This window comes from Bombina bombina, chromosome 6, assembly GCF_027579735.1.
Source record: "Bombina bombina isolate aBomBom1 chromosome 6, aBomBom1.pri, whole genome shotgun sequence".
Lineage (NCBI taxonomy): Eukaryota > Metazoa > Chordata > Amphibia > Anura > Bombinatoridae > Bombina > Bombina bombina.
The window spans coordinates 337,437,797-337,509,885 of record NC_069504.1 but is presented as its reverse complement, the minus strand read 5'-3'; positions in this window follow the sequence as shown (position 1 = coordinate 337,509,885).

Here is a 72,089-nt window from a genome sequence, read left to right as displayed (position 1 = left end):
TAAAAAGTAGGATCCACTGGAGGGACAAAAAGCACCATGAAACCAATCTCACATAGGTTCCATTTATTAAACTTCGGGCAGATAGGATTCGCTACTGCAAATCCTGTACACAAAACATCTCTGTGAGCAGACAGCATATGCTGTCCCTATTTAACATTGTTTAAGCTTTGTACCAGCAATGTTGTGTAATGACGCCCCATGCTCGTTGGCAGCCAATCGGCTGCTAGCAGGGGCTGTCAAGCATCCCTATCAGATTGGATCAGGATTATTTAAATTCACCACCTTTTAGGTGGCAGACAGGTTAAGTAGCAGCAGTCTTAAGACTGCTGCTACTTACCTATCATTTCAGGCAAGTCTGAAACGATAGGCCTCTGAAGCAGCAATCATTGTTTGGTAAATGAGTAGGCATGGTTAGGCTATCATATCAGACGGAAAGAGGTTTGCAAATTATTATTTGTAGCAGAAACATCTGGTCATAGTAAATATGTCTAGATATATATATATATAGTATTTGAATGATGGGATTCTATAGAATTACTATTCAAAATAAAACGTAACAATGTAGTAAAAAGCTGAAAAGAAAAGCATAATGAAATATGGCATTCCTAACTTAGATGTGTCTGCAGACTTGGAGCTTGACTACCCTACGTTTCTCCTACATGACCCGTTGAGCATTTTTTTTTACTTTTTCAAATTTTTGCAGTGGAGCTCAGTCTATGTCATATCCTGTACTGGAATGCCATGTTTTTTTCTAGAGATCATTTTACATATAGAAGACGTATGCAGTGTTGTGAGAAAAAAACAACTGTAAATGTGAACTCTGACAACTGCTTAAGCAGCCAGATTTGCTTAATAAATCCTAATAGTTAAGGGGTAATATATGGCACCTTTTACATGAGGGCAAAGCTCAATAAATTAGCCTATTGTTCACATAAATAATTGTTATTTAAGCTGTTACAGATTTAATATATTTTATCCATGTTTACTGTGTTCAAAACTTCAATCCTCAACCTTACATCATCCTAGCTATTATGGTTTGCCCAGTGGCATTCTGTTTTTAACAGAAAAAAAATTATATATGAAATTCTAATCTACAGGTAACAATAATGGGGCATATTTATCAAGCTCTGTATGGAGCTTTAGGCCCCTTGTTTCTGGTGAGCCTTCAGGCTCGCCGGAAACAGAAGTTATCAAGAAGTTATGAAGCAGAGGTCTAAAGACCGCTGCTCCATAACTTGTCCTCCTGCTCTGAGGCGGACATCGAATTCGATCGGGTTGATTGACACGCCCTGCTAGCTGCTAAAGACCACTGCTCCATAACTTGTCCGCCTACTCTGAGGCAGACATCGAATTTGATCGGGTTGATTGACACGCCCTGCTAGCGGCTAAAGACCGCTGCTCCATAACCTGTCCGCCTGTTCTGAGGCAGCGGACAGAAATCGACCTGATCAAATACGATCGGGTTGATTGACACCCCCTGCTATTGGCCGTGAATCTGCAGGGGGTGGCCTTGCACCAGCAGTTCAGCAGAACTGCTAGTGCAATGATAAATGCAATGATAAATGCCAACAGCGTATGCTGTCGGCATTTAGCCATGTGCAGCGGACATGATGTGCTACTTCTTTTTCTATTAAATTATATATGATATTTCTCTTTCAATTTTTAAATAAAAACTTGTATTTTTTGTAAGGGAACAAGTATGGAAATATAGCAGAATGTTTGTATTTTGATATGCAACAATTGATTGTTTTTTTCTGGTTGAGTTACTTTTTGTTAGCCATCTTAAATGTGTATGATTAGATTCATTGAACATCTCTGTGAAATGTTTAAATATTACTGAGATTTTTTTATTTAAAAAAAAAAGAAGCAGTTTAGATAAACTAAAAGTCACATTTTCATCACAGTTACACTAATTGTATAAGATGTGAATGCTCACAATAAAAAAGTAGATTCCACCAGAGAGATTAGAAAGCATCATAAAACCAATCTCATATAAAGTAGTCTTAATTATGCAATAATATGAGATGGAAAGGGATTGGCAAATTATTATTAGTAGCAGAAACATTTTGATCATTGTAAATATGAATAGATATATAGCATTTGAATGATAGGATTTTATGGAATAATTATTCAAAATTAAATAAAAATGTAGCAAAAAATCTGAAAAGAAAAGCATAATACAATATGGCATTCCTAACTTAGATGTGTCTGCAGACTTGGAGCTTGACTACCCTACGTTCTCCTACATGACCCGTTGAGCATTTTTAAAAACTTTTTTAAATTTTTGCAGTGGAGCTCAGTCTGTTGCATTTCATGTACTGGAATTCCATGTTTATTTTTTTTTCTAGAGATGATTTTTTTTATATATAGAAGAAGTGTACAGTGTTGTGATATAAAACAAACTGTATATTTAAAGCTGATAACTGCTTAAGCAGCCAGATTTGCTGAATCAACTCTAACAGTTAAGGGTTTATAGATGCACCTATTACAAGGGGAAAAGTCTCATTAAATAAGCTTATTGTCCACATACAAAATTGTTCATTAACTTGTTTCAAATTTTATATATTCTTAGCCTTTCATCACCCTAGTGATTATGGTGTGACTAGTGGCATACTATTTTAACAGATAAAAATGAATTATATGAAATTCTAATCTACATGTAACAATAATATGTTCAAAGTTTCTAATGTCATTTGATAAATCTAAATTTGAAACCATTTTATTTGGCTAACAATAATACCAAAATCACGTTGCATCGATTGCTGACCTTAATCAGGCATTTCAGTGTTAATTAATGTTAGTTTACAACTCCTTACAAATGTAATAATCCTCACCTATTGACATATAGTTTAAATACACTCAATAACATTTATTTATACAGGGAGTGCAGAATTATTAGGCAAGTTGTATTTTTGAGGATTAATTTTATTATTGAACAACAACCATGTTCTCAATGAACCCAAAAAACTCATTAATATCAAAGCTGAATAGTTTTGGAAGTAATTTTTAGTTTGTTTTTAGTTATAGCTATTTTAGGGGGATATCTGTGTGTGCAGGTGACTATTACTGTGCATAATTATTAGGCAACTTAACAAAAAACAAATATATACCCATTTCAATTATTTATTTTTACCAGTGAAACCAATATAACATCTCAACATTCACAAATATACATTTCTGACATTCAAAAACAAAACAAAAACAAATCAGTGACCAATATAGCCACCTTTCTTTGCAAGGACACTCAAAAGCCTGCCATCCATGGATTCTGTCAGTGTTTTGATCTGTTCACCATCAACATTGCATGCAGCAGCAACCACAGCCTCCCAGACACTGTTCAGAGAGGTGTACTGTTTTCCCTCCTTGTAAATCTCACATTTGATGATGGACCACAGGTTCTCAATGGGGTTCAGATCAGGTGAACAAGGAGGACATGTCATTAGATTTTCTTCTTTTATACCCTTTCTTGCCAGCCACGCTGTGGAGTACTTGGACGCGTGTGATGGAGCATTGTCCTGCATGAAAATCATGTTTTTCTTGAAGGATGCAGACTTCTTCCTGTACCACTGCTTGAAGAAGGTGTCTTCCAGAAACTGGCAGTAGCACTGGGAGTTGAGCTTGACTCCATCCTGAACCCGAAAAGGCCCCACAAGCTCATCTTTGATGATACCAGCCCAAACCAGTACTCCACCTCCACCTTGCTGGCGTCTGAGTCGGACTGGAGCTCTCTGCCCTTTACCAATCCAGCCACGGGCCCATCCATCTGGCCCATCAAGACTCAATCTCATTTCATCAGTCCATAAAACCTTAGAAAAATCAGTCTTGAGATATTTCTTGGCCCAGTCTTGACGTTTCAGCTTGTGTGTCTTGTTCAGTGGTGGTCGTCTTTCAGCCTTTCTTACCTTGGCCATGTCTCTGAGTATTGCACACCTTGTGCTTTTGGGCACTCCAGTGATGTTGCAGCTCTGAAATATGGCCAAACTGGTGGCAAGTGGCATCTTGGCAGCTGCACGCTTGACTTTTCTCAGTTCATGGGCAGTTATTTTGCGCCTTGGTTTTTCCACACGCTTCTTGCGACCCTGTTGAATATTTTGAATGAAACGCTTGATTGTTCGATGATCACGCTTCAGAAGCTTTGCAATTTCAAGAGTGCTGCATCCCTCTGCAAGATATCTCACTATTTTTGACTTTTCTGAGCCTGTCAAGTCCTTCTTTTGACCCATTTTGCCAAAGGAAAGGAAGTTGCCTAATAATTATGCACACCTGATATAGGGTGTTGATGTCATTAGACCACACCCCTTCTCATTACAGAGATGCACATCACCTAATATGCTTAATTGGTAGTAGGCTTTCGAGCCTATACAGCTTGGAGTAAGACAACATGCATAAAGAGGATGATGTGGTCAAAATACTCATTTGCCTAATAATTCTGCACTCCCTGTAAGAATTATGATTTTTATGTTTTTGCTTTTTTCTAATATACATTCAATACAATGCAACTGTTTTAAACATGTACTGTTAGAAATAAAATATCTTACTTTTGTCCTGTTCTCCTTTCAATATACACCTTTAACCAATGCAGCTCTTAGTGAATATAGGAGTAATGTTTTATATCTATATGAATTATCTATATCATGTCATATGTAGTACATACTCTTTCCAGAGTATAACATTCTGTGTCATACAGTACTAAACTTGTGTGTGTACTTGTTATTTAGCAGTTCTAGGTTTGGCTTGCAAAGATATCTTTAGGGTATTTTTCCAAAAAATCAAGAAAGTAAATTTAATTTATTTTATTTCCTAACCTAAAAGTCACACTATTTGTGTGAGTAATAAATATTGTAAACTAAGCAGATGTAATGAAAGTTAGATAAGTAAATAGAAAGCTAAATTATGCCTTGGGATGGGTGTTTGAAACTTGACCATACCTCAATTAAAAATCACATAGCTATTGGAAAGATAGTATAAACTTTCTAGGTTAAGCTTGTTATTTTGTTGTGGGTTTTGTACTTGATATTGTTAGATAGAGAACATGCAAGTGATATGAATGTAGAATCTACAGATGAAAAAACATAATTTATGTAAGAACTTACCTGATAAATTCATTTCTTTCATATTGGCAAGAGTCCATGAGCTAGTGACGTATGGGATATACAATCCTACCAGGAGGGGCAAAGTTTCCCAAACCTCAAAATGCCTATAAATACACCCCTCACCACACCCACAATTCAGTTTAACGAATAGCCAAGTAGTGGGGTGATAAAGAAAGGAGTAAAAAGCATCAACAAAGGAATTTGGAAATAATTGTGCTTTATACAAAAAAATCATAACCACCATAAAAAAGGGGTGGGCCTCATGGACTCTTGCCAATATGAAAGAAATGAATTTATCAGGTAAGTTCTTACATAAATTATGTTTCCTTTCATGTAATTGGCAAGAGTCCATGAGCTAGTGACAAATGGGATAGCAATACCCAAGATGTGGAATTCCACGCAAGAGTCACTAGAGAGGGAGGGATAAAAAATAAAAACAGCCATTTTCTGCTGAAAAACTTAATCCACAACCCAAAAAAATAAGTTTATTCTCATAAATGAAAGGAAAAAACGTTAATCAAAAGCAGAAGAATCAAACTGAAACAGCTGCCTGAAGAACTTTTCTACCAAAAACTGCTTCTATAGAAGCAAATACATCAAAACGGTAGAATTTACTAAATGTATGCAAAGAAGACCAAGTTGCTGCTTTGCAAATCTGATCAACTGAAGCTTCATTCTTAAAAGCCCACGAAGTAGAGACTGATCTAGTAGAATGAGCTGTAATTCTCTGAGGCGGGGGTTGACCCGACTCCAAATAAGCTTGATGAATCAAAAACTTTAACCACAAAGCCAAGGAAACACCAGAAGCCTTCTGACCTTTCCTAGAACCAGAAAATATATCAAATAGACTAGAAGTCTTCCTGAAATCTTTAGTAGCTTCAACATAATATTTCAAAGCTCTTACCACATCCAAAGAATGTATGGATCTCTCCAAAGAATTCTTAGGAATAGCACACAAGGAAGGGACAACAATTTCTCTATTAATGTTGTTAGAATTCACAACCTTAGGTATGAATTTAAATGAAGTCCGCAAAACCGCCTTATCCTGATGAAAAATCAGAAAAGGAGATTCACAAGAGAGAGCGGATAATTCAGAAACTCTTCTAGCAGAAGAGATGGCCAAAAGAAACAACACTTTCCAAGAAAGTAGTTTAATGTCCAAAGAATGCATAGGCTCAAACGGAGGAGCCTGTAAAGCCTTCAAAACTAAATTAAGACTAAAAAGGAGGAGAGATTGATTTAATGACAGGCTTGATACGAACCAAAGCCTGCACAAAACAGTGAATATCAGGAAGGTTTGCAATCTTTCTGTGAAATAAAACAGAAAGAGCAGAGATTTGATTTTTCAAGGAACTTGCAGACAAACCTTTATCCAAACCATCCTGAAGAAACTGTAAAATTCTAGGAATTCTAAAAGAATGCCAAGAGAATTTATGAGAAGAACACCATGAAATGTAAGTCTTCCAAACTCGATAATAAATCTTTCTAGAAACAGATTTACGAGCCTGCAACATAGGATTAATCAATGAGTCAGAGAAACCTCTATGACTAAGCACTAAGCATTCAATCTCCATACCTTCAAATTTAATGATTTGAGATCCTGATGGAAAAACGGACCTTGAGATAGGTCTGGCCTTAGTGGAAGTGGCCAAAGTTGGCAACTGGACATCCGGACAAGATGCGCATACCAAAACCTGTGAGGCCATGCTGGAGCTACCAGCAGCACAAACGATTGCTCCATGATGATCTTGGAGATCACTCTTGGAAGACGAACTAGAGGTGGGAAAATATAAGCAGGTTGATAACACCAAGGAAGTGTCAATGCATCTACTGCTTCCGCCTGAGGATCCCTGGACCTGGACAGGTACCTGGGAAGTTTTTTGTTTAGATGAGATGCCATCAGATCTATTTCTGGAAGCCCCCACATCTGAACAATTTGAGACACATCTGGGTGGAGAGACCATTCTCCCGGATGTAAAGTCTGACAACTGAGGTAATCCGCTTCCCAATTGTCTATACCTGGGATATGAACCGCAGAAATTAGACAGGAGCTGGATTCCGCCCAAACAAGTATCCAAGATACTTCTTTCATAGCTTGAGGACTGTGAGTCTCAACCTGATGATTGACATATGCCACAGTTGTGACATCGGGGCATATGTATCAAGCGCCGAATGGAGCTTGATGCCCCGTGTTTCTGGTGAGCCTGCAGGCTCGCCAGAAACAGCAGTTATGAAGCAGCAGTCACAACAAGCTTTAGATTTGCCCTTAGGCTTTTTATCCTGAGGCAAAAAAACTCCCTTCCCCCCAGTAACAGTTGAAATTATTGAATCCAACTGAGAACCAAATAATGTATTACCTTGGAAAGAAAGAGATAGTAATCTGGATTTAGAAGTCATATCAGCATTCCAAGATTTGAGCCACAAAGCTCTTCTAGCTAAAATAGCTAAAGACATAGATTTAACATCAATTTTGATAATATCAAAAATGGCATCACAAATGAAATTATTAGCATGTTGAATCAACTTAACAATGCTAGACAAATCATGTTCCGATACTTGTTGCGCTAAAGTATCCAACCAAAAAGTTGAAGCAGCTGCAACATCAGCCAAAGAAATTGCAGGCCGAAGAAGATGATCTGAATATAAATAAGCTTTCCTTAGATAAGATTCAAGTTTCCTATCTAAAGGATCTTTAAAAGAAGTACTATCTTCCGTAGGAATAGTAGTATGTTTAGCAAGAGTAGAAATAGCCCCATCAACTTTGGGGATCTTTTCCCAAAACTCCAATCTAACTTCTAAGCCTCTGACGAAGTAGGAAAACGTCCTACGAAATGCATTAGGCCCCGCCCACCGTCTTCACGCCACGCCGCACACACCAGCTGTATGGGAGCTGTCTTTTTACCATACAGGTCTGGTGCAGTATGGGCTTTTGGCGTGTACTTATAGAGACCTTTACTTGTGACTTTGTGAATGAACTCTGCTATTTTCCTGTGGCTTTCTGTACATACGGATCGTTCTGGGGAGGAAGCAAGTTGCTGATTGTCACTTGAAGCATCTGACTGCTTTTTATTGCTGTTTTTTGCACATACCTCATATGTTTGAGGGTTTGGAGTGTGAGTGTGTTATCGTCACTTTTAATAAATATTTTAGCAGTACATAAGTCTGCACTTAGAGGGGTTTGCGCCTCCCTGTTCCCTTTTGTCTTTATAACTTCTGGCAAAGGATACAATTTTTTAAACCTTGAAGAAGGAATAAAAGAAGTACCAGGCTTATTCCATTCCTTAGAAAACATATCAGAAATAGCATCAGGAACTGGAAAAACCTCTGGAATAACCACAGGAGGTTTATAAACAGAATTTAAACGTTTACTAGTTTTAATATCAAGAGGACTAGTTTCCTCCTTATCCAATGTAATCAACACTTCTTTTAACAAAGAACTAATATACTCCAATTTAAATAAATAAGAGGATTTATCAGTGTCAATATCTGAGGCAGAATCTTCTGAATCAGATAGATCCTCATCAGAGAAGGATAATTCAGTATGTTGCTGGTCATTTGAAATTTCATCAACCTAATGAGAAGTTTTAAAAGACCTTATACGTTTATTAGAAGGCGGAATGGCAGACAAAGCCTTCTGAATAGAATCAGAAATAAATTCTTTTAAATTTACAGGTATATATTGTGCATTAGATGTTCAGTGAACAGCAACAGGTAATGAACTACTACTGTTGGATACATTGGATACTATTACAAACCACAGCTGGAGGTATAATCTCCACAAGTTTACAACAAATGCACTTAGCTTTGGTAGAACTGTTATCATGCAGCAGGGATCCAGCAGTGAATTCTGAGACAGGATCAGATTGAGACATTTTGCAAATGTAAGATAAAAAAACAACATATAAAGCAAAATTATCAATTTCCTTATATGGCAGTTTCAGGAATGGGAAAAAATGCAAACAGAATAGCCCTCTGACATAGAAAAAAGGCAAGAGGCAAATAGGAATGGGGACTAAAATAATGAAAATATTTGGCGCCAAGTATGACGCACAACAAACAGAAAAATATTTTTTGGTGCCAAAAACGCCCGGAAACGACACACTTGCGTCATAGATGACGCAACCTTGTGAAAGGACCCGGCATCAACTAAGACGCCGGAAATTATGAATTTGCGTCAACTAATGTAACTTTGCACCAAAAAAATCTCGCGCCAAGAATGACGCAATAAACTTTAGCATTTTGCGCCCTCGCGAGCCTTATTCTGCCCGCGATTTAGAAAAATGACAGTCAATTGAAAAAAGACTACACCCCAGGTAAGAAATACATTTCTAAAAAATGCATTTCCCAGATATGAAACTGACAGTCTGCAAAAGGAAATATACTGAAACCTGAATCATGGCAAATATAAGTACAATACATATATTTAAAACTTTATATAAATACATAAAATGCCAAACCATAGCTGAGAGTGTCTTAAGTAATGAAAACATACTTACCTGAAGACACGCATCCACATATAGCAGATAGCCAAACCAGTACTGAAACAGTTATCAGTAGAGGTAATGGAATATGAGAGTATATCGTCAATCTAAAAAGGGAGGTAGGAGATGTATCTCTACGACCGATAACAGAGAACCTATGAAATAGATCCCCATGAGGAAAACCATTGCATTCAATAGATGATACTCCCTTCACATCCCTCTGACATTCACTGTACTCTGACAGGAAACGGGCTTCAAAAATGCTGAGAAGTGCATATCAACGTAGAAATCTTAGCACAAACTTACTTTACCACCTCCATAGGAGGCAAAGTTTGTAAAACTGAATTGTGGGTGTGGTGAGGGGTGTATTTATAGGCATTTTGAGGTTTGGGAAACTTTGTCCCTCCTGGTAGGATTGTATATCCCATACGTCACTATCTCATGTACTCTTGCCAATTACATGAAAGAAATGGTAATGTTTAAGAAGTATTTTTTATCTTCCACATAGAGAGATTTGATTTCTTTATATTTAAAAATTAAATATGATATTTCTCTTTCAATTTTGGATTACATTTTTTTTATATATATATATATGTATATTGGAGCAACTCAGTTACGCAAGTATAGAAACAAAACAAAATGTTTGTATTTTGATATGCAACAATTGATTATTTTTGCTGGTCAAGTTACTTTTTGGTAGCCATCTTAAATTATTATTATTAGATTCATTGAATTTCTCTGTGGAATATTTAAATATTACAGATAGGTGTCTTGAAAATAGCAGTTTGGAATAATTTAAAAGTTGCAATTTTATCACAGCTGCACTGATTTTATATTATAAATGCTAAGATGTGAATGCTCAACATAAAACAAGTAGATTCTACTGGAGGGACTAGAAAGCATCAAGAAACTAGTTTCACATAAAGTAGTCATGATTACGCAATTATAGATTTGCAAATTATTATCAGTAGCAGAAACATTTTGATCATAGTAAATATGTATATCATTATATATATATATATATATATATGCTATACATAACATTTGAATAATGGGATTCTATGGAATAAATATTCAAAATTAAATTAAAAAAATCAAAACTTAAATTCTCAGCCTTATATCATCCTAGCAACTATGATGTAACCAGTGGCATTCTATTTTTAACAGAAAAAAAATAATTATATGAATTTCTAATCTACATGTAACAATAATATGTTAAACGTGTCTTATGTTATTTGATAAATCTAGCTTTGGAACTAATTTATTTGGCTAGAAATAATATTGAAATCACTTTGCACTGGTTTCTGAGCTTAATCAGACCTTTTAGTGTTAATGTTAGTTGTGCAGCTAAATGTAATAATGCCCTCCTAAAGATATTTTAAATAAACTTAATAACATTTATTTATAAGAAATATGATTTTATCTTTTTAATTTTTATAATATAAATTCAATGCAGCTATTATAAATATGTACTTGTTGGAATATATACAGGGAGTGCAGAATTATTAGGCAAATGAGTATTTTGACCACATCATCCTCCTTTATGCATGTTGTCTTACTCCAAGCTGTATAGGCTCGAAAGCCTACTACCAATTAAGCATATTAGGTGATGTGCATCTCTGTAATGAGAAGGGGTGTGGTCTAATGACATCAACACCCTATATTAGGTGTGCATAATTATTAGGCAACTTCCTTTCCTTTGGCAAAATGGGTCAAAAGAAGGACTTGACAGGCTCAGAAAAGTAAAAAATAGTGAGATATCTTGCAGAGGGATGCAGCACTCTTAAAATTGCAAAGCTTCTGAAGCGTGATCATCGAACAATCAAGCGTTTCATTCAAAATATTCAACAGGGTCGCAAGAAGCGTGTGGAAAAACCAAGGCGCAAAATAACTGCCCATGAACTGAGAAAAGTCAAGCGTGCAGCTGCCAAGATGCCACTTGCCACCAGTTTGGCCATATTTCAGAGCTGCAACATCACTGGAGTGCCCAAAAGCACAAGGTGTGCAATACTCAGAGACATGGCCAAGGTAAGAAAGGCTGAAAGACGACCACCACTGAACAAGACACACAAGCTGAAACGTCAAGACTGGGCCAAGAAATATCTCAAGACTGATTTTTCTAAGGTTTTATGGACTGATGAAATGAGAGTGAGTCTTGATGGGCCAGATGGATGGGCCCGTGGCTGGATTGGTAAAGGGCAGAGAGCTCCAGTCCGACTCAGACGCCAGCAAGGTGGAGGTAGAGTACTGGTTTGGGCTGGTATCATCAAAGATGAGCTTATGGGGCCTTTTCGGGTTGAGGATGGAGTCAAGCTCAACTCCCAGTCCTACTGCCAGTTTCTGGAAGACACCTTCTTCAAGCAGTGGTACAGGAAGAAGTCTGCATCCTTCAAGAAAAACATGATTTTCATGCAGGACAATGCTCCATCACACGCGTCCAAGTACTCCACAGCGTGGCTGGCAAGAAAGGGTATAAAAGAAGAAAATCTAATGACATGACCTCCTTGTTCACCTGATCTGAACCCCATTGAGAACCTGTGGTCCATCATCAAATGTGAGATTTACAAGGAGGGAAAACAGTACACCTCTCTGAACAGTGTCTGGGAGGCTGTGGTTGCTGCTGCACGCAATGTTGATGGTGAACAGATCAAAACACTGACAGAATCCATGGATGGCAGGCTTTTGAGTGTCCTTGCAAAGAAAGGTGGCTATATTGGTCACTGATTTGTTTTTGTTTTGTTTTTGAATGTCAGAAATGTATATTTGTGAATGTTGAGATGTTATATTGGTTTCACTGGTAAAAATAAATAATTGAAATGGGTATATATTTGTTTTTTGTTAAGTTGCCTAATAATTATGCACAGTAATAGTCACCTGCACACACAGATATCCCCCTAAAATAGCTATAACTAAAAACAAACTAAAAACTACTTCCAAAACTATTCAGCTTTGATATTAATTAGTTTTTTGGGTTCATTGAGAACATGGTTGTTGTTCAATAATAAAATTAATCCTCAAAAATACAACTTGCCTAATAATTCTGCACTCCCTGTTTATATATATAATCAATCAGGGTAAAGATAAGCACTCACTGGATTTAAATACAGCAACTATTTTATTTGGCAGTGACGTTTCGGGGCATTCGGGGTGAATGCCCCGAAACGTCACTGCCAAATAAAATAGTTGCTGTATTTAAATCCAGTGAGTGCTTATCTTTACCCTGATTGAATATCCTGCTAAGCACCCTGGTCTGTGTTTGGGTTGGCGAGTGAGAGTGCACTTATTTGGAGTCTATATATATATATATATATATATATATATATATATATATATCTTAACTTTGTCCAGTTCTCCTTTCAATAAACACATTTAACCATGCAGTTCTCAGTGAATACAGGAGTAATGTTTTATATTTCTATGTATTTAGCTATTTCATGTCATATGTAGTATATAAACCATTGAAAGTATAACATATTGTGTCATATAGTACAGAACTTGTGTGTTTCTATAAATTTGTTATTTGGCAGTACTAGGATTGTCTTTCAAATATACTTTATATTCTGGTTTTCTTTTTTTTCTGGAGAGCTTTAAAAGTTCAATAACTTGTATATCCTAACCTTAAAGCCACACTGTTAAACAGGGATGAGTATTATTATATAATGAAAGTTAGACCATAGAGAAGTAAGCAGAATAGCTATATTATGTCTAGGAATTAATGCTTCAAATATGACATTACCTCACTAAAACCACATAGATATCTGATTATATAACAGTTCTAAGTAAAGCTGGATTTTTAGTTGTGGGTTTTGCAGTTGATAAGATAATGTTAGATGGAGAATATGAAAGTGATATGAATGTAGAATCTACAGATAAAGATGATTTAACACTCTAAGATGTGAATACTCACAAAACAAGTAAATTCTCCTGAAAAAGTCATAAATTATTCCTGGTTAGGCAATTATATGAGATGGAAAGAGATCTACAATTTATTATCAGTAGCAGAAACAGTTTGACCATAGTAAAAATGTGTGTATATATATATATATATATATATATATATATATATATATATATATATATACACACACTATATATATATATATATGAATGATAGGTTTATATGGAATAAGTACTTAAAATTAAATTCAAAATGTAGTAAAACTTTGAAAAGAAAAGCATAATACAATATGGCATTCCTAACTTAGATGTGTCTGCAGACTTGGAGCTTGACTACCCTACGTTTCTCCTACATGACTCGTTGAGCATTTTTATTTTTACTTTTTTTAAAAAAAAACTTTTTTGCAGTGGAGCTCAGTCTGTTGCATATCCTGCACTGGAATTCTATGTTTTTTTTCAAGAGATCATTTTATATATAGAAGACGTATACAGTGTTGTGACAAAAAATAACTGTAAATGTGAAATCTGACAACTGCTTGAGCAGCCAGATTAGCTGAATTAATCCTGTCAGTTGAGGGGTAATAGATGGCACCTATTTCAGGTAGAAAAAGCCCATTAATAACAGGATTGTCCATGTACAGATTTTTTTTTAAATTGTTTAAAATTTAATATATTTTATCATTTTTGTACTGTGATCAAACTTAAATGCTCAACCTTTTAGGGTTTATAAATTAAAAAAGCACGTAGATGAATTTCACTTCAGAGCTGCAATTTGCTGCCATTCTGCAGACATATTCATGCCAGTGATTAGTTGCTATGCATATATGCTACTTCTAAATGGCTTATGGCTGTGTTTAGATCAGGAAATAAGATCAGGAAAAGAAAAAACATAATTTATGTAAGAACTTACCTGATAAATTCATTTCTTTCATATTGGCAAGAGTTCATGAGCTAGTGACGTATGGGATATACAACTCTACCAGGAGGGGCAAAGTTTCCCAAACCTCAAAATGCCTATAAATACACCCCTCATCACACCCACAATTCAGTTTAATGAATAGCCAAGTAGTGGGGTGATAAAGAAAGGAGTAAAAAGCATCAACAAAGAAATTTGGAAATAATTGTGCTTTATACAAAAAATCATAACCACCATAAAAAGGGTGGGCCTCATGGACTCTTGCCAATATGAAAGAAATTAATTTATAAAGGTAAGTTCTTACATCAATTATGTTTTCTTTTATGTAATTGGCAAGAGTCCATGAGCTAGTGACGTATGGGATATCAAATACCCAAGATGTGGAACTCCACGCAAGAGTCACTAGAGAGGGAGGAATAAAAAATAAACAACAGCCAAATGCTGAAAAAATAATCCACAACCCAAATATAAGTTATTCTCATGAAGAAAATAAAAACTTAAAACAGCAGCAGAAGAATCAAACTGAAACAGCTGCCTGAAGAACTTTTCTCCCAAAAACTTCTTCAGAAGAAGCAAATACATCAAGACGGTAGAATTTAGTAAATGTATGCAAAGAGGACCAAGTCGCTGCTTCGCAAATCTGATCAACTGAAGCTTCATTCTTAAAAGCCCACAAAGTGGAGACTGATCTAGTAGAATGAGCTGTAATTCTCTGAGGCGGGGCTTGACCCGACTCCAAATAAGCTTGATGAATCAAATACTTTAACCAAGAGGCCAAGGAAATAGCAGAGGCCTTCTGACCTTTCCTAGGACCAGCAAATATAATAAATAGACTAGAAGTCTTCCTAAAATCTTTAGTAGCTTCAACATAATATTTCAAAGCTCTTACCACATCCAAAGAATGTAAGGATCTTTCCAAAGGATTCTTAGGATTAGGACACAAGGAAAGGACACCAATTTCTCTACTAATGTTGTTAGAATTCATAACCTTAGGTCAAAATTCAAATAAAGTCTGCAAAACCGCCTTATCCTGATGAAAAATCAGAAAAGGAGATTCACAAGAAAGAGCAGATAGCTCAGAAACTCTTCTAGCAGAAGAGATAGCCAAAAGGAACAACACATTCCAAGAAAGTAGTTTAATATCCAAAGAATGCATAGGCTCAAAAGGAGGAGCCTGTAACGCCATCAAAACCAAATTAAGACTCCAAGGAGGAGAAATTGATTTAATGACAGGCTTAATATGAACTAAAGCCTGTACAAAACAGTGAATATCAGGAAGATTAGCAATCTTTCTGTGAAATAAAACAGAAAGAGCAGAGATGTGTCCCTTCAAGGAACTTGCAGACAAACCCCTATCCAAACCATCATGGAGAAACTGTAAAATTCTAGGAATTCTAAAAGAATGCCAAGAGAATTTATGAGAAGAACACCATGAAATGTAAGTCTTCCAATCTCGATAATAAATCTTCCTAGAGACAGATTTACGAGCTTGTAACATAGTATTAATTACTGAGTCAGAGAAACCTCTATGACTTAATACTAAGCGTTCAATTTCCATACCTTCAAATTTAATGATTAGAGATCCTGATGGAAAAACGGACCTTGAGACAGTAGGTCCGGCCTTAACGGAAGTTGCCAAGGTTGGCAACTGGACATCTGAACAAGATCCGCATACCAAAACCTGTGGGACCATGCTGGAGCCACCAGCAACACAAATGATTGTTCCATAATGATCTTGGAGATCACTCTTGGAAGAAGAACTAGAGGCGGGAAGATATAAGCAGGTTGATAACACCAAGTAAGTGTCAGCGCATCCACTGCTTCCGCCTGAGAATCCCTGGACCTGGACAGGTATCTGGGAAGTTTCTTGTTTAGATGAGAAGCCATCAGATCTATTTCTGGAAGACCCCACATCTGAACAATCTGAGAAAACACATCCGGATGGAGAGACCACTTCCCTGGATGTAAAGTCTGACGGCTGAGAAAATCTGCCTCCCAACTGTCTACACCTGGGATATGAACCGCAGAAATTAGGCAAGAGCTGGATTCCGCCCAAACAAGTATCCGAGATACTACTTTCATAGCTAGGGGACTGTGAGTCCCACCCCGATGATTGACATGTGCCACCGTTGTGATATTGTCTGTCTGAAAACAAATGAACGGTTTTCTCTTCAACAGAGGCCAAAACTGAAGAGCTCTGAGTACTAGCTCAGTCTTTACGTTCTGATTTTGGTTTCTTGAAAGGCTTGGATTTATTCCAATTTGAGGCAGGCTTCCAATTGGAAACAGATTCCTTGGGGGAAGGATTAGGTTTTTGTTCCTTATTTTGACGAAAGGAACGAAAACGATTAGAAGCCTTAGATTTACCCTTAGGTTTTTTTATCCTGAGGCAAAAAAACTCCTTTCCCCTCAGTAACAGTTGAAATAATAGAATCCAACTGAGAACCAAATAAATTATTACCTTGGAAAGAAAGAGATACTAATCTAGACTTAGATGTCATATCAGCATTCCAAGATTTAAGCCACAAAGCTCTTCTAGCTAAAATAGCTAAAGACATGGATCTAACATCAATTTTGATAATATCAAAAATGGCATCTCAAATAAAATGATTAGCATGTTGCAGTAAGCGAACAATGCTAGATATGTCAGAATCCAATTCTTGTTGCGCTAAATTCTCCAACCAAAAAGTTGAAGCAGCTGCAACATCAGCCAAAGTAATTGCAGGCCTAAGAAGATGACCTGAATATCAATAGGCTTTCCTTAGATAAGATTCAAGCTTCCTATCTAAAGGATCTTTAAAGGAAGTACTATCTTCCATAGAAATAGTGGTTTGTTTAGCAAGAGTAGAAATAGCCCCATCAACTTTGGGGATCTTTTCCCAAAACTCTATTGCAATTGCTGGTAAAGGATACCATTTTTTAAACCTTGCAGAAGGATTAAAAGGAGTACCTGGCTTATTCCATTCCTTAGAAATCATATCAGAAATATCATCAGGAATAGGAAAAACCTCTGGAGTAACCACAGGAGGCTTAAAAACAGCATTTAAACGTTTACTGGTTTTAATATCAAGAGGACTAGCTTCCTCAATATCCAAAGTAATTAACACTTCTTTTAACAAAGAAAGCATATACTCTATTTTAAATAAATAAGTAGATTTGTCAGTGTCAATGTCTGAGGAAGGATCTTCTGAATCAGATAGATCCTCATCAGAGGTGGATAATTCATTATGTTGTCGGTCATTTGAAATTTCATCAACTTTATGAGAAGTTTTAAAAGACCTCTTACGCTTATTAGAAGGTGGAAATGCAGACAAAGCCTTCTGAATAGAATCAGTAACAAATTCTTTAAAATTCATAGGTATATCATGTACATTAGAAGTTGAAGGAACTGCAACCGGCAATGTACTATTACAGATGGACACTCTATCTGCATGTAAAAGTTTATCATGACAACTAATACAAATGACATTAGGAGATATAATCTCCACAATTTTACAACAAATGCACTCAGCTTTGGTAGAACCAATGTCAGGCAGCAAAGTTCCAGCAGATACTTCTGAGGCAGGATCAGATTGAGACATCTTGCAAAATGTAAAAGAAAAAACAACATATTATATGACAGTTTCAGGAATGGGAAAAAATGCAAATAGCATAGCCCTCTGACATAGAAAAAGGCAAGAGGCAAAAGCAATGGGGCAATAAATAATGAAAAAAGTTTGGCGCCAAGTATGACGCACAACGTAACTGAAATTTTTTTTTGGCGCCAACCATGTCTGGAAATGACACACTTGCATCACTAACGACGCAACCCTGTGTGAACCCCTGCGTCAACTACGACACCGGAAATGACGAACTTGCGTCAACAGACGTGCCTTTCGCGCCAAAAAATTCTCGCGCCAAGAATGACGCAATAAAGTGTAGTATTTAGCGCACCCTCGAGACTAAGACAGCCCGCAATTTAAAGCAAGTAGTCAATTGAAAAAAAGACTAAACCCCAGGTAAGAAAAATATTTCTTAATATTAACTTTCCCAAATATGAAACTGACAATCTGCAAAAGGAAATACATGAACCTGACTCATGGCAAATATGAGTACAATACATATATTTAGAACTTTATATAAATGCATAAAGTGCCAATCCATAGCTGAGGTAATGGTATATGAGAGTATATCGTCGATCTGAAAAGGGAGGTAGGAGATGAATCTCTACGACCGATAACAGAGAACCTATGAAAAAGACCCCCGTTAGGAAAATCATTGCATTCAATATGTAATACTCTCCATGTCCCTCTGACATTCGCTGTACTCTGAGAGGAATCGGGCTTCAAAATGCTGAGAAGCGCATGTCAACGTAGAAATCTTAGCATAAACTTACTTCACCACCTCCATAGGAGGCAAAGTTTGTAAAACTGAATTGTGGGTGTGGTGAGGGGTGTATTTATAGGCATTTTGAGGTTTGGGAAACTTTGTCCCTCCTGGTAGGTTTATATATCCCATACGTCACTAGCATGGACTCTTGCCAATTACATGAAAGAAAAGCAGATCACACAGTTCTGAGACATAATAGACTTTTTACAGTTGATAGATGCATTTGAATCCCCCTTAAATTCCAGTCATTCCATATCCTCAAAAAGTGATCTGAAAATATATCTCTTGGGCTGAATTGTTATTTATTATGTTTATTTATATGATATGTACATCCAGCAAACTCTGAAATGTTACAATATTATGTTCTTTTTGTAGAAGAATGGTTTGTGCTTTCGTAGTTTTGCTTGTTGTTTTCTATTTTCACAGATTACCGGTCTCCTAAATGGAGTTGGACACAACTAACTGAATCCTTCTATGGCAATTTGTATAACACCAAACATCATAACCGTGCACTGCAGACATCTTATGCCTCCCTTTGAGTTGGTAAGTGCTATATGTATCTGCTCATTTGGATTGTGTGTGGTCTGTCTATAGATTATCCTATAGATTTATTATTTTATTGTAATAACTAATAAAAAACGCACCAAGGGGGACACCCGGGTGGTGACCATCTTACAGGTCGCACTGAGCTTCAGCTCCTCAAGCTTTCTCCATTGTTACCCTATTTACCGCTACATTCTTCCTAATACCCTGCTTAAAATAGTGGGGAAGCTTGTCTGAAGAGGTCAACATTCAGGATATAGGGTTTTGGATGACGACTGGGCCTCACAGCCCTCAGTATCGGACTTTTCCTTTGAGGCCTTCCCCTACAATAGAAGCCTCAGCCTGTCCCCACAACTAGCTGTGCCTTGAGTGCGCAGTTTTAAATTTGAAGAATCCTTCAGATTTTGAGTTATCCACGCCAGTCAGCTTACTCTGGAGCCTTTTTCTACTAGGTACTACATGTTATCTAGTGTGTTAAATTCACGCATCAGCCTGAACCTTAATACCCTATATTTACAACAAATTTTACACGACGGCACTGAGCATGGAGGATACCTACCTGATCTTACAACTGCAGTTACTATTGCAGGAACATGCACAGAGGCTGGAGGAGAGATTTGCTGCTGCCTTTCCCTTTTCTCAGCAGGACCAGCAGAAAGCGGGCACTTTGGCTCCTGCTATAAAAGGTGACTCGGCTGACAAATATGACCCCCCAACAACATTGACAGAAGCTACCTGGGTCGCTAGCGGAGCAGACATCCAGTACATGGAAGCAGTTACCTCTCCTGAAGAGCAAGGTTCTGGCAACCTAACTTGCATTACGGGTGAAGAAACGGAGTGTCGAAATGCCACGACCCAGCACTGCCCTATCCTAAACTCTGGAGCCGGAATGGCAGAGCCGGGCGCAGTGGTGCGGCGGCTGCAGAGCAAAAGCTACGCAATTGAGAGTGAGAGCCGCCAGGCCAATAACACAGCAGTTGAGAGGCCCGGACTTACCTTTGAGAGACAGCAGTTGCCGATGTCTGTTTCTTGTTTCTTGGGAACCCTGTGGCCTGATGTAGTATGCCCGATCCTGCAGCGAGCTTCTCCCGGCCGGGAGATGAATCCTCATGGTGTGGACGATTAATTGAACCGGAGAAGAAAGTACTGAGAATGCAGCTATGCCGGGTTGTATTGGGCTCATTAACGCCATTAGGTGCTGTCTCCCCTCTCAGTCGTGGAAACCGGGCTGGCTCATGCGGCAACGTGAAAGACTATAAGACTGTCGTGGGCTAAACCGGGTGATGGTATTGCTGCTTAAATGCGGGGTATATGATTACTTATTTCTTTATAACTGGGTTTGATTATCTATGTCTCAATGCTTTGTTTAAGCCCCAACGGTTGTATTCTCTTATTTTGCTAAGTTTAACTGTATTGGCTTATGCATAACCTTATAAGTTACCAGACAGCTGTATTAGCTCCATAAGGATCATATATGTATATTTACTCCTCTCTACCTTACTATTACCCATTGTTTGTTGGGGGAAACAGTGGATTAATTGGTGTCCAAATATTGCTAAAAACTTCCCACATGGCCTTATGCATCATCAACCAATAGACATATAAGCCCCTCTACCCCTACAAGTAAATAATGCATAGGAAGCTCCCCTGTTGATGATCCCTTAGATGAGGTATTAGGACCCCCTAACTTATGTATCCCCCCAGCTGCTCCTATATATGATCTCCAGCAGGGTTCAAGTCAATATACTTCATGTGCTACCTCACAGTCCTTATACTGGCTCACAGAAGCAATATGTCCATGCTGAGCACTCTGAGCCAATATCCTGGATAAAATATATATGCCTCCCCATAATCTGGTCACTATACATAAATTTAAATGGCTGTGCCTTCTCCTTTAACTGAATGGCTGTATGTGTCCGTATAATTGTGCTACTATCAGGGGTCTATCTGATATCAGATAAGTATATATAACCTTACTTGAGAAATTTATGCAAAACTTCTGGGTCAGATGTAATTAGTGTCCATTACTATTTATATTTTGTGCATCATGCTATCAGGGACACCACAGTTTCACTCACTCTAACACTGGATTATTATAGTGGTGCATTACAAAGTAGGCAATGATTTTAGATACCTAATCTCACTGCGGTGTAGCCATTTGAAAACACTAGAGACTGGCCAGATATGTATTTAGTTCCCCCCGATAAGGTCACAAATTGCCCGCATATTAAATCCCTGAGCTAACTTGGCCTAACTTCTGTGGAATGCCGCATTGTTAATCCCCAACACAGAAACATATTTAAGATGGTAGGCAACTACCTGAGTTAAAGTCTGCTTCATCCCTTGTTTAACCATACCACCCCCTTAACAATATAGATTCTAGTGTTTTATAAAAGGTCCCAACTAATGCTTTACTAGTTTCTCGGTATAAACAATATGTATACACTATTGCTTGTCTTGCAGCTACTGAAGAGATCTTAAGCTGGCAAATATTAGTTTGTACACCCCTTGATAGCTCAGACCCACAAGGCTCCTATAAGCAATATATTCTATTTGTTTGTATTATTAATGTTAAACTCACAAACTGGGTCCAAAAGTGGCCCTGCAATTCTTGCCCTTCACATTCCCCACCCTAATCTTACCTGGTTGTCAGCGGCCCAAAAGTGGCCGTTATGTTTTACTAAGGGGAAAATGTTTATTGCAAAGTTTTGTTACACAATGGGTGAGACTCCATAATGTTCTCCCGAACAAGGAAAACAGAATAAAACTGAAAATGGAGGAATTTTAATGTACATCTTGTTGCGGTATAAAATAGTAATGTTGGTGTTTGTACAATCAGTATGTCATGCATTTCTATAAATCGTATTATGTTTGCCTGTAATCGCATGATACTTGTTCATGTAATTCCTATTCCTTAATAAAAAATTATTTAAAAAATAAATAAATAAAAAAACGCACCAAGCAGTGGCTTTTACCTAATAAAAGTAATTATAATTTGTATTATTAATAATTTTAAAATGATTTTTTTAGATTGTATTTTTCTTTTAAACTTTATTTGTGCACTGTCCATTACTTCCTGTCACAACCCACAATGGGGCTGGGTCTCTTGATGTCATAAATATTATAGAGTAACATGAGCTGATTTACTATTTAGTGAATGCCAGAGAAACAGGAAGTCAGTTTATTGCCCATCTTGTTTGTTGGATTATATCATATCTCTTTGTTGGTTTATGTCTTATGTGTTTACCTCTCTGATATCAGATACACTTAATATTTTTATCTGGATTTCAAATTATTGGGAGGCATTAACTCCCTTATTAAAAACAAGACAGTTTTAAAAACTCTTATGTCTACGTACAATGTTACATCTGCAATACACCCATTTCACTCCTGTTAAGCTTACAACAATAAATAACAGCTGAGTTTGTATATTTCCTCTCCTTATGATACACATGAGAGGCAGTCCTGTTGCAGGAAGTTGAACCACTTTCAACAAATCCCTGAGGTATGTACAGCAGGGCATTTTATAACATACTCTTGGCCTTTTAAAACATGGAGTGATATAGACCTAATAGATTGGATCCTGGTTTCTGTAATACATTCTATACTAATTTCAAGTGAAGTCTTCAACATTATCTTAATGAACCAATAGACAGATACAGTAGATCGCCTTCTCTGATGAATTTATACAACTGCATAATCTCACTGCGATTACGGTATATTTAGTGAGTGAAATAATCCCATTAATTAAATAGCACTTTGTCATTTTCATAAATGGTAGATTTGCCAATGCATTTAGCTAGGTTTTTCTGCTTAAAGGGATAGGAAAATGAAAAATAAACTTTGCAGGATTCGGATAGAACATGTAATTTTAGACACTTTTAAATTCAATTCTATTTTCAATTGTTCTTTTTTCTCTTATTATCTCTTGTTGAAAAAGAATACGTACATATCCTACACTAGTGGTAGCTAGCTGCTGATTGGTGCCTGCACACATTTGTCTCTTGTGATTGGCTAACTAGATGTGTTCAGCTAGCTGCCAGTAGTGCAGTGCTGTTCCTTCAGCAAAGCATAACAAGATAATGAAGACATTTTGATAATAGAAGTAAATTGGAAAGTTGTTTAAAATTGTATGTTCTATCCAAACCATGAAAGAAAATGTTGGGGTTTTCTGTCCCTTTAAATAGCAGTATATTTAAAGTAATGTGTTAATTCTCCAAAACTGTTGAGATTGCATATAAATTGTATTTTAACAAAGGCATAATATTTAATTTAATTTATTTTATTCAAGCTAATTTTTTAGATCACAGAAAGCAGTATTTATGAAGACAGTATTTTCTGCTCTTACCTTTCATTTTCAGTTATTAGTATTTTTCTTTTAATGTATATATATCTATTTCTTTTTTCAGAGTCTCCAAAATCATCATACAGGACAAACAACAGGGCAACCATTGACCGAAAAAAGATATTAAGGACCAAACTTAACATAAAGATCAGCAATGCCAAAAGGGATCTAAAGAAAAACTATGTTTCACATGATTTTTAGTTGTTGAAGTTTTATCTTTTCTATATAGTCTTTACAAACATGACAACTTATTGATTGATTTATATTTTGTAATCCTTATTATTCACTTTTAGAGTTAAACAACAGAATTCCATGAAGATACTTTGTGTGCATATATGTGGAATTGTTAATGTTATTAAAATTGTTTAAATTTGATTTATAAAAATAAAGTATAAAAAATAGCTTGTATACCTGTGTCTGTTGAATACACATTAGAAAAATACAACTGATGCAATTCTAATTTTTATAATGCATAACATCCGTTTAAAGAGTCTAAATGTGTGGAGTGTAGGTGGCGCTAAAAATACACTAAGTGTACCTTGCCGTGGGTTGATAAACCAACAATACAATGTATCAGCAAAATATATATCTTAGGACAGTTTCATATAAATCTTCATATAAACTTTCTGATTCAATAATTGGAGGTAACAAGTAGCTGGGTTAGATATATGTACAATTTTTATTCTTAAGTGAAATGATATAAGAATAGTAAAAACACAATATAAAACACAATATAAAAAACGCAATATAAATAATCAAAACAGTCTCTCATACGATTGGCCCACACTCTTCACTCGCAACCGCTTCCACAATTTAAATCGCTACTACAAAAGATGTTGGCGATTCTAGAACAATATATTGCTAAAATGAAAATGATAATAAAACCTCAAGGTAAATTGTAAAATGATGAGACACACGTCTAAGATCAATATGCAAACATGAAATGATATTAATAGTATGACTATCTGGCTGGGGTTCTACTTCCCATTACAAGCCTCTGTTTATAAGGCACTTTCTTCTATTGCCGTGACAATCAAACGTTTGACTGCCTGTCTCCAATGGGCTATAACAACCCGTGGTTTAAAATAGTCCTTGTTTTGTGCCCTGTTACAGAGGGAAATCCTGCTTTCAATCCTGTAAGAAGGGGGAGTTCCCAAGGTAAAATCTGCAGTCTTATGCAAATAGGGGCAGATCCCCACTCAAATCAACAGTCTTTTGAAGATTTCAAATGAAAACACCGGAGTCTATATTAATGAAGGAATCCCACAGACAATCTTAGTCCGGTTTGAGTGGTATGAATAACACTTTAGCGGGGAGTAATTGACAACATAGATACTCTCACCTGCTTTTCTTTGTCTGGGTATATCAGCTCCTGTACAAATTAGTAGTTTGGTTAAGTTGCGGACCTTCTTGTCCCTGTGGGTAACTTTCTTCACTTGCGCAAGCCTTATCTAAGTTACCTTTTTACCGCAGCCTCTCAAATACACTCTGCTCTTTAAGTACTTCGTACGCAGAGTGGATTACTGCTGTATATCCTCCTTGTATGTCTTTCACCTTTCTACGCGTTTCACCCCTAAGGTGTGGGGCTTTTTCAAGAAGTCTTTACAAACATGACAACTTATTGATTGATTTATATTTTGTAATCCTTATTATTCACTTTTAGAGTTAAACAACAGAATTCCATGAAGATACTTTGTGTGCATATATGTGGAATTGTTAATGTTATTAAAATTGTTTAAATTTGATTTATAAAAATAAAGTATAAAAAATAGCTTGTATACCTGTGTCTGTTGAATACACATTAGAAACATACAACTGATGCAATTCTAATTTTTATAATGCATAACATCCGTTTAACAAGTGCTTCACTGTGAATTTTCTAATGATATTAGCATGACACACTTTGAAATAGGCAAATGCATATAATATTCAGTTATAATAAACCACTTTAAGTTATTTTTTCCAGTTTTTTAGTCATAGCCCTCTTTATCAAAAATGACAGAAAGGTGTAGGATTCTTATTGCTTGCTGTCATATAAATGTAGTGCCTAAACTCAAAAGAGTGCAGTTCAGATGCAAGGTGCAATCTCCCTTATAAATGACAATCAGCACATATGGTTAGAGAACAAGTGTAGCACAAAAATAACATAATTTTTTTTTTTTTTTATATTTTATTTATATCCAACAAAGTGTACAGTCATACATAGTGTAACATCCTTCCACCTCGCAGGGTGCATTAGAAAGCAAAAATGATAGGTCAAAAGAGGCAGTATACATTTGCATATATATGAAAGTACCAAGATTAATTAATGCTGTGAATATGAGAGTTCTCAACGGATAAACATATATATATAGATATATAAATAAAGAAACACACCTGTACCACAATGTTGGGGTTTTTTAAACTAATAAACTAACTCAATTTAACTAACCTCTACGTAAAACTACTAATAAAATAAAAAAAAATAAAAAAAAAAAAGGAAAAGAAAATTAACTCAAGAAAAGACCTTACAGCAATAGGGTGTAACCCTATTGTTCTTAATGGTAATGGCCATTGTTTATTTAATGATGTAGACCAAGGGTGACAAACTCATTTGAGTTACGGGCCATTTTCCATATAAGTGCAAATCCCGTGGGCCGCATACAACCTACATATCTTGTCATTGCTAAACAAAGCAGTGACGTTTGTTATAGCTGTTTACAGTTCAAAAGATTGTGTTCTGTCACTCCTAAGTAACTTACTCTGGCTTGATGAAACGCGCTCTAATGCTTTTAAGAAGGTGACACACGCTCCATCTGGTTGCTCTCCCACAGACTCCATGCTCTGCGTATGCGCATCACAAACAGTAAGCGCACTCGCTCTTTAATTAATAAGCATATTATAGTTATTTTCATAGAGGTGCCGTGGGCCGCACAAAATTAGCTTGTGGGCCGCTTGAGGCCCGCGGGCCACCAGTTTGACACCCCTGATGTAGACCATGGCATATAAGCACACACTGGAACGGATATGCTATTTCCAATATTCAGGCTTCCATAAAATTTAGGAATGAAAAAGGGTGTTACCTCTGGCATTCCAGAGGAATGAAGCAGCGATTCAACCTGAAGGGATATTGGGATACAAAGGTAACACAAAATTGAGAAGGAGAGGTGTAGGGTTGTCTCTGGGCTTAAAATGAGGAGCTGAGTTGCGGCATAAGCAGCATTTTTTCTACAAAGCCTAGGAAAATGTAAAGGGACCTGTATAATTATAAACATCTTAAGCTAGGATGCAGTAAACTTTTGTGGGCATTAGTAAACTTATTTAAGAATTGTCACTGGCATATGGCGATGTTAAGAAGTGAAATAGTGGCCAAGTGAGATTGATTGAAGGAGAGACTATATAGGTAAAACTATATAGTATAGTTTTAGGTTGGGTTAGAACACTGATGGATTACCAGCAGGCTATGTTGCATGTAGTTCAACATCTGTCTCCCTTAGCTTGCTCAGTTTGCATCCTGTACAACATGTTTGCGCCGTCAACCCAGATTAGGCTAGGAATATAGTGAACATTTATGACCGATTGGTGTTTAGAATGCAGAAAACTACAGAATATATATTTCGGATGGAACTCTCAATTTTGTGCATTCAGAGGAAATGTGTGAGGATCAGTCAAACCTTAAAGGGTTGCAGTGTGCCAAGCGAGAAAGAATACTTCTAAAAATAACAACAAGTTGCACGGCTTAGCTTGTTCATAAACATGTCTGCAAGCAAATATAAGTAAAATAACAACATTGCATTGGAACTGTTTCTGTTACAGTATGAGTGATTGCCTTAATCTAAGAGGAGCATATTAGTTATGTCATGGCAACTGCATTGAAAGCGACCCCCACTTAGCATAATACAGCTGTTGCAGCATATCAATCATAGAGAGATGTTTGTTAGAAAATATAAACTGTCCAACATGTTTATATAGTGGATGGATTCGGTTTTAAAAAGAAAACATGTGAAGTTCTTCACAATCTGACACCATATTTTGTCCAGTATGATGGAGCCGGTCAGATTCTGAGGAGCGTCAGTCCAAATACCACCTGAGTCAGCCTGCGTGCGTTCCTCCTACTCTATCCGATACCAACCCTGCCTGGAGCCAGCGATTGACAAGATGGGTCCGGTAGCCAGCCAGCCTGACACACAAAGCGGCACGGTAAGAGCAGCTCTCCTGAAGGGAAGAGCCATGGGCACTGAAGGGTGTGTGCAGCTATATTGTTTCCGCATATTTTGTAAGCAGGCAGATGTATCGCGGTCAGCTTGGTGCATTGTTCTAGGAAATTGTACTGGAGCGGGTCAGCGGAGCAAAGCAGTAGAGAACAGATTCCACTCTTTTCCCTGGTAATGCCGGTTGATGTTATGTAAGAAACTCCAGGTTCTGTCAGCTTTTGCATAAAGCCTGGTGACATGCAGGTACCACTTGTTTTCTTAGCATCTGGAATGGTGTTCACCACCTCCTGCTCTGGAATTGGCGCCAACTCTTTTACACTACCTTGCCGAGCTCCGCCATCAGAGGTTTGGGCCGATGTCAGCCGGATTGTTTCACTTAGCCTCGAGCACTGAGCAATGAGTGAATCAAATAGAGGGGAGAAAATGTCTGATAGTTCGGTCAGTACCGACTCAGTTGCACACTGCATGATTGTAGTAAGAGTGTGCAATGGTTACCGTCAGCACGGCAGAGTCTTTAATATTTCTTCAATATGCCTTCCGGGGTAGAAGAGATGTCTTTTCTTCTGTTCGTTGTAAGTTCCCAGACAGCGTGTCCTGTCAAGGGAGGCACGAATCAAAAATAACATAATTTATGTAAGAACTTACCTGATAAATTCTTTATTTCATAGTGGCAAGAGTCCATGAACTAGTGACGTTTCGGATATACATTCCTACCAGGAAGGGGGCAAAGTTTCCCAAACCTCAAAATGCCTATAAATACACCTCCCACCTCACTCATACCTTAGTTTAATGTGTAGCCAAGAAGTGAGGAGTAAAAGGAGTAAAAAGCATACAAAAAGAGGAACTGGAAAAAATAAAGTGCTTTATACAAAAAATCATAACCACAAAAAATAGGGTGGGTCTCATGGACTCTTGCCAGTATGAAAGAAATTAATTTATCAGAAATGAAATAGTGACGTATGGGATATAATAATCAAGATGTGAAAATCCACGAGTCACTAGAGAGGGAGGGATAAAATAACAACAGCTAAAACCGCTGAGAAATTAAAAATCCAAAAAATAATAATTACGTTTTCTTTAAAATTTAAAAAAAAAACCTCAAAATCAAAGGCACTAGAATCAAACTGAGACAACTGCCTGAAGAACCTTTCTACCAAAGGCTGCTTCCGAAGAAGCAAACACATAAAAATGGTAAAATTAAGTAAAGGTATGCAAAGAAGACCAAGTTACTACTTTGCAAATTTGATCGACTGAAACTTCATTCTTAAAAGCCCAAGAAGTGGCAACTGATCTAGTAGAATGAGCTGTAATTCTCTGAGGCAGAGACTGCCCCGCCTTCAAATAAGCTTTGTGAATCAAAAGTTTCAACTAAGATGCCAAAGAAATGGCAGAGGCTTTCTGACCTTTTCTGGAGCCAGAAAAAAATAACTAATAGACTAGAAGTCTTTCTAAAATCTTAAATAGCCTCAACATAATATTTCAAAGCTCTTACCACATCCAAAGAATGTAAAGACCTTTCAAGAGTATTCTTAGGATTAGGACACAAGGAAGGAACAATAATTTCCCTATTGATGTTGTTAGAATTCACAACTTAAGGCAAAAATGTAAATGAAGAACGCACAACAGCTTTATCTTAATGGAAAATCAGATAAGGAGACTCTCAAGAGAGAGCAGACAATTCAGAAACTCTTCTAGCAGAAGAAATAGACAAAATAAATTATAGTTTCCAAGAAAGTAATGTAATATCCAGAGAATGCATAGGCTCAAAAGGAGAAGCCTGCAAAATTTTCAAAACCAAATTGAGACTCCAAGGAGGAGAAATAGATTTAATAACAAGTTTGATATGAATCAAAGCCTGAACAAAACAGTGAACATCAGGAAGTTTAGCAATCTTTCTATAAAATAAGACAGAGAGCAGAAATGTGTCCTTTCAAAGTATTTGCAGTCAACGCCCTATCCAAACCATTCTGAAGAAACTATAAAATCTAGTTTTATACACCATGTCAGCATTCCAAGATTTAAGCCATAAAGCTCTTCTAGTTAAAATAGCTAAAGACATGGATTTGACATTGATCTTCCTAACATTAAATATAGCATCACAAATAAAATGATTTGCATGTTGAAGTAAAACAATAATGTTAGATAATTCAGAATCTGAATACAACGGCTGTGTTAAACTGTTCAACCAAAAGTAGAAGCAACAGCAACATCAGCCATAAATATAACGGGTCTAAGAATATAGCCAGAAAGAAAATATGCCCTTCTTGGATAAGATTCAAGCTTCCTATCTAAAGTATCCTTGGCTACAGGTAAAGGATACAATTTCTTAAACCTAGAAGAAGGGTTAAAAGAGGTACCAGGCTTAGACCATTCTTTAGCAATCACATTAGAGATAGCATCAGTAATAGGAAATACTTCAGGAGTAATAGCAGTAGTCTTAAATACAGAATTTAGACAATTACTAGCTTTATCATCAGGAGATTTAGACTCCTCAATACCTAAAGTAAACAAAACTTTCTTTAAGAGAGAACGAATATATTCTAACTTTAATAAAAAGATTTGTTTATATCAGTCTCTGACAAGGCAACCTCTGAATCAGAGGAGACCCCAATCAGTAGAAAATACGTCAGTATGCTGAAGGTCAGAATTTAATTCACTAAGTTTAGGAAAATGTTGCAAAAACCTTATACATTTATTTGAAGGCAAAATAGCAGTCATTGTCTTCTCTTAGCTGTAGCAAATAAAATCTTATATTTCTGCAGTAATGTTACAGGGAGTGCAGAATTATTAGGCAAATTAGTATTTTGACCACATCATCCTCTTTATGCATGTTGTCTTACTCCAAGCTGTATAGGCTCGAAAGCCTACTACCAATTAAGCATATTAGGTGATGTGCATCTCTGTAATGAGAAGGGGTGTGGTCTAATGACATCAACACCCTATATCAGGTGTGCATAATTATTAGGCAACTTCCTTTCCTTTGGCAAAATGGGTCAAAAGAAGGACTTGACAGGCTCAGAAAAGTCAAAAATAGTGAGATATCTTGCAGAGGGATGCAGCACTCTTAAAATTGCAAAGCTTCTGAAGCGTGATCATCGAACAATCAAGCGTTTCATTCAAAATAGTCAACAGGGTCGCAAGAAGCGTGTGGAAAAACCAAGGCGCAAAATAACTGCCCATGAACTGAGAAAAGTCAAGCGTGCAGCTGCCAAGATGCCACTTGCCACCAGTTTGGCCATATTTCAGAGCTGCAACATCACTGGAGTGCCCAAAAGCACAAGGTGTGCAATACTCAGAGACATGGCCAAGGTAAGAAAGGCTGAAAGACGACAACCACTGAACAAGACACACAAGCTGAAACGTCAAGACTGGGCCAAGAAATATCTCAAGACTGATTTTTCTAAGGTTTTATGGACTGATGAAATGAGAGTGAGTCTTGATGGGCCAGATGGATGGGCCCGTGGCTGGATTGGTAAAGGGCAGAGAGCTCCAGACGCCAGCAAGGTGGAGGTGGAGTACTGGTTTGGGCTGGTATCATCAAAGATGAGCTTGTGGGGCCTTTTCGGGTTGAGGATGGAGTCAAGCTCAACTCCCAGTCCTACTGCCAGTTTCTGGAAGACACCTTCTTCAAGCAGTGGTACAGGAAGAAGTCTGCATCCTTCAAGAAAAACATGATTTTCATGCAGGACAATGCTCCATCACACGCGTCCAAGTACTCCACAGCGTGGCTGGCAAGAAAGGGTATAAAAGAAGAAAATCTAATGACATGGCCTCCTTGTTCACCTGATCTGAACCCCATTGAGAACCTGTGGTCCATCATCAAATGTGAGATTTACAAGGAGGGAAAACAGTACACCTCTCTGAACAGTGTCTGGGAGGCTGTGGTTGCTGCTGCACGCAATGTTGATGGTGAACAGATCAAAACACTGACAGAATCCATGGATGGCAGGCTTTTGAGTGTCCTTGCAAAGAAAGGTGGCTATATTGGTCACTGATTTGTTTTTGTTTTGTTTTTGAATGTCAGAAATGTATATTTGTGAATGTTGAGATGTTATATTGGTTTCACTGGTAAAAATAAATAATTGAAATGGGTATATATTTGTTTTTTGTTAAGTTGCCTAATAATTATGCACAGTAATAGTCACCTGCACACACAGATATCCCCCAAAAAAACATAATTTATGTAAGAACTTACCTGATAAATTCATTTCTTTCATATTAGCAAGAGTCCATGAGCTAGTGACGTATGGGATATACATTCCTACCAGGAGGGGCAAAGTTTCCCAAACCTCAAAATGCCTATAAATACACCCCTCACCACACCCACAATTCAGTTTAACGAATAGCCAAGAAGTGGGGTGATAAGAAAAAAGTGCGAAAGCATATAAAATAAGGAATTGGAATAATTGTGCTTTATACAAAAAAATCATAACCACCACAAAAAAGGGCGGGCCTCATGGACTCTTGCTAATATGAAAGAAATGAATTTATCAGGTAAGTTCTTACATAAATTATGTTTTCTTTCATGTAATTAGCAAGAGTCCATGAGCTAGTGACGTATGGGATAATGATTACCCAAGATGTGGATCTTTCCACGCAAGAGTCACTAGAGAGGGAGGGATAAAATAAAGACAGCCAATTCCTGCTGAAAATAATCCACACCCAAAATAAAGTTTAATGAAAAACATAAGCAGAAGATTCAAACTGAAACCGCTGCCTGAAGTACTTTTCTACCAAAAACTGCTTCAGAAGAAGAAAATACATCAAAATGGTAGAATTTAGTAAAAGTATGCAAAGAGGACCAAGTTGCTTCTTTGCAAATCTGATCAATCGAAGCTTCATTCCTAAACGCCCAGGAAGTAGAAACTGACCTAGTAGAATGAGCTGTAATCCTTTGAGGCGGAGTTTTACCCGACTCGACATAGGCAAGATGAATTAAAGATTTCAACCAAGATGCCAAAGAAATGGCAGAAGCTTTCTGGCCTTTTCTAGAACCGGAAAAGATAACAAATAGACTAGAAGTCTTTCGGAAAGACTTAGTAGCTTCAACATAATATTTCAAAGCTCTAACAACATCCAAAGAATGCAACGATTTCTCCTTAGAATTCTTAGGATTAGGACATAATGAAGGAACCACAATTTCTCTACTAATGTTGTTGGAATTCACAACTTTAGGTAAAAATTCAAAAGAAGTTCGCAACACCGCCTTATCCTGATGAAAAATCAGAAAAGGAGACTCACAAGAAAGAGCAGATAATTCAGAGACTCTTCTGGCAGAAGAAGAATAATAATATTATGAGAATCATGATCTGTTACTTGTTGCGCTAAAGTTTCCAACCAAAAAGTTGAAGCTGCAGCAACATCAGCCAATGATATAGCAGGTCTAAGAAGATTACCTGAACACAGATAAGCTTTTCTTAGAAAGGATTCAATTTTCCTATCTAAAGGATCCTTAAACGAAGTACCATCTGACGTAGGAATAGTAGTACGTTTAGCAAGGGTAGAAATAGCCCCATCAACTCTAGGGATTTTGTCCCAAAATTCTAATCTGTCAGACGGCACAGGATATAATTGCTTAAAACGTTTAGAAGGAGTAAATGAATTACCCAATTTATCCCATTCTCTGGAAATTACTTCAGAAATAGCATTAGGAACAGGAAAAACTTCTGGAATAACCACAGGAGATTTAAAGACCTTATCTAAACGTTTAGAATTAGTATCAAGAGGACCAGAATCCTCGATTTCTAAAGCAATTAGTACTTCTTTAAGTAAAGAACGAATAAATTCCATTTTAAATAAATATGAAGATTTATCAGCATCAATCTCTGAGACAGAATCCTCTGAACCAGAAGAGTCATCAGAATCAGAATGATGATGTTCATTTAAAAATTCATCTGTAGAAAGAGAAGTTTTAAAAGATTTTTTATGTTTACTAGAAGGAGAAATAACAGACATAGCCTTCTTGATGGATTCAGAAACAAAATCTCTTATGTTATCAGGAACATTCTGCACCTTAGATGTTGAAGGAACTGCAACAGGCAATGGTACATTACTAAAGGAAATATTATCTGCATTAACAAGTTTGTCATGACAATTAATACAAACAACAGCCGGAGGAATAGCTACCAAAAGTTTACAGCAGATACACTTAGCTTTGGTAGTTCCAGCACTAGACAGCGATTTTCCTGAAGTATCTTCTGACTCAGATGCAACGTGAGACATCTTGCAATATGTAAGAGAAAAAAACAACATATAAAGCAAAATTGATCAAATTCCTTAAATGACAGTTTCAGGAATGGGAAAAAATGCCAATAAACAAGCTTCTAGCAACCAGAAGCAAAGAAAAAATGAGACTGAAATAATGAGGAGACAAAAGCGACGCACATATTTTTTAGCGCCAAATAAGACGCCCACATTATTTGGCGCCTAAATGCTTTTTGGCGCCAAAAATGACGCCACATCCGGAACACCGACATTTTTGGCGCAAAAGGACGTCAAAAATGACGCAACTTCCGGCGACACGTATGACGCCGGAAACAGAAAAGATTTTTTGCGCCAAAAAAGTCCGCGCCAAGAATGACACAATAAAATGAAGCATTTTCAGCCCCCGCGAGCCTAACAGCCCACAGGGAAAAAAAGTCAAATTTTTAAGGTAAGAAAAAATGATTGATTCAAATGCATTATCCCAAATATGAAACTGACTGTCTGAAAATAAGGAATGTTGAACATCCTGAGTCAAGGCAAATAAATGTTTGAATACATATATTTAGAACTTTATAAACAAAGTGCCCAACCATAGCTTAGAGTGTCACAGAAAATAAGATTTACTTACCCCAGGACACTCATCTACATGTTTGTAGAAAGCCAAACCAGTACTGAAACGAAAATCAGCAGAGGTAATGGTATATAAATAAGAGTATATCGTCGATCTGAAAAGGGAGGTAAGAGATGAATCTCTACGACCGATAACAGAGAACCTATGAAATAGACTCCGTAGAAGGAGATCACTGCATTCAAAATAGGCAATACTCTCCTCACATCCCTCTGACATCCACTGCACACTGAGAGGAAAACCGGGCTCCAACTTGCTGCGGAGCGCATATCAACGTAGAATCTAGCACAAACTTACTTCACCACCTCCATAGGAGGCAAAGTTTGTAAAACTGAATTGTGGGTGTGGTGAGGGGTGCATTTATAGGCATTTTGAGGTTTGGGAAACTTTGCCCCTCCTGGTAGGAATGTATATCCCATACGTCACTAGCTCATGGACTCTTGCTAATTACATGAAAGAAATAGCTATAACTAAAAACAAACTAAAAACTACTTCCAAAACTATTCAGTTTTGATATTAATGAGTTTTTTGGGTTCATTGAGAACATGGTTGTTGTTCAATAATAAAATTAATCCTCAAAAATACAACTTGCCTAATAATTCTGCACTCCCTGTATATACATTTAGACTGAGATAGAATAGTTTAAGCAGCTCAAATCCTATGGTAACATCAGAGGCAGGTTCAGTTTGAAAAATAATTGCAAAAAAACCCTCAAAATTAGAAAAAAATAAAAATAAATTAAATTCTGCAAATTTATATCTATGCTCCTATATACAATAAATATATGTAACAGGCTTGAGAGAATAGGAAACAGAGTAAAACAAAATGATAAAAAAAGAAAACTGATTCATAATATGCTGCATGAAAGCTCTCTAAGGGGCCCATTTATCAAGCTCCGAACGGAGCTTGTGGGCCCGTGTTTCTGGCGAGTCTGAAGACTCGCCAGACACACAATTTATGAAGCAGCGGTCTAAAGACCGCTGCTCCATAACCCTGTCCACCTGCTCTGAGCAGACAAACAGGAATCGCCGGAAATCAACCCGATCGAGTACTGGGGGCGGCGTTGCACCAGCAGCTCTTATGCTGCAATGTTAAATGCGGAGAGCGTATTGCTTTCCGCATTCAGCGAGGTCTTGCGGACCTGATCCGCACTGTCTGATCAGGTCATAAGACCTTTGATAAATAGGCTCCTAAGTGTTTACTGAGAACACTGAATGAGCTGGGGAGGAGCTTAAAACAGCAATTTTGGCGGGATTTTTTTGGCGTCAAATAAATGGCACACAATGATGACACATCACCCTATGACATAAATAGCATCATCACATGTGCGACATGCAAAGCTGAAGAGGATTTCAAAAACACCTATCACTCTAAAAAGCAGGTAAGAATTTTGATTGTATATACAAAAAAACTAAATGTACCCAAATAAAGCCTAATGGATACTTCTATTATAGCTGCAAAAAATGTGATTATCAACATTCCATGTGAGTAACATAATACTTAGCATCCTAATTTATAAATAAATTACTAGCTCCAAAAAAAAACGCTATATGTTCCACAGACTCTACCAACCTTGACAAATATTTAGCCACAAATAAAGTCGCTAAAAAGGAGCACTGAATTACTGACTCAAGGCATGTATACAAACAATATATAACAACTTTACTTAAAAAGTGCCCAATCCATAGCTGAGAGTGTCTTATATAATAAAAGTTTATACTTACTGTGTAAGACACCAATCCACATATAGCAGACAGCCAAACCAGTACTGAAACATATCAGCAGAGGTAATAGTAGAGGAGTATAATGTCAATCTGTAAAGGGAGGCAGCAGATGAATCTCTGCGACCGATTACATAGACATAGAGCCTTAGAATAGATTTCCCATAGGTGAAAACATGATATCAGATATCAGCAATACTCCCTTCACATCCCTCAGACAAACACTGTACTTTGAAAGGAACTGGGCTTTAATATGCTTAGAAGCGCCTATCACAAAAGAAAATCAAGCACATCTTGCTTCCCCTCCTCCACAAGGAGGCAAAGTTTTTAAAACTAAGGTATGAGTGAGGTGGGAGGTGTATTTATAGGCATTTTGAGGTTTGGGAAACTTTGCCCCTCCAGGTGGGAATGTATATCCCATATGTTACTAGCTCATGGACTCTTGCCACTTACATGAAAGAAATACACACTCACATATATACCTGTATATACAGGGAGTGCAGAATTATTAGGCAAGTTGTATTTTTGAGGATTAATTTTATTATTGAACAACAACCATGTTCTCAATGAACCCAAAAAACTCATTAATATCAAAGCTGAATATTTTTGGAAGTAGTTTTTAGTTTGTTTTTAGTTTTAGCTATTTTAGGGGGATATCTGTGTGTGCAGGTGACTATTACTGTGCATAATTATTAGGCAACTTAACAAAAAACAAATATATACCCATTTCAATTATTTATTTTTACCAGTGAAACCAATATAACATCTCAACATTCACAAATATACATTTCTGACATTCAAAAACAAAACAAAAACAAATCAGTGACCAATATAGCCACCTTTCTTTGCAAGGACACTCAAAAGCCTGCCATCCATGGATTTTGTCAGTGTTTTGATCTGTTCACCATCAACATTGCGTGCAGCAGCAACCACAGCCTCCCAGACACTGTTCAGAGAGGTGTACTGTTTTCCCTCCTTGTAAATCTCACATTTGATGATGGACCACAGGTTCTCAATGGGGTTCAGATCAGGTGAACAAGGAGGCCATGTCATTAGATTTTCTTCTTTTATACCCTTTCTTGAAGAAGGTGTCTTCCAGAAACTGGCAGTAGGACTGGGAGTTGAGCTTGACTCCATCCTCAACCCGAAAAGGCCCCACAAGCTCATCTTTGATGATACCAGCCCAAACCAGTACTCCACCTCCACCTTGCTGGCGTCTGAGTCGGACTGGAGCTCTCTGCCCTTTACCAATCCAGCCACGGGCCCATCCATCTGGCCCATCAAGACTCACTCTCATTTCATCAGTCCATAAAACCTTAGAAAAATCAGTCTTGCGATATTTCTTGGCCCAGTCTTGACGTTTTAGCTTGTGTGTCTTGTTCAGTGGTGGTCGTCTTTCAGCCTTTCTTACCTTGGCCATGTCTATGAGTATTGCACACCTTGTGCTTTTGGGCACTCCAGTGATGTTGCAGCTCTGAAATATGGCCAAACTGGTGGCAAGTGGCATCTTGGCAGCTGCACACTTGACTTTTCTCAGTTCATGGGCAGTTATTTTGCGCCTTGGTTTTTCCACACGCTTCTTGCAACCCTGTTGACTATTTTGAATGAAACGCTTGATTGTTCGATGATCACGCTTCAGAAGCTTTGCAATTTTAAGAGTGCTGCATCCCTCTGCAAGATATCTCACTATTTTTTACTTTTCTGAGCCTGTCAAGTCCTTCTTTTGACCCATTTTGCCAAAGGAAAGGAAGTTGCCTAATAATTATGCACACCTGATATAGGGTGTTGATGTTATTAGACCACACCCCTTCTCATTACAGAGATGCACATCACCTAATATGCTTAATTGGTAGTAGGCTTTCGAGCCTATACAGCTTGGAGTAAGACAACATGCATAAAGAGGATGATGTGGTCAAAATACTCATTTGCCTAATAATTCTGCACTCCCTGTATATATATATATATATATATATATATATATATATATATATATATATATATATATCTTACATGAAAGAAATTAGCATTATTGTGCACTAACATTGCTCAAGTGCAGTCAATAGCGATTGTATTTTTATGCTCATATCACAAGTTGAAAGTAATATTGTAGTTCTCAACTGAAAGTCTAGGGGGGATAACATCTGCATGTTGGATAGTGCGGGTGCAGTAAATGCCTCACATTATAGACTTATATGGGGGCATGTTGAAAAACTTATGTCGGTTAACTCTCAAGCGCTAAGTCAAAGGTGCACTAAACCTCCACTCAGGTAGTGGAGTTCTTTACTTAATTTTATACTATGATTTCCTATTGAAATATGTTACAAACACTGCACATATACATACATATGTACATACACATACATACACTTATATTCATACACACACAAACATACACATAAATCTACACACATACAAAAACACACACATACATATACACATTTGAGCTCATCCCAGTCCAGGACCTGATCATATACCATATCCCTTTAAATCACTTTTAAACTTTTATTTCAATAATAAACATTTATTTTGCGATTTAATATGTTTAAATATTGTTTTTATGTGTTTTGTTACATATATTTTCAAGTGTTAGCACTTTAGTTCAGCTCTCCAAAAGCACAATATTTTCCAGTACTAATTTATGTAGCGCTTGAGCATTAGACTTAACACTAATAATATAAGCACTGATAGCACTCCCTGCGTATAGGGCTAGGTAAAAAAAACTTTTGCATTTTCTGGTAAACCTTTTTTTTACCATCCACTTGTAATACCAGATTGTGCGCTATTCAGTGTCTGAAGAAACTACTTTAGGCAAACCAAAATCAAAAGAAGTTCGTAAAACTGCCTTTTCCTGATGAAAAAATCAGATAAGGAGGTTCACAAGAAAGAATAGATAACTCAGAAACTCTTCTAGCAATGAAATAGCTAAAATAAAAAATACTTTCCAAGAAAGTAGTTTAAAATAGTTTTACCATCCACTTGTAATACCAGATTGTGCGCTATTCAGTGTCTGAAGAAACTACTTTAGGCAAACCAAAATCAAAAGAAGTTCGTAAAACTGCCTTTTCCTGATGAAAAATCAGATAAGGAGGTTCACAAGAAAGAATAGATAACTCAGAAACTCTTCTAGCAATGAAATAGCTAAAATAAAAAATACTTTCCAAGAAAGTAGTTTAATATTCAACTTATGCATAGGTTCAAAAGGAGGAGCCTGCAAACCCCTTAAAGGGACATGAAACCCCAAACTTTTATTTCATGATTTAGAGAGAGCATACCATTTTAAACAACTTTCCAATTTTCTTCTGTTATCTAAGTTGCTTCATTCTCTTGGTATCCTTTGTTGAAATCATATCTAGATAGGCTCAGGAGCTTAGAGCTAGCTGCTGATTGGTTGCTGAACTTGTATGCCTATTTTCATTGACTTACAAATGTGTTCAGCTACTCTCAGGAGTGCATTGTTGCTTCTTCAATAAAATATACCAAGAGAATGAAGCAAAATTGTTAACAGAAGTAAATTGGAATGTTGTGTAAAATGTATAATCTATCTGAATCATGAAAGAAACGTTTTGTTATCGTGTCCCTTTAAACATAAGATAGACACTTCTATATCTTTATATAATTAGATATGACATATCTCAGAGGAGTAGTAGAGGAAAGACCCAAGTTCCAGATTATAGAGCCTACAAATTTTCTCAGTGTATTGATGTCTCTTCCTAATATTAATTAACCTCCCCTCACATAATGTGATTAAAAGGAGAACTGCCTTGACTCAATATAAAATACTTCATGCACATATTATTCATGCACATATTATCCACCTCCATTAAACTCATTTTATTAGATCCTTTATACCAAAATATTGGTCCAGAGAATATTCACATCACTTTCATTCAACAACTGACACAAAGAAAAGGGGGGTTACGATCCTAATTAATTTCTCATTGCAATTCATACACAAAGAGACAATATCAGATAAGGAAGCAAGATACCTACTAGTTCAGGGCCAAATTCAAGGTATTAATATAATGCTATGTAACATATACACCCCAAATGACAACCAAACTGCATTTTTTAATTCTATCTCCCATCTACTGACAGGTTGCTCTAAAATGAGAATAGTTTTAGCAGGGGATTTTAATATAGATCTACAATATCTTACAAAAAACAGCCCCTAATCCAGAAGAAGAAAATTGCCAGACAGCGATCCTTGGCCAAAAGAGTAGTTGACTTGCTAGCTCCACACACTATTATAGATTCTTGGAAGTCCCTATATGGGATTACCTCAGATTCCACTTTTTACTCTGTGGCACATAATAGTTATTCTAAATTGGACTATATATTTAAAAGACAAATTCTCCAACCAATTATTAGGTTGAATGACATTCATGCGTGTGAATGATAACACCACTCGATTACCTAATTGCAGCTAGGTGAGTTACGTGTCCCTAGTAGAGTGAAATCCTGGACGTATGGCTCTTCATGTTTGAAAAACTCCACAACAAAAACAAACAAAAAAACTACTGAAAACTATAGGGGAATACTGGCAGATTACTTTAAACACCTCAATCAATCCAACATCGATTTGGGCCGCACACAAGTCAGTTGTTAGGGGACTTCTCATCAAAGAGAAGGCCATTTATAATAAAAAAACAAATGCACATATCTTGCAGTTACACTCAGAAATAGAAATGCTAGAAAAGAAACACAAGGCTACAAACGTTAACTCTATCCTTTTGTCACTACAACACAATCAACAATCTCTAGCTACATTACTTAATGAAAATGCAATTAAAACCCATAGACTGAAAACAAATTACTTCTTGTTTGCTAACAAACCTGACAAATACCTTGCCAACAAGATAAGAGATAATTACCGGACTATGTCGATACCATATAGACAAAAAACAGATGGACATACAACATCATATCCACAAGAGATAGTGGCTAGCTTTGCCCATTACAACAAAATTCTATATGATGGCAAAAAGGTAGATCAAAATGAGACAACCAGAGGTCTATTACATTCCTTTTTAGAGGCAGTCAAATTATCTAAATTAACAGATTCTGAAAAGGAAATTTTAAATAGCGAAATTACACATTCCGAAATTTCTAGGGGGATTAAGGAGCTTAAAGGGACAGTCTAGGCCAAAATAAACATTCATGATTCAGATAGAGCATGTAATTTTAAACAATTTTCCTATTTACTTTTATCACCAATTTTGCTTTGTTCTCTTGGTATTCTTAGTTGAAAGCTTAACCTAGGAGGTTCATATGCTAATTTCTTAGACCTTGAAGCCCACCTCTTTCTGATTGCATTTTAACAGTTTTTCACCACTAGAGGGTGTTAGTTCACATATTTCATATAGATAACACTGTGCTCGTGCACAAGAAGTTATCTGGGAGCAGGCACTGATTGGCTAGACTGCAAGTCTGTCAAAAAAACTGAAAAAAGGGGCAGTTTGCAGAGGCTTAGATACAAGATAATCACAGAGGTTAAAAGTATATTATTATAAATGTGTTAGTTATGCAAAACTGGGAAATGGGTAATAAAGGGATTATCTATCTTTTAAAACACCGGCGAATATTATAAGTTGTTTGCTTCAACATTAATTCCCCATCTTGTGAAATTTGCAAATCATGTAATAGAGGGACATAATCTTCCGGGGGAGCGTTTACAATCAAAATTATAGTAATACCCAAGCCAGGGTAAAATCCTAAACTATGCCCCAGTTACAGACCTATATTGTTAATTAATCAGGACATTAAAATAGTGACAAAAGTACTGGACAATAGACTTAAAATAATTTTACCATCCGTAATACATCCAGACCAAGTAGAAGGCATTTGACAGAGTGGGCTGGACTTATATGAGGACAGTTTTGGAAAAAATGGGTCTTGAAGGTCCCTTTATTACGGCTATAAAAAACTGATATTCTAACCCAACAGCTTTTGTTAGAGCAATAGGCCATCAGTTTAGTACTTTCCAGATTCTAAATGGCACCAGGCAGGGGTGCCCGCTTTCGCCCCTCCTGTTCGCCCTATGTATAGAACCACTTGCAATTTGAAATTCTCCAGACATCATGGGCTTAGATATATAACAAAACAAAGGGAGGTGATCCCAGATTTGCTGTCACAGTTACAGAGTTATGTTTTTTAACTATTTTTCTGGCACGCTAGATACAATTTCTATTTATGTTGCCTTCTTTAACTATAACTAGTAAAAGTTCATTTTTAAGTGGAAAAATATACACTTTATGCGTAAAAAGAGCATACTTTTCCCTATTCTCTTAATAGAGTTTTTTCTTTGATCATGGGCTTAGAGACTGGACCTTTTAACCATAAAAGGACCCTTTTTGCGGACAACGTCTTACTGACTTTGACGAGATCATTGATATCAATTCCAAATCTTTATTCTACTCTGGAGGATTTTTCAGCTATATCGGGATACAAAATTAATAGGGATAAATGCCAAGCCCTCCCAATTGAGGCCAATTTTGACTTTAGGCGGGCTAAACATTCAATTCAATACTTAGGGATAAAATTAACTTCTCATTCTACTCATTTATACAAGGCAAATTATAGGGTAGATATCAATAAATGGCAGAAAGCAAACTTTTCATGGTATGGTAGATTATCTGAAGTGCAGTAATAATAACAGATTAAGAGTGGTAGGATAATCCTTGCAAAAGTCACATCAATTTACTGCAACGTGTCCCACTGCCACTTATTTATACACTCACTCCCCAGACAGTTATCCCTGGAACTTAATTCAATCTCCAGGATGGTACTCTTGGTACTTGCTTACCCTGTTCAGGACGCGGTTCTCCAATACTTGTCCTTTTTTGCTTGAGTGCTACGGTGCAGAGGGGCTCTGTATCCTTGCGGTCTGCAAACTGTTGCTTTTCCCTCTGCCCCTTCTCAGCATCTCAGCAATCAATAATCAGTATGCGACAATCTTTACTCCCGGGCGCTCCAATGATGACACTTTTAGGGGGTTAGGGGGAGGAGTGTAACCTTGTAGCAGGGCAGTGTGGCAGACCGCTGTACGGAGGTGTAGATCAACTGGAAAATAATACACTGAAGAAGAAATGCAATCCACACCTTCCAGTTAGTAAAAAAGCTAAATTTTATTAATATCCTTTTAAAACAACGAAGGAAGCTCCAATGCAATCACAGAGTGGGCGGAGCATTTGGTTTACGCGTTTCGGCTGTCTAGCCGTAATCATAGCCTGTAGTGCTGTGCCTTACTCTCACTTTTAAGACCAAATGAGATGAGTCTATTGGCTTAAATACAAAACATAATTAAAACAATATGCGCTCACAATGTTAACCCTCTCTAGCCTACCTCTGACAAGAACATTTTCGTAAGTTAACTGCCAACTAGTGAATACGCTGTGTAATACAATGTACATTATTATTTAGAAAATGTTGTATACATGCATACAAATGAACTGGATATTGAAAGAAAACATTGTTATTATACATATGTAATATATTACTAGCACACATAATGAATGCTGTCACTGAATACATGTTCTGTTGACTCCTCAAAAACGTATTTACAAAATGGAACTCAGTATTCAAATAATTACAATATGTAAAATGCACAATGAACTGTAAGATAAAAGATGCAATAATCGAGTATAATACAAACAGTCAGAACACCTAATACCCTTGTCCACAACACTGGTCAGATGGTCGTCCGCTGCAAGAAGTGAAAAATGCTTTTTCACTATTTTGCAGATTTGCTGGTATTAAGCACTAAACTCAGTCACAAAATGGACCCTTTTGAAATTATCTGTGTGTAATCCTTTCTGTTTGTTCTCAAAAAGTGTATCCCTGGGGGTGGTCTCCACAACTCTTCTGGCCCTGAGAATGTCATATTTGAGATACTTCCTGTCACTGAGCCTTTTGCTAAGCTCATTAGCTTCTTTTTCAAAATTAGAAGAATTGGAACCATTTATCTTCAATCTCGTAAATGGTCCCTTTGCTACTGCAAACCTTATCTGTTTAAGATGGCAACTGCAAAAGGGTGTTCCCTGTTATGGACTTACTGTATACACTGGTCGTTACTCTCTCTCCTTTTACTGACTAAGAGTCAAATCCAGGAAATTAATCTCAACTGGGTTAGTTTCAAAAGTAAAACATAGGCCCATGTCATTCGAATTCAAGTAATTAACAAAACTTTGTACATCATTATGATCTCCCATCCAAATGAACAGGAGATCATCAATGTATCTGGACCGCATCTTTGGAGATAGTAACCCATTCAAGGGGAACATCAAAATGTACAATAGATACATTGATGATGCAGGCAGAGTGAGTAAGACCGTGTTATTAAAGGGGGCAGGGCCCAGCCCAGTCCGTGATAATGCAGGCAGAGTGAGTGTAATCTTGATATCCTTTATGGATATTAAGATTACAGTTTTGCTTTACTGCCCACTCAAAATACTTTATTGTGTTTGTGTATGGGATTTTAATGTCCATTATTTTACATCTAACAATGTTGGATGTAAAATAATGGACATTAAAGTCCCATACACATACACAATAAAGTGTTTTAGTGGACAGTAAAGAAAAACTATCATCTTAATATCCATATAAATAGATGCGAGCCTGTGTTTGCTACCTACCTACCCTCTATAGACAGAAATATACAAGTTATGGGGGTACTTGGCTATGGACTGCTTAGCATTTGTGTATAGATCATGTTGATCAGCAGTTCTTGGATTCACTAGCATTTCTAGTATGGAGGCAGCTACATTAGAGGTAAACCATAATATGTCTTATTTTACCTGCTGGGTAACACATGTTCAGCCTCACTTGATAAGGAGATTATTTCATTACTGTCTTGTTGGTTTCTGCCACAAATCTTATGTAGTGTAATCATCAATGTAAACTGGTAGGCTACAACTACTTAGGTCACACACAAAAAACATGTCATATAATGAATGTACACAAAAATTCATAGACATTCTCCATGGTACTTTCTTCAGCTTTTCCTGCTCTATTATCACCATAGAAACACATGAAACAACCATTTAGTGTGTGTATATTTTAGTGTGTGCCTGTGTTAGAGTCTCTGTGTGAGTGTGGGCATGTGTTAATGTGGGTCTGTATGTGTGTATTAGTGTGTGTATGTTTTAGTTTGTGTATGTGTCATTTTATGTGTTAGTGTGTATCTGTTATTTTGTGCCTGTGTGAGTGTTCCTGTGTGTAATTTTCTGTGTTTGTGTGTGTGCACACATTTTAGTCACTTGGCCAAATCAGGGTGGGGGGGCCCGATCAATAGCTTAGTAAGGGGCCCCAAAATTTCTAGTGGTGACCCTGCCGGAGTGGTCAGAGATTAAAGCTAAAATTAAACACACATACTCTATGTATGAGTCTGCAGCTCAAATACAAAACACAATAGACTCCTTTAGTAAGGTGTGGTTTTATTGGATACTCCAGGGGGGGCAATTTACAAATCCTATATATGTAAGTGGCAGTGAGTTAAGGTGTAATCATAGACGGTCAAATAAGGGGATATCCCCACAAAGAACTAGAGACAGAAGAAGCTTACAATAGGATATATTAGTATGTTAAGCTCTTTTGACTTATTAAAGGGCCACTAAACCCAAAATCTTTCTTTCATGATTCAGATAGAGAATAGAAATTTAAACAACATTACAATTTACTTCTATTATTTATTTTGCTTCATTTTTTAGATATCCTTAGTTGAAGAAAAAGCAATGCACATGGTGAGCCAATCACACGAGGCTTCTATGTGCAGCAACCAATCAGCAGCTACTGAGCATATCTAGATATGCTTTTCAGCAAAGAATATCAAGAGAATAAAATAAATTAGATAACATAAGTAAATTAGAAAGATGTTTAAAATTGCATTCTCTTTCTAAATCATGAAAGAAAAAATGTGGGTGTCATGTCCCTTTAAGCGTGGGATTATAAAAACTGGGTGGATGACTCTGCATATAGTATGGTGACAAAGTTTACATGTTTTGTTAGTTTTACGTAATTTTGTTACAACTCATTAGACAAACATGTTAATTTTTTGTGTGGGAATAACTGTCAGTGGAAGGTTAGAAACCATCTGTAGTACCACTCTCATATTAGCTATAGTGGAAACTTGTGAAGTTATCTTTTCAGTCTGTATCTTAAGATGTATTCAGATTATATGCCTTTATTTCCAATGAGATTGTAAAATGTTTTTATCACTTGTATGTTGTTACAATTCTCAATAAAAAATATTTAAATCTAAACATAAGATCAAAATAAAAGAACATTAGACTAAAACTGGATAATGTAATATAATATTAAATTAAAGGGGCAACAAAAACTTTGAAAGCATAACATAAGAGATAACGCTACAAAAATTAATATTCTTTTGTTTCCTTATCCCGGTGTTAAACTGTATTAAGTTGTATCTTTTTGCCACTTGAAAGCCCAGCAATGTCTCATCATTGTACCATCAGAAAACTCAGTCAAGTCTAAGGGGTCAATTTATTAAATGCCGGGCGGACATGATTCGCTGTATCGAATCATGTCCCCCCGGCATCGCTAAATGCTGACAGCATATACTGTCGGCATTTAACATTGCAGAAGCATTTCACAAGAAATGCTTGTGCAATGCTGCCCCCTGCACATTCACAGTCAATCGGCCGCTAGCAGGGACTGCCAATCATCTCGATCGAATCTGATTGGGATGATTGCAGTCCGCCACCTTACGACTGCTGCTTCTCAACTTTTGTTTTCAGATCTTTAGACTGCTGCTTCATAACTGGTGTTTCTGGCGAGCCTGCAGGCTCGCCAGAAACACAGGCGCTCAAGCTCCATCCGGTGCTCGATAAATGGGCCCCATAATCTGCTGCTTTAAGAATGTCCAGTAAAGCCTCAATCTGCTACCTTCTTAATGCCCAGTAAATCATTAATCTGCTTCCTTCTGAATGCTTCATCAAGCCTTCATCATCCAATAGAATGAGAGCTGCTTAAATCCTATTGGCTGATTTGAGCAGCCAATAGGATTTTAGCAGCTCTAATTCCTATTGGCTGATTAAAAATTTTCAGTCAATAGGAATGCAAGGGACGCTATCTTGAATCACGTACTTTGCATTGAAGATTCAGAGTACAGTGGCGACCATATGAAGAGGATGCTCCACGCCGGATGTCTTCAGGATGGACCCGCTCTGCGCCGCCAGGATCAAGATATAAGAAGACGCCTGGATGAAGATTGAAGAGGCCGTCTGGATGAGGACTTCGCCGTCTGGATGAAGATTGAAGAGGCCGCCTGGATGAAGACTTCTCACCGCCTGGATGAAGACTTCTCACCGTCTGAATGAAGATCGTTGAAGCGGGACTTCAAAAACTATAAGTGGATTGACGGGGGTTAGTGATAGGTTTTTTATAGGCTTTTTTTGGGTGGTTTAATTTTTTAGATTAGGATTTGGGGAGCAAAATAGCTAAATGCCCTTTTAAGGAAAATGCCCCTACAAATGCCCTTTTTAGGGCAATGAGTAGCTTAGGTTTTTCAGATAGTTTTTTTTTATTTTCTGGGTCTGAAGGGGTGCGGTTTTGTAATGTTAGTGGGTCTTTGTAATTTTTTTCAGCTAAAAGAGCTGTTTAACTTAGGGCAATGCCCTACAAAAGGCCCTTTTTAAGGGCTATTGGTAGTTTATTCTAGATTAGGTTTTTTTTTAAATGGGTATTAGAATAGGAGTATTTTTATTATTTTTGATAATTTGTTTGTTATTTTGTGTAATGTATTATTTTTCATTTTGGGGTGGGTTTTTATCTTTAGATTAGGACTTGTGCCGCAAAAAAGCTAAATGCCCTTTTAAGGGCAATGCCAATATAAATGCCCTTTTCAGGGCAATGGGTAGATTAGGTTTTACTTTATTTTTATTTTGTGGGTTTGGGGGGTGGGGTTTGTTTTCTTTTGTAGCAAAAGAGCTGTTAACTTTAGGGGAATGCCCTACAAAAGCCCTTTTAATCTATTCTAGATTAGTCTTTTTTTATTTTGGGGTGTTTTGTTTTTTAAAGGGTATTAGAATAGGAATCATTTTTATTTTTTTGGATAATTTTGTTTATTATTTTTTGTAATGGTAGTTTTTTTATTTGTTGTAATTGTAGGTTTTTCTATTTTTTGTAATTTTAGGTTTTAGTGTAAGGCAGGTTAGGTTTTATTTCACGGGTAAGTTTTTATTTATTTTAACTAGGTGGTAGTTAATAACTATTTACTAACTAGTCTACCTAGTTAAAATAAATACAAACTTACCTGTGAAATTAAAATAAAACCTAAGCTAGCTACAATATAACTATTAGTTATATTGTAGCTAGCTTAGGTTTTATTTGACAGGTAAGTATGTATTTAGTTTTAAATAGGTATTATTTAGTTAATAATTGTAACTTTAGTTTAGCTCTATTTTAATTATGTTAAAGTTAGGGGGTATTAGGTTTAGGGTTACGTTAGGGTTAGGGATTAATATAGTTTAATTTAGGTTGTTGCAATGTGGGGGGCTGGTGGTTTAGGGGTTAATAGGTTTATTTAGTGGTAGTGATGTGGGAGGCCAGAGGTTTTGGGGTTAATACCTTTATTTATTGACGGCGATGTTGGGGTGCGGCAGAATAGGGGTTAATAACTTTAATATAGTGGCAGCGATGTTTGGGTGCGGCGAAATAGGAGTTAATAACTTTAATATAGAGGCGATATCGGGAGCGGCAGATTAGGGGTTAATAACTTTATTTAGGTGGCGACGATATCGGGAGCGGCAGATTAGGGGTTAATAACTGTAGGTAGGTGGCGGCGATGTCGGTGGGGGGCAGATTAGGGCTGTTTAGACTCTAATCCTGAGATTATTCCTCCTGCTACGATTTTCCAAATCTTCAAATCTATCCATTAGTGTATGAATCATCACAAAGTGATGCTGGAATTGTTAGGAAGATTGTTGGACTTCTGCATGGAGTCCTTCTTGCTTGGATTCAATTTGTACAATTATTTGGTCTAGGGCATTTAAGTCCTTGTGTAGCTAACCAAATACATTTTTGACTTCTTGTATAACTTCTTTGATATCGTCTTTGGAGGAAAGTGTTTTAAGATATTCTTTAGTGATATAAGAAAGGGGTGAGGTAGGATCTTCATGGACTTCAGCTGAAATAGTAAGCCTGCTATACTCCGGAAGCTGCTGCAGGTGGAGTGTCAGTAGACCAGAGATATTAATTCATATTTTTGGACTGAGAGCTCTTATAGACCATGTTAGATTTTTTTTTATAAATATCAGAATTAGAAATAGAGGAGTAAAAATAAGGGTCAAGGAATAAGTAACATGACATGCAATTGTTTTTAGCCTGGCCCAATGGTGTTTTGGGAACAGAAATTGATGCCAACACTGGCATAGGTGCTGTAATTACTATTTTTTGAATAAGTAACAGATATTTTTAAAGGGTTAATAACCATTGGGCCACTGATTTCACAATGAATATATACAGGGTAGATCCCCCTCCATGACATGCAATTGTTTTTAGCCTGGCCCAATGGTGTTTTAGGCACAGAAATTGATGCCAACACTGGTATTGGTGCTGTAATTACCATTTTTTAATAAGTAACAGATATTTTCAAAGGGTTAATAACCATTGGGTCACTGATTTCACTATGAATATATACAGGGTAGATCCCCCTCCATGACATGCAATTGTTTTTAACCTGGCCCAATGGTGTTGTTAGGGTGCCAGGAATCAGACTGAGATGAGAAGTGCAAAAATAATCACACCTTTATTAATAGCAAAATATAATAAAAAGTCCACAAGTCAAATAACAAGCCAGGAATAAAAACCAGAGCTGGTAGTCAGACGAGCCGAGTCAGGAGCCAAAGCGAATAGTCAAACGAGCTGAGTCAGGAGCCAAAGCGAGTAGTCAGATGAGCCGGAATCAGGAACAAGCAGAACAGCAGAGTCAGGAACAAGCCAGGGATCAGGAACCAGGAGGGACGTCAGACAGCCAGGTAATACACAGGAGCTCTTACAAACAGGTCTGAGAAAATGCAAGGGCAAAGCATACTGAACAGAGGCCCTTTAAATAATAAGTAATGACATCACAATTCTGAGACTGCATCCTGTCTCACATGGATGATGTACACCAGTCTGGCCATAAAAGGAAGTGCATGAAATGAGCAGCATCACACAGTATGCACCAGAGTCAGCAAGAGAGGTGAGTAAAATGGCTGCCAGCAGCACATGGCAAACAAAACCGGGGAAAAACCCTGACAGTACCCTCCCATCAACGACCCCTCCCCCGCAGGAGGACAAAAGGCTTATTGGGGAAATGGGCATGGAAGGCACGGAGGAGGGCGGGAGCATGAACATCAGAGGAGGGAACCCATGAACGCTTCTCCAGACCGTAGCCCCTCCAGTGAACCAAATACTGTATGCGGCGCCTGGACCTACGAGAGTCAATAATGCTGCTGACCTCATACTCCTCATGGTTGTCAACAAAGATAGGATGGGGACGAGGCAACACAGTGGTAAACCGATTACAAACCAATGGTTTCAAGAGGGAGACATCAAACACATTGGAGATGTGCATTGTAGGAGGAAGGTCAAGAGCACAGGCCACAGGATTGACCCGTCGGAGTATTCGAAAAGGACCAACATAACAGGGAGCCAGTTTATTGGAAGGCACACAAAGGTTCAAGTTGCGGAAGGACAGCCAAACTCTCTCACCAACCTGGTAGGAAGGCGCGGGCAGACACCTACAATCAGCCTGGAACTTTTGGAGCTGCATAGAACGATGAAGGCAATCCTGAATCTGCACCCACGTGGAACGGAGTTGCCGGAGATGCTCCTCCAAAGCCGGAATACCCTGAAACATGAATGAATCGGGAACAAGGATGGTTGAAACCCATAATTCGCCATGAACGGGAATAACTTGGAGGAAGCATTAATAGCACTATTACGGGACAAACTCTGCCAAATAGGTAAGGCTGCTAATAACAGTGCTGTAATTATGGGAGATTTTAACTATCCTGACATAAACTAGGCCAATGAAACTAGTAATTCAGCTAAGGGGGACAGATTTTTAAATGTTCTCTTGTCACAATTAATAGAGGAGCCAACTAGGAGTAAAGCTATATTGGATTTAGTGCTATCAAACAATACAGATATAATATCAAACATAGAAGTTAAAGAACATTTGGGTAACAGTGATCATAACATGGTCACATTTGAAATCTCTTTTCATATGCATTGTTTTAGAGGCTTAACTAAGACTTTTAATTTCAAGAAAACAAAATTAAACGATTTAAGGAAATCATTAAATAATATAAATTGGGACAATGTATTTTCTAATAAAAATACAGAGGATAAATGGATAATATTTAAAAATGTGTTAAATAAATATACATATCAACACATACCATATGGTTAAAAAAAAAAAAAAAAAAAAAAAAGCCGTTATGGCTAAATAAAAATGTGTTAAGAGAAATTAGGAAAAAACGTAGGGCATTTAAATTATTAAAAGAAAATAGTACAGACTCAGCATACAATATTTATAAGGAATGTAACAAAGCATGCAAAAAAGCAATCAAATTAGCAAAAATCGAAAATGAAAAATTAATTGCCAAGGATTCTAAGTATAACCCTAAAAGGTTCTTTAAGTACATAAATAGCAAAAAATCTAAGAAGGATAATATAGGCTGAGGTACTAAACCAGTTTTTTTCTTCAGTATACACAAGAGAGGAACCATTGAATGATACTTTGGAACAGAATAGAACATGCCAGTCCATACCACTAACTGGGTTTTGTTTAGAGGATATCAGGAAAAAACTGGAAAATATTAAGGTAAATAAAACTCCAGGCCCAGATGGAATACACCCAATGGTGTTAAGGGAACTTAGCACTGTTATAGACAAACCTTTACTCTTAATTTTTCAAGACTCATTATCCTCAGGCATGGTACCCCAGGATTGGCGTAAAGCTGATGTGGTGCCACTCTTTAAAAAGGGAAGCAGTCCGCAGCGCATATATTACCTTAATTCCAAAGGCCAGAAAGGATGGTCTACTGCCTGAGTCGTACCGTCCAATCTCATTGCTAAACTCGGACTACAAGATATTGACCAAGCTGCTGGCGGAGAGGCTTAAGTTCATCCTGCCTGATATTATCCATGGGGATCAAACGGGATTCATGTATGCGAGGTCCTCAGTGGTTAATGTTCGTAGAGTCCTACAGGTTATACATCACTACTGGACCAAAAAACATGACGACTCCGTAAAGAATGGGGAGGAGGCCTTCCTGCTGTCTCTTGACACAGAGAAGGCCTTTGACCGGGTAGAATGGGACCATCTCTTCCACACCATGACCAAGGCAGCTTTCTCTGGCCCGTTTCTTGAGTTTATCAAAAATCTGTATCACGCTCCATATGCCAACATTCTTGTTAATAATACATTCTCCACCAACATTCATCTACATAGAGGAACGCGACAGGGTTGTCCCCTGTCGCCTCTTCTTTTTAACATAGCCTTGGAGTCACTGGCAATCAGATTGCGGCATGCCTTTCCCGGCATTGACGAGGTGGGTCATCAGCAACACCTGGCGTTGTACGCGGACGATATGCTCTTGTTCGTCCAAGACCCCCAAACTAACATACCACCTATACTCGAGATCCTCACTGAGTTTGGCCTGTTATCAGGCTATAAAGTGAATATGCAGAAGTCGGAGATCTTATGGTTACGCAGAAAGACCTGTAGGGATGGAGAGTTCCCGTTCACTGTAGCCAAGCATGACATCACATACCTTGGTGTTAGGATCTCTGCCAATCCTAACAAACTCTATGCTAACAACTTGACACCTATTTGCTCAAAACTACAGGCTCAGATGAATAGCTGGAGATCTCTGCCCCTCTCGTTATCAGGCAGGGTGAGCCTGCTCAAAATGGTAGTGCTGCCTCGTCTTCTCTATCCTCTTTTAATGTTACCCATGCTTCTAAACAAAACTGACGTCAAAAGGTTGAATGCGGCAGCGACCCGTTTCATATGGAAAGGGGGGAAGCCACGCATCTCCAGAGAAAAGCTAAGTATGCATTTCCTTAATGGGGGTCTGGCTTTGCCAGACTTTAAGTTGTATAACTGGGCAGCCTTGATAAGCTTGGTGCTTGACTGGCAGGTGGGCACTCACCACTTCTGTCAACCCGCTTTGGAACAGGCAGTTCTGGGGAATGTCTCCCTGGCATACCTGCCACACATTACAAATATGAAATCGGTGAAGGCCCTGGGCCTCAATATGCTTTTTACAGACCCCTTAAAAGCCTGGCACCAGGCTCACAAATTTCTGAAGAGATCATGCCATGCCTCAAATTACTTACCCTTTGTTAAAAACCCTGACTTTCAGGCTGGGTCAGAAACGCAACCTTTCCTGATATGGGAACAAAGAGGGCTGGGATCGCTTAAACAATTTCTGGACCCTCTGTCAAAAGAGGTCAAAACCTTTGGGACCTTACAACGGGAATTTGGCCTGCCAAGGACAGACTTCTTTGCCTTCCTACAGGTGCGGCATTATACCACTGCCTTAATAAGAGACACATCTGAATTCTGGGAGGGTTCTCCCTTCCAGGTGACTCAGGCGCTGTACCAGATGGGGAGATTCTCTCTATCCGAAATTTACCAATCACTCATACATAAACATTCGGAGGGAGTGCGAGAAAAGCTTCGGACGGGTTGGTCCAGAGAGGGAGTTAGTGAAGTTTCGTGGGAGGATATTAGAACACGGCTGGAGAGAACTAAGTTAGCCACTTTGTCGGCCGGGTTCAGGGAAACTCAGGTTCGCTTTCTTCACAGAGCGTACCTCACTCCGAGACATCTGGCTAAATGGGTGCCAATGCACCCTAACGTGTGTGCAAAGTGCTCAATGGAAGCCCCTACCCTTTTACACTATATTTGGGAATGCCCAACAGTCAGGCAATATTGGGGTAAAATACAATACTGGATTAATCAAGCTCTACAGATAAGACTCACAATCCTACCGGAAACTGTCATTTTCTTACACTGGGAATCACAACACAAACAACAAGATGCAGTGCTGAGTCTGATAATATTGTTAGCTAGAAAATGTATTCTAAATCAGTGGACGGGGAGGAGAGGCCCCTCTTTTCAAGGCTTTAAGAACCTACTCAGAACACAGATATTCATTGAGCAGGTAGATGTCAGGATGGATGTTCAAAATAGACTGGGCCATTTCTTGCGTAAATGGCGCAGGCTTATACTCACCTTTGAACTAGAGATACAAAGACAAATACTGTTCCCCTTTAAAGACTCAGCTGCCTTCTTGGAGGGAGGGCTGAGGGGCGAGTGGGAGCACTTACTTACTGAACGGATGAACCTGGGATAGAACTCTTCTCTCTTACCCCCTCTCTACTTCCCCCCTCCTGTACTCCCCCTTGTACTCTTCTTCTCCCTTTTTTTTTTTTTTTTCTTCCACCGCCGTCGGGCCTTCTGGGAGCTAGCTTCACGTTAGTATCTACAGTTATTTATTGAGACTTGTTGAGTTTTATTGTTTAGGTTAATTTAGATAGGTAGTAAGTAGGACTACTAAGAAAATGGAAAATGGATAGGCGGGGGTTATTAGGGGCATATGCTGATATATGACACTACATCCAAAAAACTCATATTGCAAAATCATTGTATTGAATGTACCAGATGTCGACATTAACTGTATCACATAACTGTATTGTTCTTGGTTGTTTGCATATTTATGCTTTACTATAACGTGATTGTATTTGTATCGCCCTACTCCACACTAATAAAAATGATATGTTAAAAAAAAAAAAAAGGGAAGCAGGGATGATCCAGGAAGCTATAGACCAGTTAGTCTGACATCAATAGTAGGGAAGATATTTGAAGGGATTATAAGGGATTATATTGATGAGCATATTCGTGTAAACAAGATTATGAGTTCTAATCAGCATGGCTTTAGGAGAAATAGATCATGTCAAACTAATCTAATTCGTTTCTACGAGGAAGTAAGTAAAAATATAGATAAAGGGGAATCAGTTGATGTGATATACTTAGATTTTGCAAAGGCATTTGATACAGTGCCACATGAGAGATTAATGCACAAAATTAAGGGACTGGGAATAGCTGAAAATGTTAGCTCATGGATAAATAACTGGATAAAAGATAGGGAGCAACGAGTAGTAGTAAATGGATCATACTCAGATTGGACAAAAGTAATCAGTGGCGTCCCCCAGGGATCAGTACTGGGCCCTGTTCTTTTTATTATTTTTATAAATGACTTGGAGCAAGGATTAAATAGCGACATCTCTATTTTTGCAGATGATACTAAGTTAAGTAAGGTCATTAGGTCAGAGCAGGACGAACTCTCTTTACAAAGGGATTTGCTAAAATTAGAACTATGGGCAAGTGAATGGAAAATGAGATTTAATACGGAAAAATGCAAGGTTCTACATTTTGGAAGTAAAAATAAGCAGGCTACGTAATTTTTTAAATGGGACAAGACTTAGCCAAACACAGGAGGAAAGGGATTTGGGAGTAGTAATAGATAACAAGCTAAAGATGGGTGCACAATGCAGGGCAGCGGCTTCAAAGGCTAATAAGATACTAGCATGTATTAAAAGAGGCATTGATTCAAGGGAGGAAAGCATAATTCTGTCATTATATAAAGCCCTGGTAAGACCTACCTTGAGTTTGGAGTGCAGTTCTGGGGACCGATTGCTAAAAAAGATATTGCAGAACTAGAAAAAGTTCAGAGAAGGGCCACAAAGCTAATAAGGGGATTGGAGAAATTAACCTATGAGGAGAGGCTAGCCAAACTGGGTCTGTTTTCTTTAGAAAAAAGGCGCTTGAGAGGTGACATGATTACTTTATATAAATATATTCAAGGCCCATATACAGAGATGGCAGAAGCTCTGTTTATTCCAAGAAAATTGTTTCTGACAAGAGGTCATAATTTAAGGTTGGAGGAAAGGAGATTTAATCTCCTGCAACGGAAACGTTTTTTCATTGTAAGAGCAATAAAATTGTGGAACTCATTACCAAAGGAGGTAGTGAATGCCAATTCCATAGATACATTTAAAAATAGTCTGGATAAATTTCTGTATATAAACAAAATTCATGGATATGATTGCTAGTATTAAATGGGTCACATTTTAATGGGGTTATTTAAGCTTAACTGGAGCTTTTTGAAAGTATTTTAGATTTGTATAGGTTGAACTCGATGGACTTCAGTCTTTTTTCAACCTTATCTACTATGTTACTATGTAACAGTTCAGACCAATTATTGTGGTGATCTGAGACATAGCAATGGAGGAACTGTTCCAGAGCTTGATTAGACCGTTCCGCAGCCCCATTGGATTGAGGGTGATATGCAGAGGAGAAGGAAAGCTGGATCCCCATTTGAGCACAAAAGAAACGCTAAAATCTGGAGACAAACTGGCTTCCCCGTTCCGACACTATCTCCTTGGGTAACCCATGTAAGTGGAAGACCTCCCGGGCAAAAATTGAAGCAAGCTCCTGAGCGAAAGGCAACTTCTTCAAGGGAATGCAATGTGACATTTTAGAAAAAAAAAACGGTCAACCACCATAAGGATAACAGTATTGCCATTGGAAACAGGGAGCTCGACAATGAAGTCCATGGAAAGATTTGTCCAAATACGCTCACCTTTAGCAATAGGTTGAAGAAGACCCACAGGAAGACGTTGAGGAGTCTTATTCTGTGCACAAACTGAGCAGGAGGCAACATACGCAGCAACATCAGAATGAAGACCTGGCCACCAGAATTGTCGAGTGACAGACCAAATCATTTGGTTCTTGCCTGGGTGACCTGCGGCTTTAGGATAGTGGTAAGTGTGCAAAAGTTTAGTCCAAAGATTCTCAGGAACAAAACACTTACCACTAGGTTTCTCAGGAGGTGCATTGGTTTGTGCAGCCAGGATCTCCTCCTCCAAGGGAGAAGTCAAATTAGTACGTATGGTAACCAAAATATGGTCAGGAGGTATAACTAGAGTAGGTACAGACTCCTCCTTGGACAGAGGCGAAAATTGTTGAGAGAGGGCATCAGCCCTACCATTCTTACTACCAGGCAGGTAGGAGACCACATAATTAAACCGAGACAAAAATAGCGCCCATCTGGCCTGTCGGGGCGACAAACGTTTTGCTTCAGATAGATAAGTTAAATTCTTGTGGTCAGTAAGAATGAGCACTGGCACGCTAGTACCCTCGAGTAGATGCCTCCATTCCTTGAGTGCCAAAATTATGGCCAGTAATTCACTGTCGCCAATTTCATAATTGCACTCCGCTGGAGACAATTTCTTAGATAAGAAACCACACGGATGTAAGGAACTGTCAGGCATAGGACGTTGAGACAAGAAGGCACCTACTCCAGTCTCAGACGCATCGACCTCAAGAACGAAAGGCAGGACAGGGTTAGGATGAGCCAGAACTGGAGCAACAAAACAGGCCACTCTCACGTAGTCTATGAAGAACCCATGTAACATCAGAACGATGAGCCTCAAGTGTGGGTGAGTGTATGAGAATGTCGTCTAAGTACACCACAACACACTGTTGCAACATATCTGGTAGGACATCATTAATAAATTCCTGGAAAACAGCAGGAGCATTACATAGGCCAAAGGGCATTACAAGATACTCATAATGCCTGCTCCTGGTGTTAAATGCTGTTTTCCATTTGTGGCCCTCCTTAATCCTAACGAGATTGTACGCTCCTCTCAAATCAAGTTTAGTAAAGATCATAGCTTCCTTGAGGCGGTCAAAGAGCTCTGTAATGAGCGGAATAGGGTAAGCATTCTTAATGGTAAGACGATTAAGACCCCAATAATCGATGCATGGTCTTAACTCGCCACCCTTTTTCTTCACAAAGAAGAAGCCAGCCCCTGCAGGAGAGCAGGATTTGCGGATGATCCTCCGCGACAGAGCATTGGCAACATACTCCTCCATAGCACAATTCTCTGCAACAGACAGAGGGTAAACCCGGCCCCGAGGAGGAATGGCTCCGGGTTGCAGGACTATGGCACAATCGTAAGACCGATGAGGAGGCAACGTACCGGCACACACCTTGTCAAAAACATCTAGGAACTCTCGGTACTCCTCTGGCAATTGAGATACCGAAGAAGTGCACAAGACTTTAACTGGTTTCCGAAGACAAGTGGAAATACATTGCGGAGACCACTACAAAATTTCGGACCTGCGCCAGTCGAGACTGGGATTGTGCTTTTGGAGCCAGGGATAACACAGAACAACCGGAAAATATGGAGAGTTTATCACCTGGAACTGGAGGGTTTAAAAATGGAGAGCCCCAACAGCCATGGATAACGGAGCAGTTTCTTGAGTAACAAGTGCGGGCTGAAGGGGCCTGCCATCAATGGCCTCAATAGCAAGCGGAACGGACTGAGGCAAAACAGGAATGGAGTGCTTTGATACAAAAGCACTGTCAATGAAATAGCCCGCAGCACCGGAGTCAACAAGAGCCTGAGTGACTATGGAGGAGTCCACCCAGGAAAGGACAATCGTGACCAAAGGTTTCTCCTTTAGCGGTTCCGGGGACGAGGATAAACCACCCAAGGTCTGCCCCCGACAGGACCTTAGGTGTGAGCGTTTCCCGGCCATGTAGGACAAGACTTCAAAAGGTGGCCCTGTAACCCACAATAGAGGCAGAGCCCCTCCGTCCTCCTAAAGGCATTCTCCACCACGGAGAGACGTGTGAATCCCAACTGCATCGGCTCAGCAGTACCTGGTGACTCGGGACCAGGAGGCATGGGTGGGAACGAACACGTAGGTGGAAACAGAAAAAGAGGCTTCCGCAAGCGCTCCTTGAAAGAGGGCCTCTCTCTGAGTCTGATGTCAATTAGGATAAAAAAAGACACCAATGCCACGAGATCCTCTGGTAAATCTCTGGCAGCAACTTCGTCTTTAATCACATCAGAGAGCCCATGAAAGCAGGCGGCAACAAGGGCTTCATTGTTCCAACCTACCTCTGCGGCATGCGTACAGAACTCAATGGCATACTGAGCAACAGATCTTGTACCTTGCTGAATGGACATGAGTTGCTTAGCAGCAGAGGAGGAGCGAACATCAAATACCCTTCGAAAGGAGGCCATAAATTCAGGGTAATTTGAAATCCCAGGTTTATTCGTCTCCCACAAGGGATTAGCCCAGGCAAGAGCTGTGTCAGAGAGTAACGAGATGAGAAATCCCACCTTAGCTCTGTCAGAGGGAAACGCCTGTGGTAACATCTCAAAGTAAATGCCCACCTGGTTCAAAAACCTTCTGCACTGATTAGGATCGCCTCCATATCGCTGAGGTAGAGGTGCAGAACCGGACATGCTCCTGGTAGGACTAGGTGCAGCAGCGGAAACAGGAGCAGCCATAACTTGCGGGACACTTTGGTCCAAATATGCAGTGCGAGTCAGCAGGGCTAGTGCAAATTGCATCAATTTCCTGGCACCCTAACATTACGCAAGGGCCATGAATCCTGATGGTGCTAATAATCCACCTTTACCTGCCATAATTTCCAGGATGGATGAACAAGATCAACAAATGGTTGTAAATGCTTCTCTGGGATCCCCTTTGTTCAGAAATAGCAGACATATATGGGTTTGGCGTTGCTTTTTGGTAATTAGGCCGCTAAATGTCACTGCGCACCACACGTGTATTATGCCCAGCAGTGAAGGGGGTTAATTAGGGAGCATGTAGGTTTTTTTTGGGGTAATTTTAGCTTTAGTGTAGTGTAGTAAACAACCCAAAGTATTGATCTAGGCCCATTTTGGTATATTTCATGCCATCATTTCCCAGTCAAATGCGATCAAATAAAAAAAAAAGGTAAATTTTTCACAATTTTAGGTTTCTCACTGAAATCATTTACAAACAGCTTGTGCAATTATGGCACAAATGGTTGTAAATGCTTCTCTGGGATCCCCTTTGTTCAGAAATAGCAGACATATATGGCTTTGGCATTGCTTTTTGGTAATTAGAAGGCCGCTAAATGCCGCTGCGCACCACACGTGTATTATGCCCAGCAGTGCAGGGGTTAATTAGGGAGCTTGTTGGGTTAATTTTAGATTTAGTGTACTGTAGTAGACAACCCAAAGTATTAATCCAGGCCCATTTTGGTATATTTCATGCCACCATTTCACCGTCAAATGCGATCAAATAAAAAAAAAGGTAAATTTTTCACAATTTTAGGTTTCTCACTGAAATCATTTACAAACAGCTTGTGCAATTATGGCACAAATGGTTGTAAATGCTTCTCTGGGATCCCCTTTGTTCAGAAATAGCAGACATATATGGCTTTGGCGTTGCTTTTTGGTAATTAGAAGGCCGCGAAATGCCGCTGCGCATCACACATGTATTATGGCTAGCAGTGAAGGGGTTAATTAGGTAGCTTGTAGGGTTAATTTTAGCTTTAGTGTAGAGATCAGCCTCCCAACTGAAACATCCCACCCCCTGATCCCTCCCAAACAGCTATCTTCCCTCCCCCACCCCACAATTGTCCCCGCCATCTTAAGTACTGGCAAAAAGTCTGCCAGTACTAAAATAAAAGGTATATTTGGGCTTTTTTGTGGGGTTTTTTTTAAGCATATTTACAGATGCTGCTGTGTAGGATCCCCCATTAGCCCCCAACCTCACTGATCCCCCACCAAACAGCTCTCTAACCCTCCCCCTCTACCTTAATGGGCGCCATCTTGGGTACTGGCAGCTGTCTGCCAGTACCCATTTTAGAAAAAAAAAAACAGAATTTATGCTTACCTGATAAATTACTTTCTCCAACGGTGTGTCCGGTCCACGGCGTCATCCATTACTTGTGGGATATTCTCCTCCCCCACAGGGAAAGGCAAGGAGAGCACACAGCAAGAGCTGTCCATATAGTCCCTCCCAGGCTCCGCCCCCCCAGTCATTCGACCGACGGTTAGGAGAAAAAAAGGAGAAACTATAGGGTGCCGTGGTGACTGTAGTGTATAGAGAAAGAATTTTTTCAAACCTGATTAAAAAAACCAGGGCGGGCCGTGGACCGGACACACCGTTGGAGAAAGTAATTTATCAGGTAAGCATAAATTCTGTTTTCTCCAACATTGGTGTGTCCGGTCCACAGCGTCATCCATTACTTGTGGGAACCAATACCAAAGCTTTAGGACACGGATGAAGGCACCACGGCTTGCAAAACCTTTCTCCCAAAAATAGCCTCCGAAGAAGCAAAAGTATCAAATTTGTAGAATTTGGCAAAAGTGTGCAGAGAAGACCAAGTCGCTGCCTTACATATCTGATCAACAGAAGCCTCGTTCTTAAAGGCCCATGTGGAAGCCACAGCCCTAGTAGAGTGGGCTGTGATTCGTTCAGGAGGCTGCCGTCCGGCAGTCTCATAAGCCAATCGGATAATGCTTTTCAGCCAGAAAGAAAGAGAGGTAGCAGTAGCTTTTTGTCCTCTCCTCTTACCAGAATAAACGGCAAACAAAGAAGAAGTTTGTCTGAAATCCTTTGTTGCTTCTAAATAGAACTTTAAAGCACGGACTACATCTAAATTGTGTAACAAACGTTCCTTCTTTGAAACTGGATTCGGACACAAAGAAGGGACAACTATTTCCTGGTTAATATTCTTGTTGGAAACAACTTTTGGAAGAAAACCAGGCTTGGTACGCAAAACAACCTTATCTGAATGGAACACCAGATAGGGTGGATCACACTGCAAAGCAGATAGTTCAGAAACTCTTCTAGCAGAAGAAATAGCAACCAAAAACAGAACTTTCCAAGATAGTAACTTGATATCTATGGAATGTAAGGGTTCAAATGGAACCCCTTGAAGAACTGAAAAAACTAAATTTAGACTCCAGGGAGGAGTCAAAGGTCTGTAAACAGGCTTGATTCTGACCAAAGCCTGTACAAAAGCTTGTACATCTGGCACAGCTGCCAGTCGTTTGTGTAATAAGACAGATAAAGCAGAAATCTGTCCTTTTAGAGAACTCGCTGACAATCCCTTATCCAAACCTTCTTGGAGAAAGGAGAGAATCCTGGGAATTTTAATCCATGAGAATCCCTTGGATTCACACCAACAGATATATCTTTTCCATATTTTATGGTAAATCCTTCTAGTCACAGGTTTTCTGGCTTGGACCAGAGTATCTATCACTGAATCTGAAAACCCGCGCTTAGATAAAATCAAGCATTCAATTTCCAAGCAGTCAGCTGGAGAGAAACTAGATTTGGATGTTCGAATGGACCTTGTACTAGAAGATCCTGTCTCAAAGGTAGCTTCCCTGGTGGAGCCGATGACATATTCACCAGGTCTGCATACCAAGTCCTGCGTGGCCACGCAGGAGCTATCAGAATCACCGAGGCCTTCTCCTGTTTGATCCTGGCTACAAGCCTGGGAAGGAGAGGGAACGGTGGAAACGCATAAGCTAGGTTGAACGACCAAGGCGTCACTAATGCATGCACTAGAGTCGCCTTGGGATCCCTGGATCTGGACCCGTAGTAAGGAACCTTGAAGTTCTGACGAGACGCCATCAGATCCATGTCTGGAATGTCCCATAATTGAGTCAACTGGGCAAAAACCTCCGGGTGGAGTTCCCACTCCCCCGGATGGAAAGTCTGACGACTCAGATAATCCGCCTCCCAGTTGTCTACTCCTGGGATGTGAATTGCAGATAGATGGCAGGAGTGATCCTCCGCCCATTTGATGATCTTGGATACCTCTCTCATCGCCAAGGAACTCTTTGTTCCTCCCTGATGGTTGATGTAAGCTACAGTCGTCATGTTGTCTGACTGGAATCTTATGAATCCGGCCTTCGCTAGTTAAGGCCAAGCCCGGAAAGCATTGAATATCGCTCTCAGTTCCAGGATGTTTATCGGGAGAAGAGACTCTTCCCGAGACCATAGACCCTGAGCTTTCAGGTAATCCCAGACCGCGCCCCAGCCTAATAGACTGTCGACGGTCGTGACAATGACCCACTCTGGTCTGCGGAAACTCATTCCCTGAGACAGGTGATCCTGTGACAACCACCAACGGAGTGAGTCTCTGGTCATCGGGTCTACTTGAATCTTTGGAGACAAGTCTGTATAGTCCCCATTCCACTGCTTGAGCATGCACAGTTGTAATGGTTTTAGATGAATTTGAGCAAAAGGAACTATGTCCATTGCTGCAACCATCAACCCTACTACTTCCATGCACTGAGCTATGGAAGGCTGCAGAATAGAGTGAAAAACTTGACAAGCGTTTAGAAGCTTTGACTTTCTGACTCTTGTCAGGAAGATCTTCATTTTTAAAGAATCTATTATCGTTCCCAAGAAGGGAACTCTTGTCGACGGAGACAGGGAACTCTTTTCTACGTTCCCTTTCCACCCGTGAGATCTGAGAAAGGCTAGAACAATGTCTGTATGAGCCTTTGCTTTGGAAAGAGACGACGTTTGGATTAGAATGTCGTCCATATAAGGTGCCACTGCAATACCCCTTGGTCTTAGAACCGCTAGAAGGGACCCTAGCACCTTTGTGAAAATCCTTGGATGATCTTTGTGGATAGGAATATGTAGATACGCATCCTTTAAATCCACGGTAGTCATAAATTGACCCTCCTGGATTGTAGGTAAAAATGTTCGAATGGTTTTCATTTTGAACGATGGAACTCTGAGAAATTTGTTTCGAATTTTTAAATCCAGAATTGGTCTGAAAGTTCCCTCTTTTTTGGGAACTACAAACAGATTTGAGTAAAACCCCTGACCTTGTTCCACAGTTGGAACTGGGTGTATCACTCCCATCTTTAACAGGTCTTCTACACAATGTAAGAATACCTGTCTCTTTATTTGGTTTGAAGATAAGTGAGACATGTGGAACCTTCCCCTTTGAGGGTAGTTCCTTGAATTCCAGAAGAAAACCCTGAGAGACTATTTCTAGTGCCCAGGGATCTAACATCTCTTGCCCAAGCCTGAGCAAAGAGAGAGAGTCTGCCCCCTACAAGATCCGGTCCCGGATCGGGGCTACCCCTTCATGCTGTTTTGGTAGCAGCAGCAGGCTTCTTGGCCTGTTTACCCTTGTTCCAGCCTTGCATTGATTTCCAAGCTGGTTTAGTCTGGGAAGCGTTACCCTCTTGTCTAGAGGCTGCCGAGTTGGAAGCCGGTACGTTCCGGAAATTACCCTTGAAAGGGATATTAAGCAATTTTGTCTTGGAAGATACATCCGCTGACCAAGACTTTAGCCAGAGCGCTCTGCGCGCCACAATTGTAAACCCTGAATTTTTCACAGCTAACCTCGCTAACTGCAAAACGGCGTCTAAAATAAAGGAATTAGCTAACTTAAGTGCGTGAATTCTGTCCATGACTTCCTCATACGGAGTCTCCCTACTGAGAGACTTTTCCAGTTCCTCGAACCAGAACCACGCCGCTGTAGTGACAGGAATAATGCACGAAATAGGTTGAAGGAGGTAACCTTGCTGTACAAAATCTTTTTAAGCAAACCCTCCAATTTTTTATCCATAGGATCTTTGAAAGCACAATTGTCCTCAATAGGAATGGTTGTGCGCTTGGCTAGAGTAGAAACCGCCCCCTCGACCTTAGGCACTGTTTGCCATGTGTTCTCCCTGGGGTCGACCATAGGGAACAATTTCTAGGAGGAGGGACAAAAGGAATGCCTGGCTTCTCCCACTCCTTATACACTATGTCCGCCACCCGTTTAGGTATCGGAAAAGCATCAGGGTGCACCGGGACCTCAAGGAACTTGTCCATCTTGCACAATTTTTCTGGGATGACCAGATTGTCACAATCATCCAGAGTAGATAGCACCTCCTTAAGTAATGCGCGGAGATGCTCTAATTTAAATGTCACAACATCAGGTTCTGCCTGCTGAGAAATTCTTCTTATCAGAAATTTCCCCATCTGAGAAACCCTCCCTCACTGCCACTTCAGATTAGTGTGAGGGTATGACAGAAAAATTATCATCAGCGCCCTCCTGCTCTACAGTGTTTAAAACAGAGCAATCGCGCTTTCTCTGAAATGCTGGCATTTTGGATAAAATATTAGCTATGGAGTTATCCATTACTGCCGTCAATCGCTGCATAGTAACAAGCATTGGCGCGCTAGAAGTACTAGGGGTCGCCTGCGCGGGCATAACTGGTATAGACACAGAAGGAGATGATGTAGAACTATGTCTACTTCCTTCATCTGAGGAATCATCCTGGGCAACTTTACAATTTGTGACAGTACTGTCCTTACTTTTTTGGACGCTATGGCACAATTATAACACATATTTGAAGGGGGAACCACATTGGCTACCATACATACAGAACATGATCTATCTGAAGGTACAGACATGTTAAACAGGCTTAAACTGGTTAATAAAGCACAAAAACCGTTTTAAAACAAAACCGTTACTGTCTCTTTAAATGTTAAACAGGGCACACTTTATTACTGAATATGTGAAAAACTATGAAGGAATTATCCAATCTTTACCAAATTTTCACCACAGTGTCTTAATGCATTCAAAGTATTGCACCCCAATTTTCAAGCTGTTAACCCTTAAAATGTTGAAACCGGAGCCGTTTACAATTTTAACCCCCTTACAGTCCCAGCCACAGCCTTTGCTGCGACTTCACCAATCCCAGGGGGGTATATGATACCAAATGAAGCCTTCTAGGAACGTTTTTAGTGGATTCCAGACCCTCACACATGCAGCTGCATGTACTGTACTTAAAAATAACTGCGCAGTAATGGCGCGAAAATGAGGCTCTGCCTACTACAGAGAAAGGCCCTTCCTGACTGGGAAGGTGTCTTAACAAGTGCCTGGTGCTAAAAACGTTCCCCAATGTTATAAAAGTGTGAAATTCAACTTCAAACTGCATATAATACTTAAATAAAGCAATCGATTTAGCCCCTAAAAGTGTCTACCAGTTTATAGCCCATAATAATTGTGTTTGAGACTAAGAAAATGGCTTACCGATCCCCATGAGGGAAAAATGACAGCCTTCCAGCATTACACAGTCTTGTTAGAAAAATGGCTAGTCATACCTTGAGCAGAAAAGTCTGCAAACTGTTCCCCCCAACTGAAGTTCTCTCATCTCAACAGTCCTGTGTGGGAACAGCAATTGATTTTAGTTACTGCTGCTAAAATCATACACCTCTTTCAAACAGAACTCTTCATCTCTTTCTGTTTCAGAGTAAATAGTACATACCAGCACTATTTTAAAATAACAAACTCTTGATAGAAGAATAAAAAACTACAACTAAACACCACAAACTCCTCACCATCCCCCAGGAGATGCTACTTGTTCAGAGCGGCAAGGAGAATGACTGGGGGGGCGGAGCCTGGGAGGGACTATATGGACAGCTCTTGCTGTGTGCTCCTTGCCTTTCCCTGTGGGGGAGGAGAATATCCCACAAGTAATGGATGACGCCGTGGACCGGACACACCAATGTTGGAGAAATTATGCTTTTTTTAAAATTTTTTTGCCCTTTTCTGTAGCTTCCCCCACCCCTTCCAGATTACTTAGATGATTTTTGAATTGTTAATACCCCGTTTTTTTTTTAACTTTTAACATTAAAATTTTCTGTAGTGTAGTGGTTCCCACCCATTCCCGCCCCGTGCACGCGCCCGCCCCGCCGCCCCATGCGGTCTCACCCCCGAGTCCGCCCCCCTCCACATCACACAGCCCATCGATTGCCGCCCACCCGCCTCCCATGTCGGCTCCCACCCACCGATACTGGCCATCGATGTCCGGTGCAGAGAGGGCCACAGAGTGGTTCACTCTGAATGGGATGGCCCTGCAGGGTTATTGCAGGATGCCTCGATATCGAGGCATCACTGCAATAACCGGAAAGCGGCTGGAAGCGATCAGGATCGCTTCCACCGCTTTCAGAGACTGAGGACGTGCAGGGTACGTCCTCGGTCGTTAAGGGTATTTTTTTTGGAGGACGTACCCTGCACGTCCTCGGTCCGTTAAGAGGTTTAATAATCTCGACAGCCCAGAGAGCTTTCAATCATCGAGCCCACAGAGAAAAATTAACCAATCAGAATACAACACTGGTTTTCAAACTTGTCCTTAGGCCTCCCAAACAGGCCACATTTGGATATCTGAACTATAGTACAGGTGCAACAATTAGCTGATTAGTAAACATGGCTATTTTAATAGGCGGTAGCGTCAGACCCAAAGACTTATCCGATTGGTTGTGCATCCGGTGACGTCACAGAGACACGGACCAATCAGATCATGCATTAACGGCCGAGGGCAGATATGCTGCAGAGAGTTCTGTTCTAATCAGAGCCTCGGGCGCCGCAACCGCTTCTGGGAACCTAACCATGGGTCCCACCCTACCACAACGTGCTTTTAAAGGTTCTCAGACAGAGCGGACTGTTATCCAACGGACATTTGTCTGTCAGATTATTATCCGTTGTGCACGCATTCTGTCCGAGAACCTTTAAAAGCATGTCGTTGGGGGTGGGACCCATGATTAGGTTCCCAGAGGAGGTTCCCACGCCCAAGGCTTTGTTTAGAACAGAACTCTCTGGAGCGTATCTGCCCTCAACCGTTAATGCATGATCACAATCAATTGGATAAGGCGTAAGGTTTGTCGCTAGTGCCTCGTGTTATTTTACCTGCTCTTATCTAAGGTTATCCTGAAAATCTGGCCTGTTGGGGAGGCCTAAGGACAGGTTTGAAAATGTGCAAAGGGTATATAAGCCCCTGAGTCCAAACACTCCTCTCTTTTGCTGCACAATGCAGGCAGATGAGAATCATTGCTTTATTCTCTCTCGCGCTTATATCCTTTATTAATAACACCTTATTTTGTCATTTTTGACTGTCTGTGGTATACAAGTCTGCAGGATTTGTCCCATATCTTTTGTCTGTATTGGGGTTTTTGCCTTCTCATTCATTTATACTGAGCTGTGGTTATCCTTGTTTTTCATCAGAATGTCTTACTGATCTTCCAGACGTGTTGGGCATTTCTTTAATATTGCATTTCACTATCACCAAATGAATGAACTTCCTGATTCCTTTCTTTCTAAGTTGTAGGACATAACACACAGTTGAGTAGATGACAGAGTTGATAAGTCCACAAAAAAAGCTGTCTCTACTGCTAAGGGTTTTAAAGGGATATGAAACCCCAAAATTTTCTTTCATGATTCAAATAGAACATACAATTTTAAAAAACTTTTCAATTTACTTCTATTATCTAATTTGCTTTATTCTCTTGGTATCCTATGTTGAAGGAGCAGCAATGCACTACTGGGAGTTAGCTGAAAACATCAGGTGACTCAATCACAAGAGGCTTTTAAGTGTGGTCATCAATCAGCAGCTTGCTCCCAGTTGCTGAGCCTACCTAGGTATACTTTTTAAAAAAAGGATACCAAGAGAACAAAGCAAATTAGATAATAGAAGTAAATTGAAAAGTTTTTTAAAATTGTATGTTCTATTTGAATCATGAAAGAAAATTTTGGGGTTTCATATCCCTTTAAAACCCTTAGCAAATAAATTGAAAAGTTGTATAAAATTTTACCTGAATCTTAAAAGAAAAGTTTAAGCTTATGCTACATGAGTCAATGAAGCATAAACTGGTTTCCGAATCTGAGGACTCTTCCTCTGAGGAGGAAGGTCCTACTCATCCCATTAAAAGATCTTAGCAGCCTTGCTCAGGAAAGAGGTCCAAAAGTAAAGGACCCATTAAGCAGCCAAAACCTATTTGCCCTGGAGTTTCTCACAGGGGTTTATGAAACCTTTGCCCTGGAGGAAAATACGGGTATAGAACCCACTGGGTCTTCTACTGTTAAATTGCAACAGGCTCTTCCTGTTCCACCAGACCTCTGAGATTGATTGACAGGATTACGATTTTGATCAGAGCTGCAGCTCATCGCCCCATGTTTCCTGCCCCTCCTGATGTTGTATACAATGAAGAGTCACAGGTACTTGAGGCTGAGTGTCCCTGTCTCTCCCTCCCTGAAAGGGAATGGCAGATTCTGGAATTTGACCAGGTCATGGCTTAGTTCTTTCCATTAAAAGTTAGCACCTTTGTAAAGTCCTGAAAAAATCTTTCAGGGCGGTTCAGGACTAATTCCTGGATGTCACCGGTCCCTTGGCACAGATATTGTTTCTGGCTAATAATTACTAGAAATCAGAGACTCCTGTGGACCCCAAGGCTATCAGAGGATGGGCACAGAGAGCTGTTTGCCTGATTGGTAATGCAAGTACTGCCTTATCAGTCGAGCGGCACAGAGCTGCTGTTGTGAAACTTGACCGTAAATTGGGAAATTATGCGATTAATGAGTTGGGTTTGGCAGCTCAAGGCCTACTTTTTGATGAAGGTTTTATTACATTTTTAAGGAAATATGTCTCTACTTTTACACCACTTTCTATAACACAATCTAATATTAAGAAGGCTCTTGTCAGTATATGGCCGGGTAATATTACAATATATTTAATAATTATTCTTTAAAATAAACCCCAATAAAATGCATATACAAAACAATAAAATTAATGTAAATTCCTAAGTTGTTTATATTAGTTAAAATGTATAGACACATTGAATTATATTTAGAGAAAACCAGATATTAATCAAACTACACATTTAAACTATTATAATATGCTATGTAAAGATCATAAAAGTTAACTTATTTATTAACCTTATTCGCAATTGAATTTCAAAAATAAAATACCACAATGAGATACCAAGATATGAGCCACTAACATTCAGACAGTATAATCAGCTATATAGCCACAATTTATCCTATATACTCCAATTTAAAACATCAGGACTTAAATATATTATTTGTGCAAACAACCAATTTCTATGCCAATTTATCTGAGCTGAAATAAATTCTTAATTTTCTACCAATTAAGACAAATTCTAAAATATATTTATATATTTGCAAAGATAAATTACTTAGCATTAATGCTTAGGCTATGAAACACAAGTTTAAAATACCCTTTTAAAATTACTAACTGCAATTTGACTATATTCTTAGAATACCTTTGATTTTTAAATATTAAAACATAGAACAATCATACATCACCAACTTGAGCCAATTAAACAATTAATGTTTCAACTTCCAGAGTTTCTCCAGTAAATCCAATTTCGCCTCATAAATTGAAATTACAAGATGGATAAAAAGATAAGCCCAGGTTGCTTTATAATAGACTGGATCACAGCAGTTTTAGGTCCAACATTTTGCAGCCAGAGTGTCCTTTTTCTCTCTTGCTTGGGATTATATTTTGCAATATAGTCCCACCCCTTTTTATTCTAATCATCGTGAAATTGGAAACGCACAACGGAAGCTTAGCATGGATTGGCCCTTTGCGTTGAAACATTTTGATTGGCTACTTGGATTCTAATAGACAATTATTTGGCTGTCATACCAGTTTTAATCCCATAGGGGTAGCAGACAACCAGAAATATAGTCTTAACATTCATTTTTGCTATATTCCAAATATCTCCTTATATTATTATATCCAACATAATATTATTCCCAGCATCAACAAGTCATATGTCCCAAGTGTACTATTCATCCTGATTATTTTAATATGAAACACCAGAATGTTTCTATTGATCATATTGATAAACAATTACACTGTCTATTATTTCTCTTCTCCAGAATTATAGCATTTAAAATCCTGATATATATTCATACAAACACAGCATATTTCACATTCCCAACAATTTTCGAATACGCGGATCCTGTTCATGGCTAACATTCAATGGACATCTTAAAATTGGACTGTATTGTTAGTTATTAACTCAGCATATATATCCCAATTTGTCCTTTAGATGTCTGAATGAAAGAAATAATGTTGTTTAAAAATGTTCATTTTAAATCCTTAAAACATTCTATCTTCCAAAAATACATAGGTTAAGACATGCTGGAATCTAACTTTCAGGTTTTCAACTTTCTAGGCCTTAGATAATCTCCCAGATTTTTATATTCATATTTAATATGTTGTCCTGAATATATATATATATACATACAGGGAGTGCAGAATTATTAGGCAAATGAGTATTTTGACACATCATCCTCTTTATGCATGTTGTCTTACTCCAAGCTGTATAGGCTCGAAAGACCTACTACCAATTAAGCATATTAGGTGATGTGCATCTCTGTAATGAGAAGGGGTGTGGTCTAATGACAATCAACACCCTATATCAGGTGAGGTGCATAATTAATTAGGCAACTTCCTTTCCTTTGCAAAATGGGTCAAAAGAAGGACTTGACAGGCTCAGAAAAGTAAAAAATAGTGAGATATCTTGCAGAGGGATGCAGCACTCTTAAAATTGCAAAGCTTCTGAAGCGTGATCATCAAACAATCAAGCGTTTCATTCAAAATAGTCAACAGGGTCGCAAGAAGCGTGTGGAAAAACCAGGCACAAAAATAACTGCCCATGAACTGAGAAAAGTCAAGCGTGCAGCTGCCAAGATGCCACTTGCCACCAGTTTGGCCATATTTCAGAGCTGCAACATCACTGGAGTGCCCAAAAAGCACAAGGTGTGCAATACTCAGGAGACATGGCCAAGGTAAGAAAGGCTGAAAGACGACCACCTCTGAACAAGACACACAAGCTGAAACGTTTTAGGAAACACTGTTTAACCACGTTAGCTGTAAGAGTCCTTATGCTATATAATTGGTTCTGTTCTGTTTACCGGCTCTTTAGCCATATATAGTACCTTTTTGTTTCTGGTTTGGTTTGTTCCTTTTTTTTTTCTCTTTTTTTGCTGTTTTAAT